General features: G+C 37.0%; 2 protein-coding genes and 2 pseudogenes across 6 annotated transcripts; 2 read left to right on the plus strand and 2 right to left on the minus strand.

The window, feature by feature from the left end:
- Nucleotides 1-439: 439 nt before the first annotated feature.
- LOC306866601 (protection of telomeres protein 1-like) lies at nucleotides 440-27981 on the plus strand (annotated as a pseudogene). Its single transcript has 17 exons — nucleotides 440-559; nucleotides 1821-1899; nucleotides 2293-2390; nucleotides 7020-7127; nucleotides 7264-7308; nucleotides 7820-7925; nucleotides 8890-9023; nucleotides 23006-23163; nucleotides 24061-24152; nucleotides 24245-24268; nucleotides 24577-24664; nucleotides 25710-25869; nucleotides 25947-26082; nucleotides 26176-26258; nucleotides 27357-27457; nucleotides 27705-27783; nucleotides 27875-27981. The product of its transcript is annotated as a protection of telomeres protein 1-like (transcript).
- Nucleotides 27982-28445: 464 nt separating this feature from the next.
- LOC306866390 (prosaposin receptor GPR37-like) lies at nucleotides 28446-35762 on the plus strand. Its single transcript, XM_079411577.1, has 2 exons — nucleotides 28446-29678; nucleotides 32557-35762. The coding sequence occupies exons 1-2, from the start codon at nucleotides 28698-28700 to the stop codon at nucleotides 33379-33381; spliced, it is 1806 nt and encodes a 601-aa protein (XP_079267703.1). The 5' UTR covers nucleotides 28446-28697; the 3' UTR covers nucleotides 33382-35762.
- A 9632-nt stretch (nucleotides 35763-45394) lies between these two features.
- On the minus strand, nucleotides 45395-50469 carry LOC306866602 (hyaluronidase-5-like; annotated as a pseudogene). Its single transcript has 4 exons — nucleotides 50419-50469; nucleotides 47748-48492; nucleotides 46146-46236; nucleotides 45395-45493 (listed from the first exon to the last, which is right to left on the minus strand). The product of its transcript is annotated as a hyaluronidase-5-like (transcript).
- Nucleotides 49883-58814, minus strand: LOC306866385 (hyaluronidase-4-like). 3 transcript variants are annotated; one of them, XM_079411569.1, is made up of 5 exons: nucleotides 58717-58814; nucleotides 55789-55918; nucleotides 53904-54895; nucleotides 53297-53386; nucleotides 49889-52452 (listed from the first exon to the last, which is right to left on the minus strand). In XM_079411569.1, exons 3-5 carry the CDS (start codon nucleotides 54855-54857, stop codon nucleotides 51979-51981), a joined length of 1518 nt encoding a protein of 505 aa, XP_079267695.1. In that variant the 5' UTR covers nucleotides 54858-54895; nucleotides 55789-55918; nucleotides 58717-58814; the 3' UTR covers nucleotides 49889-51978. The 3 variants fall into 3 exon arrangements, with proteins under 3 accessions (XP_079267694.1, XP_079267695.1, XP_079267696.1); XM_079411568.1 differs by lacking the exon at nucleotides 55789-55918 and having other exon boundaries at nucleotides 49883-52452; XM_079411570.1 differs by lacking the exons at nucleotides 53297-53386; nucleotides 55789-55918.
- Between the last annotated feature and the right edge of the window lie 913 nt (nucleotides 58815-59727).

Here is a 59727-nt window from a genome sequence, read left to right on the forward strand (position 1 = left end):
CTCCATTGAATGAAACTCCACTTCATCAGGATGGGCTGTTGTACACGTTCATGTTTCAATGGAGCTGCTTGAGTTGAGATGTTTTTCATGTCAGGTTTGCTTCCTTTGATTGAAGGCGAGCTACACCGGTACTCTTTTCAGAATTAATGTAATTTGTGATCCACACCATTTTCTCAAGATGAGTTTTGGTACATGTTTATCATGGGCGCATGCATGTACATGCAATCCTTCGTTCTCAATTAGTCAACCATATGAAGCGTCTATTTTTGTGGCTCGGTGCCATATAGGCTTAATTGTTTCTGAGATGTTGACTGTGGTACCGTATGTTGCTTTATTGTTGCTATCAATGCATCTAAGTTATGACGCATTTTTTCTTTTGCTTGGCAACATATATGCATCAATTTTTCTTCTTACTGTTACAGGCAATTATCAAAAGGACATGCCTGTACAAAAAGTCAATGATTCATGTGAACTAGACGCCAAGGTCCCTTCTCATCTCCAGCACACATCTATAACAAGCCTCACAACGACCTCTGAACCCTCACACAGATGTGTTAAGGTTTGAAGCCACTCTTTACTGGTTTCTGCTCCAACAAATGCATGCCTACATAACAGGCATCAGACTTCCTCTGAACTTTATACTGAATTGCAGTAAAACTGTTAGTATTACTTATTTCATCGCCCTACGTGTTTTCTTTAAAAAAAACTACATGCTTTTCTTTAAAGCAAGACAACATTTCTACTTTAATTGTTTGTTTAAAACTTGTAATGTTGCTTAATGACTGACGACAATGGTTTATTATTATATGCAGTTATATAACTTCTTTTTTGAATGATACTTTGACACAATAATGACTAAATGACCATTATATTTAAACTACAGAACATTGTCAAAAATCAAGGATTATTATTATTATTATTTATGTTATTTTTGAAACATCTTCTTCTTATTCTTCTTAATATTAATAATAAATGCCTAGCTGTTTTGTCGTGAGATCTGGTGGTCAGTATTTATAGTCACAGATTTATTTGGCATGATATTAAATTTAAAATTAATATAGACAGATATTATAATTGTTTTATTATTAAAATGTAAAACTTTCTTTTTCTTATATTATAATTATTTATTATTATTATTATTACTATTAATAAATAATAACCAGTACCAAGATCTAAATGGTCACAGATTTATTAGACACATATTACATGTAAAGTTAATATAGACAGTTATTTTATTATTAATATTATTATATTTGTAAATATATTAATAATACTAACATTTTGCAGAGTTATATTGAGATCTAAATGGTCATATGTAATTATATATAAAAATCTAGCAATACATTTTTAATTGGTTTGGACACCGTCTAATTGTTAGGCTGCACATATCTCATATGTTAATTTTAAAAAGTTAAATGGGCTACTTTTCAAAAAAGAAAACAAAAGAAACATCATTATTGGGTGAAATTCCTTAGAGACCCACCAAATGGTGCCATAAAGCTGACAGCTGTCAATCAGTAAAAAATATGGTTAAACCAATTATTGGACTGCCTGTAGTTATTGTCTGATGTTGATTATCTGCCATCATTTTCATGTGGAACTGCATCTGCATAAACTACAGAAACATACTTTTGACAAAGCTTATCAAGCATCACAGATCTTTTATTTATATGTAACAGCTTAAATTTTAGGGCATTAAATCGATTTACAAATGTATCATTTTCTTAAGCTTATACTGTATGCTGCAGAAGTGGCGTAATGAATTGTAACTATAGCTATTAATTTCTTTAAAGTGCTTATGAGTTCTTTCCTCTTAATAGGCTAGAGTTGTTCTCAAAGTTCCTGTGATATCCTGCGCACAGAAAGATGGCATCAAAATGCTTAGAGCAGAGATCAAAGGTGAGTTTCCCCATTTGAATTTAAATTCAAAGACAAAGATCATGAAACCTGCAACGTATCAAGCTGATCTGTTTTGTCAGCAGCGACACTCAATCTGGCTGTCATTCACACCTCGCTTTCCTGTTTAAAGCAGCTCTGCCGCTTTAGCTTTGAAAAGATTTGTATAGAAAAATCTGCCATCCAGACTGCATGGATTTTCCCCATTAAAATGTTAACTAATATACCGCCGCATCTAGAGAAAAGAGGCGCAATATGGGGCCAATTTGATTGCCTGGAGAGGCTTGTTCAAAGCATGCTTCAGACTCGCTTGTGTCTGTGATTTTTAGCTCTCAGCCGTGTGGATTTTGAGTCTTGAAATGAAAGCTGTAGCTGGTCTCACTCTGTCTTTCTCAGAGGAGGACCCCCTTCAGAGAAGTGCTGAACATACATCAATCAATGTCATTTTCTTTGGCACGTTGGCCAAAAACTTCTCCCAGTCTGCCAGACAAGGGGTAGGCTTCTATAAAACCTTCAAATATTCATTTGAGCATTGGGGAAAGATACATATTTTTCAAGGCTCCATGCTGTAAAACAGATGGAGGAGAAGGTCTGGGTGATAAAGCTTAAGCAGGTCTTGATTTTTATTTATTTTTTTATCTCAGTGTTTGTGTATGTTCTCTATAATGGCTTAATATATAAATGTTTTTTTTTTTTTTTTCATCATTGTGACCAAACAATCATTATAGCTAAAAGTTGTATTGCAAGAAACAAAATGCATTCAAAGTTTTTAAAAAATTAGGCATGTTTCCATGCTGTTTATCACAAAATTGCTATATGCACCAAAATGACTGTTTATATACAGTAAATGTCTGTATTTATCTACAAATATAATATATATATAATGCCAGAAACAAAGACACAGAAAATAGACTGAAAATAAGAGTTTTGATTATGTGCTTTCTCTGTCCTAATGTGTAATGATACTTAGTATTCAAATAAAAGTGCATTAAAATCATTATGATTAGCAAAATTATCATGAATATATAAAAATGTTTAAATCAAGACACAATTTAAATGTTTGTTTTAAATAATGTCTCCATGCTGTTTTCACAAAATTATCATTTATATGCACCAGTGTAATGATGATTATTTCCATATTTATCTACAAATACTTTGACTAAAACATTTTAATATATGACCAATGCCGCAGAAAGACTCTCACGTGAAAAACAGTGAATAAGAGTTTTGATTCGTTGATATTATAAAATCTTTGTCCTATAATTCTCTTGAGACAAAGATCACTAAATCTAGTGATGCTCACTAACCAAATAAAAAGTGCATTAAATCATTGTGATAAGCAAAATATATATAAAATATATATATATATATAGAATATATAAAAAAAAATTAATGCAGGAAGCAAAATGCTGTCATTTTTGTTAAATAACAAGTCATGTTTCCATGCTGTTTTTCACTAAAATTGTTACTTATATGCACCAAAATAACTAATTGTATATTAATGTCAGTACTTATTTACAAATATTTTGGCTAAAAAGAAATGAAATGCCGCATATGTGCTATTAAAACATTTCTGCCTTAATGCTCTCAAGGATAAAATATCTCTAAATTAATCTATGCTATTAATGATGCATCATGAATATACATCTATGACAAATTTCAGTTACGTTTTAAATTACTGCCACAAATGGGGTTTTTTAGGCATTTGCGACTTTTGTTTTTTCTCTCTCTTTCATAATCAGCAAAGTCCTACAATAATCGATTATGAAAATAATCAACAATGAATTTGATTATCGATTAATCACCTCTGTATACAATACACTAACATTTGTCAGTCCCTTAACTGAGCACAAGTGAACAAGGAAAAACTGTCCAAAACATAAGTCGACAAAAAAACATTTTGTTTAAATAAAATAAAAATCAATACAATTTTTTTTTTTTTTTTTTTTTTTTTTTTTTACTGATTGATTGGTAAATCAATTAAATAATCGAAAGATAAATCTGATATCAGAATAATTAATAGTTGCCCCACTTGTGGTTAAAATTCAAGTCTTTTTCAAGCATGATGTGGCAAGTCACATCTCATCCATTTTAATATGAGATTTGTCCTAACAAGTAGGAACTGACAAATGATGCATGACAATTTTTAAGGGGTCATCGGATGCCCGTTTTACACAAGTTGATGATTCTTAAGGGTTCTAAATGAAAAGTCTATAACATACTTTGGTTATAAATTCTCAATGGTAGTGTAAAAAACACCTTCTTTACCCTGTCAAAATCAGCTCTGTTTTCAGCACGCTGATCTAGTTCATGTTTCTTTAAATGCTCGTGAGCTCTGCTGACTCCGCCCCTCTCTTCCGTGGAGTGATGAACAGACCATAGATATGTGTAGATTCCCTATTCGACTGCTCCAGATAGGTTGACACGTCAGCCATCTCGCATTCACCATAATTATTAATGAATATTCATAGATATACAAGTGTATAACTTGCTGTTGTAGACCCACACAGTCAATGCGCTCAAAGATTCGCAGACTGTTCCAAAAATGGCGGATGGCTTACTTATCGCGGCCCATAGAAACAGTCCATAATGAGGCATCTGGGTATATACATCTATGGAGCATACTAAACTTCGGCCGCAAAACCGGCTAACTAGCACATTATTAGGAAAGGCAATTTGCAAAGATTCATAAAAAACCCTTATACTCACTTCTTCTGTAGATAAAGCTGGATCTCAAATGATTCGGGCGAACATAGACGTATGTAGATCGAGCATCGATCATCACAGCGAAAGTAACGTTAATCCTCTGGGTCTTCAGCGGCTGAGATGTCCGCATTAAATGGTGACTGTTATATTCATTATTACATCCAACAACTAAACACTTCAATCGCTTAATCGGAGATATCTTGTCTTCCCCTGCACCGGAGCTGATACAATTACAGACAGCTCTCAGCTCACTCAGGGCGGGTCTAAGATAAGACGGTCTTGTCAATCAACCATCGTGGGAGGGGCCTGTACAGAACTACGTCATTCTGACAGGAACCTCAGAACAGCCTGATTTGAGAAAGGGGATTTTAAAATAGGGATTAAAAAAAACACTGGGTGGATTTTTATTATTATAGGATGGATGTGTACACACACTTCCAACACACATTTATGTTCAAACAACTTGAAAAGTGAATTTTGGCGATGACCCCTTTAAAATCTTGTCATGCTGCATCTAGTTAATATACAAAGTAAGGCTATAGATTCATTTTCCAGAAGAGCCAATTCAAGAACCATACTTTTTTTTTTATCCCTAAAAGCGTCTTTTAAATGAATAATCAGTTTAAAAGGTAATTTACGGTTAAAATGTGAAATATTCTCTTAAATGCTGTTGAGAAAGCTTCTTTGTAGAAGTGGATTAGATTTTAACAGTATTAAAAAGGCAATGAAAAGAATCCAAGTACATGAAAGCCCTGTCATCTATGAGGCAAATATTTCTGCCTGAATTCACTGACTTTGAAAACAGGTCATCTGATGTAACCTCATTTATGTGAAGATGGTTTGAGAGGGTGCAAAGCACTGCGGTTGTATAGCCAGTATTTTTCCGCAACACAATGGTCACAGCTCAGATCATCTCCCCACTGACAGACAATGGCTTGGAGAGAGAAAAACAGCCTTGAGAGACATGCCTTCAGTCAAAACTCAGCCATTTACTCCCCAAGGATCCTCTTTTGTGTCACCCACAAAATGTTCTGTTGCTTACTGGAAAAAAAACGTGCCTTGTCATCACTCGTATTTCCAGGAATGGTCTAAAGTTCGGTTCTGAATCTTCCTGTTCTCAAAGATGGAAGTCGAACATGGTGATCTGCAATTATTGTAGTCGTCATGTGCAACAGCAGTCGTTTCATTGTACAACAGCAACATTTTTGAAGTGCAGCATATAAAACAACTTTTTTGACAAACAACCTCTACTTTTCTTTGCTGTTGCCAGGAGCTTTTTGGAAGACGGATTATAAAACTGTCATTTGGCATGGGTAACAGCGATTCTTAAAACAATGGCACAAGATAAAGCTTTGAATTGATGAGCTATCATGATACTTGGCAGCTTCTATATAATAGAGCTAAATATTATCGGTCTAATCTTTGGATATCTTTGAGCAAGGATTAAACTCTTAGATACGTTCTGTAAATCAGCTTAATTTATCCAGATGCTGAAGTCTAAAAATAATCACAAGTTTGAAGTTGTTCCTGAATATTAAGGAATGAGATGCCAGTTGATTGGTTAGTTCTTGCCATTCAAGGTCATTGTTAGTGGTGTTTGCCAAGGCAAGAACTGCTATTGCTATAACTCATATTAGGGTTGGGGAATTGAATAAACCCATTTGAATAAACCCACACAAGATACACATTGATATCTTAAATCACGTGGCTTGTTGTGGTGCTGTTATGTTTTTAAAGAAGTAAATTTATGGTCGCCTGGTGGGTGATAAAACAGGCTTAGAAAATTCCATATACTTGATCTAGGGACAATAATAAGGAAATAATACAGGAAAAAAAAAATTAATTCTATTGAACCGTTAGACCACGCATGTGCAAAAAAAGTCATAACTTATTTTTCTTTTCTTATGTCTTATTTTTTATTTTTATTTTACATATTTTTATATATCAGGCTTTTCTGGTAAATGTTTTTGCATTTACAATCTCAGAAGAATTTTTGTTTTAATTCTTTTTTGTTCATAATGGAATCTTTTAATATTATTCTGTGGTATTCTGTCTTAATGTGAAAGGAAGCAGGTTATTAATAATAACATGCTTTTAATGTACATGCACACAGTATATAAATATTTTTAATAATACAAATTAAAGTAAAATTATCAGTGCCTGCTCTTACAAAATGTGTTTTAGTAAAATATTAAAAAAATTTATTTACATTTTAATTAAATAATTTAGCAAGCTGCATATATTAAAAAATTCATATAAATATAATTTCTTTCTCTTATTAAATATATGAGATATTTCTTATTCTTTTTTAAATCATTTAATTTATGATTTAAGTTATTTACTGAACATTTTTATTATGTTTGGTATAACACATCATAAAATGAATTACAACAATTGTTTTTTTGTTTTGTTTTTAGGATGTTGTCCTTTTGGCAGACTTCACCATCAAAAAGTCTCCATCTTTTCTCAGAGACAAACTACATCCTTGTCAGCTAGAGATGGATGGCAAAGATGCTTGTGTCTATGTGAGTGTCATCTGTTTGCATTTTAAAATCCTTACCATTGTCGTCTTTTGCTGCAAACTATATTTCTTACTCTAATATCTTTTTTTTCTCTGTTTATTTTTGTCCATGTATTTTTCTATATGGATGTGTTTGATAGGTATGTCCCTCAGCCGCCCCCTCCCATGGTCCCTCCAGTTCAGAGGTGCTGTATACATTTCTTTAAATTACAAATCTTTCCCACTTTGTCCTAATACCATATATGCGGTTTATCCCTCAGAGATCAGGGAGATTCTTTATGTAAATTGGCTTCTGTCTATTGGCTTTTGTCAATTTGTCTCTGTCTGGTTGTGTGATTAGTTGTTCCTTCACTCGAGTACAACGTCCTTTTTAATTTGCAAACTTCTTTTCAATTTGCTTTAGCCAGATCAAGTGCTTCAACACTACATGCCTCTAGACACATGCAGTCTAGACTAAATGAAGATGAAGTCAGGGAAACTAGCTCAGTGTTCATTTTAATGCATGCATTGGATTTGTTGACATTAAAACAATGTTTTTGCTTCAACACAATGCATTGCCATCCATTTGTTAAGTAATGTCTACAGAAAATAATGTTGCAACAAGGCATTGTTTGCCACAATTGCTGTTGTTAACGCTTAATTTGTATTAAAGCCAGAATATTTGTTTAATGGCAATATTCCTCTATTTCTTTGAAGGCCAAATACACTTATGTTCCCCTAAACAATTTAAAGCCCAAGACAGTGGTGAACGTCTATGGCGTGGTGACCTTCTTCAAACAGCCTTTCCCCTCTAAAGGTTCAGGCCAGTGAATTTCCTTCATCTCAGAAAGGCTGTAATAGGCTCTTCCACTGTTATTTGAGCCCTCTGGAGAGTGAGGTCAGAGAAAAGATGACTTTCTAAATGACTTTCATGGTCACTTTCAAAATAGATGTCAAAACAAAGAAAAAAAAACTCTAATGGATATCAGGATAGTTGAACTTTTCTCTCAGAGTATGTCATGACAGAGACTTCTTCGAGGCAAGTTTGTAAAATATTCTTTGCACTTCAGTGATCAAATAACATTTCAGAGGCAACCAAAACAAAACTGAGACCTTGGCGTGTGCTACTGACCGTGAACAATGAGGTTTTCTCTGCATTGTTTGCATGAGATTATTTATACCGTAAAGTCTTAGAATGCATCTGAAGAAAAGGTGACACAAACCAATTATTGGCAAAACACTCTCTCATGGTGCATAACCATACTAAATTCATGCAAATACACTTTACTTCATTGATCATGGCTTGGATCATGACATGTAATGTGGGATAAAGTGCCAAAAATCTATCTCTGGCACCCTCAATTGGTTTACTGAAGTGTCAGTGTTTTGATAAGTGGACAGAATGTAAACACCCCCGTTCAGTGTAATCAGGAGAGGAAATTGTGTATCATGTCCAAAAGGTAACCAATTGATCTTTGATCAATGCTCAGTGGGGTTGCAGCTCCTATATATATTGACCTGTAGATATTCTCAGTCTTGAAATGCTAAACATGTCTTAGGCAAAAGCAGAAAGAACTCATACAAATGATGTTAGTGAAGGCAAAATTATCATCAAATTAAACAAAAATGCAAATTGTGGTAAATTGTTTCCATTAGTTTCATGGATTCAGAACACTCTGTAAGTGATTATAAAAGGTTGATGAAGGTTATATTTGGTCACTATAGTCACAAGCATATCACTCATGCTAGAGTTTTTTTTCAGTCAGTACCTCATTATTTGTCACTAGATTACTGCTCTACACTAAAGATCGCTGATCAAATGGATGTTAAGTGGGCTGCAACATCTTCTCTGAAAAACTGGAGGATCACCCAGTCATCTTCTGACTGAGTGGGGGATATTATCCGACTTCACAGATTTAAGGTAAGCAGATTTGGCCTGTTTATTTGTTCCTTTGAATATTAAAAGTCGGCCCAAATCACATATTTGCTATAAAGGATTAGTTCACTCCAGAATTAAAATGTCCTGATAATTTACTCAACCTCATGTAGCAAATTAGCTCAAAAGGGAAATGTATATAAATAATTACAATTATTATAATTAATTACAATTATTTATATCAGCCGCCAGTAGTAACTGTAGCAGAATTAAATTGCCATCATCTAATCTCATTCGTCCAGCGAACATTCAGTGCAAGTTCATATCAACTCTAAGAAAGGATATTTTCATGGCCACAGAAAATACTTTCCTAAGTATTAATGCATTAGAGCATGTAGTAAGGTTCAGAAATCGTAAAGAGACATTAATTTGCAAAGCAGAATCAGAAACTCATGTAATTTGTGCACAAGAGTTTTATTAACTAAACACTAACACAAACTAGTCTAACAAACAAACATACAATCACTCATACACGGGGAAAGTGTCAAAGAACCATCAGGAAACCAGAGAACGACGCTATGAAAAGAGTCAGTTAACCACCTGAGTAAAACCATCAGCGCTGTTTATAACGGGGTCTATAGCTTATACCAAACCTCTATTTCGTTTAGTTAAATGTACGATACTTGCATTGCCTTGGTCATTGACTGAGTGTCCGGATGCAGCCTCGGATGAAAATCTTGATGGTTTAAAGGTTTTGGACTTGCGATCATCATTCTTCCTGGTTTGAAGAGTGATGCATTCCACAAAGATGTTCTGACTCGATGGTGATTGGGAGTTTCTTTCCAGGTGAAAAGTGAAGAAGAGTTACGAGACATCAGCTGAGATCCGAGGATCTTTTGTTGAATGGAAAGACAAGGCTGCAAGGCCTGGCCCAAAAACTTAAGGGTCCAGAAGAGTTCTAGCTCACATCCTCGTCTTCTCAGAATCTGAAAGATTGCAGACTGGAGCCGGGTGATGATCTCACTGATTATTGTGATGATGTTACTGATCATTTCCTTGTATTGTGCATGCTGCGTATTACTGATATTAATTATATGGCTCCACGTTATCGTCCGGGCAGAACTATTTTTCCAGCCACCAAAGACAGATTCACAAATAACCTGCCTGATTTATCTCAACTGCTCTGTGTACCCATAAATACACATGAATTAGACAAAATGACTAGCAACATGGGCACTATCTAGAGTTCTTACCAGGTCAAGAAAATATGATCATATTACCCCAATTTTACAGTCTCTGCACTGGCTACCTATTAAGTTCCGTATCATTTACAAAATATTATTACTTGCCTATAAGGCCCTAAATGGTTTAGCTCCTGCGTACCTAACTTGTCTTCTACCACGCTACAATCCAACCCGCTCCCTAAGGTCGCAAAACTCTGGACTTTTGGTAGTACCTAGGATGGCAAAGTTCACTAAAGGTCTTCCTGATAACATTCAGGGTTCAGACACACTCTCTCTGTTTAAATCTAGATTAAAGACACATCTCTTTAGCCAAGCATTCACATAATGCATCTTATAATAGTGTACTGCAGTTATATCTGATCAAATGTACATTATTATTATTCTTTAGCTTGGGTTTCACAATCCTGCAAGAGTTTGGCTTCACCCTTAACTAAACACACCTGAACCTACTAATCAATACTAGGCATTTCTAGACTAGGTGTGTTGGCAGTAAACTTTGCAGATGGGCCTTCCATGAACAGGATTGGACACCCTTGTTATATAGAAAAGAAATGCAAGGTTATGTCTGCCAATTGTTGGAAAACATTCTGTTTATAAAAACAAATGTTAAGTTTCATTATGAAACAACTTGGGTGCTCTTCCTGCAAGAAAGCCTGTCCTACGGAAGCAGTAAACCCATTTGATCAGCCTACAACCACCACCACGAGTGTCCTCTGTGACGCTGTTACTATTAATGCCTGTTAGAACAATCCAGCACAGGAGACCCACGCACCCACTCCAGCACCTTTAATGATGAATTAGGTGTCAGGTAGGACTCTTGTGGGCTCTTCTCATGGCTTATTTGAGAGGCGTTCACTCCTCTTCAGTCTATTGATTGCGTTTGCTGCTCTCACTTGAATTCTGCCCTCCCTGTTTCCATTGCAAAAACCCATCAAAATGTCCTCTCCAATTGATTGTCTTATAACGACTTTTGAAACATATAATCTCAAGAACTAGTGGCAACATTTCTGTCTTCTGCCGTCATCCTTTCTATGAATATTTAAACAGGAGCAGGGCTTTTATGCTACTTTTTGAAGGCTCAGATTCTTTCTTTTCTTTTTTTGTTAATATATAGTTGTTCCCATGACAGTTGAGTGGCCAGAAAAAAACTTTTTTTGACACCTTCAATACACGATTAAAAGCACAATGAATCATTTTTATTATTGTACAACTACAGTACATATTCAATTCATTGTTTTAATAGTTTGAATAGGACGCTGATGTATGAGTGTTAGTTTTTGTTTTAAGCAGTAAGCCGTTTTTATTTGCCTCTCAGCATAATGGTTCTTTTGAATATGTACTGTGTGGATTATGAACAAAGGTGGGTGGAGTGGACCGAGTGTTCAAAAGAGGAAACGGCGAGATGCTGACTATTCAGGTTCTTGAGATTCTATGAAGCCATGTCCCCTACTGAATTCCTTCATTGTGTTTCTGTAATTAGGATACATATGAAATTTATCTAATTACTTCTTCTACTGTGAAGTTTCAGAGAATTGTGATCTTTAGTTAAAGATCTTGAGTTCTTCATATGGTTCTCCTGTATGTGTTGCCTCCCCTATGCTGTGTCAATGCCAAACAACAGGCCTATCCATCACTTGCTGGCCATGATGTTGTTAAAGCATCTCTTCAGCCACAAACTATCAGTTAGATTGACAGAAAGAAAGATATCCCAATACATCAGCTGCCCTTACTTACAGATAAAGAAACTGGTCTTTGCAGATAGTTGTAGGATTTGTGGTGAGATGTATTTACGCCTGTGCCATCTCTTATTTATAATTTCATCATGAACTAGAGCTTTGCATGGATGAATGCTATTTCATAGTGACATTATCTGAGAGAGTACCAAGCTTTTGACACTGTTTGCATATCACTGCTTTTGTGATGTAAATCTAGAGTTCATTTTACATTTTATTTGCTTAACACTAGAAGAGTGACAAACTAATATATATAGCTTGCTGATATTATCCTCATTCTGCTCAGCAATGCACAAGCCCAGTAGTATGAAGGTTTCTTTGGTTATGAACTTTGGATATTTGGTTTCTAAGAGTTCTTAAATAAAATTATGACCTTCACCTTTAACTCTTGGGATCCTCCTTTGAATCCACACTTTGGTGATGTAATGCTGCATTTATTGATGGGTAGTAGTCTGCTGTCCAAGCTTGTATCAGTGGAGACTTTGCACAAGGCCAAAAAGAGCAACTCTAACTCTATGGTCTCAGGGACATCATAGAAATGTGACAGCAAATCCACATCAATAGCCATTTTTCCGCTGTCAGACCATGTCTAACAACAAGCCGGACAGGCCAAATAGCCTCGTATTTCAAGCCACGAGGCCAAAATCATACTGCGTTTCCACTGTTGGACCAGTGCTACTCTAAACTCACCCTTAAAGGGGTACTGTACCCTAAAATAAAAATTACCCAATAATTAACTCACCCTCAAGCCTTCCTTAGTGCATATGACTTCTTCTTTCAGGTGAATGCAATCGGAGTTGTATTAAAAATGTCCTGACTCTTCCTAATGTTTCCTAATGGCAGTGAATGGCTGTTGAGATTTTGAAGTCCAATAAAGTGCATAAATCCATCATAAAAAAAGTACTCCACACAACTCCGGGGGGGTTAATAAAGGCCTTCCGAAGTGAATCGATGCATTTTTGTAGGAAAAATATCCATATTTAAAACTTTATTAGCTGTAATCTCTAGCTACTGTAATTTTCTTAAAGACTTAAAGACTTTAGCATTGATATTTTATATACCATTGATTAACAATTTAAAAAATTACAAATTTATTGCATCAGTATATATATCAAACTGAAATGTATCATTTCACATAAAAAGAAAACACACGTACTTGTTTAGTCGCAGCTGTCTTGTTTATTTGTGATGACAGGAATACACAAAACAGCTCCATTAGGGCTTTTACGTCCAGATGCGTGTACACATAACACAGTAGAAAATGTTTGATAAACCCTCATATGTTTGTCAAATTTCTTTTGAAAGAATGAGCATTTATATTACATTTCCACAATGTATGGGGGAGGGGGGGGGGGGGTATATATGCAAATTCATTCTCTGCCAGCAGGATGCGCTTTTAGAGTGGGAGAGATTTCACCAGTAACGGCTGTACACAAAACAGCGCTCCGCGCACAAACCGCTGCTTTATCAGGCATTACAGGAAATATGAAATGAAAATGACATCGAAAATTTCCTTCAGAAATACAGTGATATAAAAACACCCGCGCCAGGTTTTGATTTTGAAATGTGCAGTGCTCATGTTTATTCAACGAAGTCAAAGCCTTTTTGGAAATAAAAAATACCCTGGTCATTGGCCCCGAGGAAGTCCCGACGAGGCCTGGTCAAGCCCCAGAAGTGGCAGTGGTAACACGACTGGCACTGGCATGCATTAGTACGTTCACTTTTGGCCCGACAGTGGAAAAGTGGCTAATTTGTTTGTTTTGCATAGTGCCTATGCCCACAAGAATGGCGTCATCATGGAGCAGCACCATATTACGTTGCGGTCTGTCTTTGCTCTTTGGGTGCTTTGCTTGAGAGCACAATGGCTAGACAGTTCAGCCCTTGTGGGGTTTAAAAGCCCATTCACACCACACAGACCAACTCCGACGGTCACCAGATTACATTATATCACACCTAGCAATTCCAAGACCCAACAAACACCGATTCAACATGTTCAATAAATGCCAACCACTGGCAGCAAATGCCAACAGGGATAACACACAGATCTGACAAAACCAGACAAATTTGTCTGTTGCCGTTTGTCTGTGTCTGTCGGTGCGGCGTGAATTGGCCAGTGTAAATGTGCAACATTTGCCAGACTAGATCTTTACCCAGTAGAGCACCCCTTGTCTAGCAGAGCCAGAATTGTGGACACTTGGCCTCCACTTTGCAGTTTATTCTTGCTAGGAACTGCTGGTTTAGACATGTCTGAGCAAGATGCAAAGCATCCAACAGGTTGTTAGGAAATTGAGAGACAATGAATTAGTAGGGTGTTCATTAATGAAAGTATCAGTAAAATGCACTGATAACAAAAACGTTGGAGGAAATTGCTGTTTTTATATGGTAACGTAATACCCAGTGATCAGAAATGCAATTTATCCACTAAAGATTGCATTGAGTCAGAATATTTCCCCACCATTATCAATATCCTAGGCCGTATCGTCTCTAATATTGTGTGAAATTGCTTGAGCTCGGTGTTGAGGAGGGAGAAAAAGCGAATAAAGCCAGCCATTAGGATTAAGTGGTCTGAGAGAGATAGCTTTATGAGAGAGGAGAGAGAAGGCCAAATCAATACGGTTGTCACGGTGGACGAGGGCCTTCATTGTGGGGTCTGCACGCACACACTTTCTTGACTTCGACTTATATCATATATCACTCACCCTATAGGTGTAGTGTGGCACACATTGAAGGAGACATATATTATTTTGTTTTATTACAAATCAGCAGGGAAGTATCACTTTAATGATAATAAATTTGTGCTATTTTGACTTCATTTTGTTCATCATTCTTTGTGGCGTCAAGTTTAAAGGCCTATTTTAGTCAGTGTTAGTGTTGCTGTTGTGGTTTTTTTGGGGAGACTAGAATCTCTTGAGGAATCTCTGAAAACATAGAGGAAACACCAACTCTTTCACCTCTTGGTTTTCCTTGTCTGTCTTGTGAAATTGTCTCTGTTGCATGCTTTTTGTGCTATTTGCATCATCTGAGTCCCAGGCCAGTTGCCAAATGCGCTGGTGTCATCTCGCTTATAAACTGGGGAATGGATGCCTCATGCATTAATAATAGAGATTAAAGTAGTGCCAGACGCTGCATGTGTACAATATGGAGGACAAGAGTCACTTTTACTGCAGGATTTTTGAACTCCCTAATCCGGAGTATTTAAATTCAGGGCATCACTTGTCTCAAACCATTTGAGCTACAGCAAGTGTGATACTTCTAATCATGTGGCTTGTTGAGGAGAGGTGAGCTATTACATTTCTAAGAATGATAAAACCGTTGAATAAATTCAACTGAAGGAGGGACCTGAGCCACGGGACCAGAATATCATAAGCTTAAATAGGGGTGGGCAATATGACCAAAATCTTATATCATGATATGAGTAATTTTATTTCATGGTAACGATATACATCACGATATAGTTATTTCTATAACTATATCGGCTTTTAAACCGCAATGCTTAAAAATGCATGCAAACGATATGTTTTTTGTGGCCATGTAGCGTCATGTGATCATGTAACTGTGATAGAGACGATAGTCAAAAATCTGTACCGGTGGACAAATTTCTACCAGTTAATTGTGTCTGCCGGTATATCGCCCACCTCTTTGTCTGGTGTGAAGATGCATTTTGCTTGATCCCATAACGAGTTGCTGTTTATACTGGGGATGTCAACGATTAATCAACGATCGATTAATTGTCGATAAGAGATGCAATCGATTAAAGCTATCAATGGTCGATTAAGCAGTTCCATTTTAAAATAATTTACTAATGTACAAAGTACGCTTTATTTTTATGTGATACAAACTTTAAAAGTACATTAAAACAGATACAATACAAAATTCTTTTGTATTGAAATGCAGTAATAAGTCATGTTTAATTATAATTTCCCTAGATAATTGTTTCATATCAGGCAATTCGCTTTGACAGGGCTGCAGACGCGAGCAGGACAGATACAGTGGGGGGGGGGGGGGGGATTATTTGATCCCCTGCTGATTTTGTACGTTTGCCCACTGACAAAGAAATGATCAGTCTATAATTTTAATGGTAGGTTTATTTGAACAGTGAAAGACAGAATAACAACAATAAAATCCAGAAAAACGCATTTCAAAAAAGTTATAAAATGATTAGCATTTTAATGAGTCAAATAAGTATTTGATCCCCTATCAATCAGAACGATTTCTGGCTCCCAGGTATCTTTTATACAGGTAAGGAGCTGATATTAGGAGCACTCTCTTAAAGGGAGAGATCTCCTAATCTCAGTTTGTTACCTGTATAAAAGACAACGTGTCCACAGAAGCAATCAATCAGTCAGATTCCAAACTCTCCACCGTGGCCAAGACCAAAGAGCTGTCCAAGGATGTCAGGGACAAGATTGTAGACCTACACAAGGCTGGAATGGGCTACAAGACCATCGCCAAGCAGCTTGGTGGGAAGGTGACAACAGTTGGTGCGATTATTCGCTAATGGAAGAAACACAAAATAACTGTCAATCTCCCACGGACTGGGGCTCAATGCAAGATCTCACCCGTGGAGTTTCAATGATCATGAGAACGGTGAGGAATCAGCCCAGAACTACACGGGAGGATCTTGTCAATGATCTCAAGGCAGCTGGGACCGTAGTCACCAAGAAAACAATTAGTAACACACGTGAAGGACTGAGATCCTGCAGCGCCCACAAGGTCCCCCTGCTCAAGAAAGCACATGTTCAGGCCCGTCTGAAGTTTGCCAATGATTCAGATGAGAACTGGGTCAAAGTGTTGTGGTCAGATAAGACCAAAATCGAGCTCTTTGGCATCAACTCAACTCGCCGTGTTTGGAGGAGGAGGAATGCTGCTTATGACCCCAAGAACACCATCCCCAGAATCAAACATGGAGGTGGAAACATTATGCTTTGGGAGTGTTTTTCTGCTAAGGGTACAGGACAACTGCACCGCATCAAAGGGACAATGGATGGGGCCATGTACCGTCAGGGCCAGGGCATTGAAAATGGGTCGTAGATGGGTATTCCAGCATGACAGTGACCCAAAACACACGGCCAAGGCAACAAAGGAGTGGCTCAAGAAGAAGCACATTAAGGTCCTGGAGTGGCCAAGCCAGTCTTCAGACCTTAATCCCATAGAAAATCTGTGGAGGGAGTTGAAGGTTTGAGTTGCCAAACGTTGCTCAAAAACTTAATGACTTGCAAAGGATTTGGAAAGAGGAGTGGGACAAAATCCCTCCTGAGATGAGTGCAAACCTGGTGGCCAACTACAAGAAATGTCTCACCTCTGTGATTGCCAAAAAGGGTTTTGCCACCAAGTGCTAAATCATGTTTTGCGAAGGGGTCAAATACTTATTTGACTCATTAAAATGCAAATCAATTTATAACTTTTTTGAAATGCGTTTTTCTGGATTTGTTTTTCTTTTTGTTATTCTGTCTCTCGCTGTTAAAATAAACCTACCATTAAAATTATGGACTGATCATTTCCTTGTCAGTGGGCAAACAAAATCTGCAGGGGATCAAATCATTTTTTCCCCCACTGCATATTAATTCCTACAACTTGTTAATTCGTTCCTATGACATATTCATTTGTGGCCACTGTCCATGTTTCATTAATTTGTTCCCTAGAAAACCCATGATTTAACTGAAATGCGGGAACAATTTAAGTCATATTAATAAATTCTTAATTCATGGCCACAAAATCTTTCATTTGCCCCCACAGTAGGCTATGTGAAAACAGTGATTAAAAGTGAACAACAATAAAATGGCACGCTCTCTTCATTTTATCAAATGGTCATAATCACATCCATTCATTTTACAATCCTGCTACTATCCTTTTATTTAAACTAAAAACCCCTTTCATTCAGGTGAGGAAGCTGGTGTTTTGAGTGGCATTTGCACATCCTGTCACTATTGCAATAGATGAATTTTGCAGTAAGGTCAACGATTAATTGATCGAAACGACAATCAATTGACTTCCCTAGTTTATACCTTGTAGTAATATGAATCTCAAATGTGGCTTCTCTGACCACTTGTCATTGGATTTCAAGTAAATGGTGTGCGATCTACTAAACATCCTAAATGCATGAGCACCTGCAGCTGATGCAGTATACTGTGACATCCTGCCTCGATACACATGTGACTATCAATTATTCATAGTGAGAGAGAAATCAAGCACCTGGGTTAACTTAACACCCAGACAGCCCCTGCCTGTAATCGCTTCAGACAGTCAGCATATGACACTTATCCACTGAGAATGTGTGTAAGAGGATGTGAATGAAATATCATGGCTTTTTTATTTGTTTTGTTGGCTTCATAGGACACTTGTTCTGCAATAGGCTGAGACTAAGTGTATACAGTATGCAAATTTAATGAATCGGTGGGTTGCCTGGGCTCTATATAGAAATATAGCATTGGGCATTTATAGAAAGATCTTAAAATTTTACATCAACCATTTATCAGTTATCTGCCATGACATTAAAATAATGATTAGTATTGCCCAGAATTTTAATATTAGTGTATCCCTTGTTTTAACTGTCTAACAATTCTGTCAGCATGCATTTTAAAGCATTCTGCTAGAAAAAAAAAAATGTAATCTGACTATAATGATGACCCATCCCTATTTTTAATTAAATCAGTCATTCTCATACTGATCTGAAATAATAATAATAATAAAAAAGTCCTCAAATCTAAAATTATTCCACACACACTTAAAAAAAAACTGATATTCTTAGCACTCTTATTAAATATGACTTGTGCAAGCATGTGGTGGAGCACTTTAAGAATTTTCAGCTGTCAGACGATGGAGGGTCCGTCTTAAGCACAGTATTTGCTGACAAAACGCAGCACGTCTTTGAAAAGAAAACCGAGCGCAGAGAGAATAGCTGCAGAGTTACAGACTCTTTCAGAAATCTGCACAGCTAGTCTGTTTTTTAGAGGCTTGGGAGCCCATATTCCTCAGCCTGGATTGGAGAAATAAAAAAGAGCAATGTTTTTATGAGTACAATATTAGATAGTATTGCTTCTAAAGGAAAATTACAGTTAAAAGTCCACATGAAATTTTACCTTATGTACCTTTGTAATACACGCATTATGAAATTTTTTGTAATGCTATTTTGTAAAAATAACTTGCTCTGTACTAAACCAACCTTATTTTTAATCTGATGTCAGTAATATGGATTATTTGTGGATGTTGTTCATGTTAACTTAAACACAACTTAAAGCAGTAGTTTAAAAAAAATAACATTCTGTCATCATTTGCCTACCTTACCATAGAAAATAATTTAGAATATAGAAAAAAATTAAATAATAATAATAATAAAGCATTTAAAAAAAAAAAAAAACTTTAGTTAAATTATTTACATTGTAAATTTGAATTGTAATTAATTGTGAGTTACACTGTATCCAATATAGATGGCCAAAAGTGTATGTTCATCTGGTCGTGTAATACTTCATTATGTTGCTAAACAAAGCTTTTTCTCCCATCTGGCCAGCGCCATATGTTTTTCAGTGCAATACCTTTAATATATATTACATTTATACAGTACATAAACTTTAAATTGTAAACTCAAGGGTTTTTCATTATTAGTCAATGCCTTCGCAAAGTGCTTTCTCAAATGTTCTCTTTGCCTGTATTTCTTCATGTTCAGTGGCGCATGTTTTACAGGAATTGGTTCGTTTTAGTGAAAGGCAAGCTTTTCATGTTTACGAAGCATGCATTCATTTTTTCCATATAGATGAGGGTCTGGACAAGGTTTGTGTTATCCAGCTGCACACATCAACAAAGATTTGTGTAATGGAATTTTCCATGTAGGATGAGAGAGTTGAGGAACGTTACAGTTTTCCTGCTGCCCTTACCAGCACCATCAGAGGAGCTTCACGCCAGCTACAGCACACCTGTGCCGAGCAGCCCGGCTCCTTCCCCTGCTGTGCGTAACCAACCGTGCAGTGAGCGTGAGTAGGAGAATAGCAAGTATATGTAGATTCGTCTCCACCGATAGTTTTATGTTCCAAGCCGTTTCTCAAGGAAAATGTTGCAAGCCTGATCGGGATGTACGAGTAGTTCATCCGAAAATGAAAATTCTGTCATCATTTACTCATTGTCCCATAAACCGGTATGACTTTTTCTGTGGAGCTGCTGATTCTCCTACACTTTTAGAAATAAGTTTTTTTTTTATTATTGGCATCTGTGGTTCCATGAAAAACCTTTAACACTCATTCCACAAAAGGTTATTTTGTTTTTATGTTAATAAAAGGTTCTTCACACTAAGATAAATAGATAAAATAGACAAATAGGCTATTCTGTGGAACCTCTCTGTAAAAAAAACCCTTTTGGAGCCTTTATTTTCAAGAGTGTAGAAGCTCCTTTTGCGTATAATGAAAGTGAATTGGGACTGCAGCTTACAAATATCACAATCATACCACAGAGGTATCATACAAGTGATTCATGCAACTTGTGCGCAACTTGTTCCAAGTCTTCTGAATTTGTACCATATCTTTATCTGATAAATGTACTGTACAAATCATATAGACTAAGAATGGCACATCAGCATCATTTGGTTCTTATTGTGTGTGCAGATCAGTTGCCATTGACATCAGTGAAACTTTTTTTTTTCATCGAGTATTTACTTAAATTTGGTCTGTTTGTAGTCAAATGACTTCAAAGTTCTTTTAATATAGAGAATGATTTGTAAATGCATAGTAATAGTTGCATACAAAATGAATTCAGATCAAGAATCTGAATTTGTAAGAATGAAATAGGTTGAAAATGTATGACTGAGGAACAAAAAATGTATCATTTTTTGCTACTCCTGTCTAATTTTTAGGTATAACTGATTTGAACCATTTATCAGAGTGAATAATGACTGAATTTTAATTTTTGGACTATTCTTTTATATTGAGTTCAGATAGCGTTTGTGATGTCTGTAATAAAATGGTACTACACTCCCATTTATTTCCATTCCTGACCAGATAACAGAATACTGTGTCAGTCATATCTCAAGGTTGTGTGTTGAAACTAAAGTAGATGTTTCATGAATGATGGTGGCACAGACTACCACTGTGATATTCAGTTCTTGTCTGATTGTTTGTCCAGAGAAAGAATGCACAGGTCTGGGAGTTTAGTGTCTGTTTTTACTGCTGGATATGATGGAAAACATTTGGTTCTCTCTCAATGGATCCAGCCATGTTTCTTCAAGGCCATTTTTATCACTCCAAGTTCTCTTTTTAGCTCCAATCTCACACCCCGGTTTTCAGTTGTCAGCTTATTCTCAAGCAAGATGGTAATGAGAAGAATCAAATTTGCACTCGTGGAAAACAAGCCAGTTTTCTTGAAATGTGGTTACCCACCTTGTTCTGTTTATGAAAAAAGTCTGTTTCAATGAAATATTGATGCTGAATAACTGACGCCAACATTCAGTTTGTTCAAATTATTTGGTTTGCACCTTCATAATGCTTTTTTAGGCTGTATAGAAGCACTGTCTAGAGGCTGTGTCGCATCCAACCAGTTCTTGTGAATGCCAGCACTTAGGCTTACTTCAAATCTCTGAACAAACAGAGCCTGGGTGGTGAATTCAGGTAAACAAAGACATGGCTTTTGCCCGAAAACTCAAAGATGGCGTCAGAAGCGTACAGCGATAGGAGGACTCCCAGAACCTCATTGTAAATGCAGAACAGAAATCTGACCCAATCTGTTTGGAGGTGTTCTGATATCATATCCTCTTCTTGACTCGTTAAAGACTCGTTATGAAGACGATCATGCATCTATTGTTGCGCAAGAGTTCATTAAGTGACTCCAGCTCTCGCTGTTTTCATGTTCCTTCTAATGATCTCGAGGGACAAACATTTATTTCTTACCATCTTACTGTAATGTTGCTCAACTCTGATGCCGTAGCTCCCCCTACTGTACTGATAATTAAACGCTTGTATATATTTATTAATGTAACAGACAATAGAGTAAGTCTAGTAGTGATTTATTTATTTTTTTACAATTTTTCTTGTTTAATTTTTTCATCATTAGTTACATTTATTTTTTTACATTATTTCATATATTACTGTAAAAATATCTGCTCTGCCCTGATTCCATCTTTAATTGCATATTTCTGTCTGAATGGATTCATATCTTCAAATGAAATTTCAACCTAAAAAAGCACAAAGTATAGTCTTGATAGTCAAACATTATTTCATTATTTCACCCATGTGAAAGTAATTGCCCCCTTTAGGTTTGAAACACGGTAAATGGTTACATTTAGTTGGTAATTAGTTTTAGGAGACTGAACACAGACGGGCCTTATATCTTGTGTAAAGTGGCCATTTTAAAGCTTCTACATGTTTATAATGATGTGTTAAAGGAATGAGGGGAAAGCTGAGTGGTTGCAAAGCCATTTCTGAGGTTATTAAACTTTGTTGAACCACAATGTGAGTTGTTAACACAAAATGGAGAAAACTCAACAAGGAGGAGATTGCAAAATTTGACTTAATAGAAGAGTACCAAGCCAGAAACCACATCAATACTGGATGATCTCCATGAACTTTGGGATCATAGTCCATGGACAGACGAGTTTAAAACGTTTTAAGAGGAGATAAGTTGTCTTGTATCTGGATTCTGGAGATCTGTAACAATGTGACATGTATAGTGAAACATATTGGTGCTGCTTTAGGACATTAATGACTTGCTATTTTTGAAAGAGGCATGAATTCTGCTATATACTATAGACTATTTCGAAGGAGAATGTCTGAATATCTGTACTCAAGATGAAGTGTAATTTGTTGATGCCAGACAGTAATCCAAAACATGGACACATTTCTGTCTGAATGACTAAGAAGAAACCATTTTTGGAAAATGTTTTGGAATTTTATTGTTAAAGTCCTGCCTTGAATCCTGTTGTGACAGGACCTGAAAAGAACAGTTTGGACTTAAAGACCTACCAAAAACAGTTCAACAAGACAACTTGAACTGCAGTTTCTAGGTTCATCAGTTTTTAGAATTGAAAAAGCTAATGTAATGAAAACATCTTTCTGTTTGTGTTTGCATTCAGCCAGGCACATTCCTGCGGTTCTACAATCTCCACACGCTCCTTCAGAGAGCCCCAGATCAGCCTGAACACCTCAGTTTCCACCTCCATGGGGGGACGTCATATGGACGAGGTTTACGCAGCCTTCCTGCAGAGAGCCCTGCTTTACAGTCCCTCAAGTGGTGAGACTAGAGACCACAATGTCTCTATTTTGCATTTTCTTTCAGTTACCAAATATATTATTGGCATAACAAATTCAATTAGTGACAGAAAAGAGTGTGGAATCTTAAAATGTTTTTGTCATTAATGTTACTTAATTTTACCATTTTTCACACACACACACACACGCACACATACCATTCAAAAGTTTGGGGTTGGAAAGATTTTTTTTTTTTAAATAAGTCTCTTATGCTCACCAAGATGACATTCATTTGATTAAAAATACAGTGAAAACATTATTTTAAATATCATTACAATTTCAAATAACTATTTTCTATTGTAAATTGTCAAATGTAATTTATTCCTGTGATGCAGCGCTAAATTTTGAGGATCATTGCTCCAGTCTTCAGTGTCACATGATCCTTCAGAAATCATTCTAATATGTGATCTGCTGTATTTATTATTATTATTATTATTATCAATGTTCAAAACAGCTGTTCTGCTTCATATTTTTTGTGGAAACGATGATAATTTTTTTTCAGGATTCTTTGATGAATTGAAAGTTCTAAAGAACAGCATTTATTTGAAGTTATTTTTTTAAACATTATGAATGTACTTACTGTCTCTTGACCAAATGAATACATCCTTGCTTTATTTACATACTGATACCAAACTTTTGAACAGTAGTGTGTGTGTGTGTAATATTATATAATATGCAGTCTTCACATATAGGAATTTGCTGAACTCATGAGCATTTTGATGGCAATATAATTGAGACACTCTATAAGTCAAAATGATTTACATTAAAAAATTACTTCTGTGGCCACTTAGCTGTCTATCTGACATTCATGTGATCATGTCTCTCTCCTCTTGTTTCTCGCTTGCTCTCATTCTCTCTCTCTATACTGAGCCATATTCAGTGTGCTGGAGAAACATGTGGACCTGGATGAGTATGATGAAGTGAACGATGGCACGTTACTGGAGATTTGGTACACGCCGCCAGAGGCAGTAGGTTGGTGGCGCCTCTTTTGGTTTCCAATTTCTGTCCAATTTTGTGTCATGCTCAGCTCGCCCTCATCAGTATATGCTTATGTTTCCTTCTAGTCTTGCCAAATGATGAAGAAACAGGTATAGATATTATTAAGTTTAAGATCTCCTCGAAGCTTTTTCTGCAACAGATGAATAAATAAGGTAAGTACGCTTGAATGATTAAATAATTTTATTGTTATCATTTCAGATGCAGATCAGATACAGGACCTTCTTATACAGGTAAAAAACATTCACGTCTTACTCTACAGTAAAAGTGAAAAGTAAATCCACAATATTGGATTCATATTTGGAGAAACGGCACATGCAATCCACTAAGCCACAGCTCTGACAAACTCTAATGTAAATGCTGATATGTCTATAATGATTGTTCAGTGCAGACGTGTGAGCACAACACGTCCGAGCCCGGGTGAAGAAATACAAGCCTCAGCAGTTATACCAGTGCCTGAAACTCTTCTGCTCCAACTGTAAAACAATGTGAGTCTGACACTTTACACAACCCACTCTTGACTCTCATGCATGAAAAGAAATGTTGTAATATTGTTTTTTGTATACTTGGTAGTTGTTTAATGCTTAATTGCACCACTGTAATTTAATACACATTGCAAGATAAAAATCACAAAACAAAAATGAATACAACTAAATTGATTTTTAATCTTAGAATAGTAGTTCCTGAAACATTATATTTTGTGTTTCACTCTTGAGGAGCAGATTTGAGCCTCAGATTTGTTGTTCTAGATTTGCTGTATGTTCTGTTTGCCACCTGGTGGCTGTTTAGTGCAATAAAACTGCAAAAAAATACATTTTTAACTTTGTATATCACAATCCTAATAAATAAGCTTTTTCCTTGTTACATTTACACTAGCATTCAAAACTTTGTTATTAGTAAGATTTATGTTATTATTCAGCAAGGATGTATTAATAATGTTTCAAAAGATTTCTATTTCAAATAAATGCTGTTCTTTTAAACGTCATGTTCATGAAATAATCCTGAAAACAATCTGCATGATTTCTACAAAAATATTAAGCAGCTCGACTGTTTTCAACATTGATAATAATAATATTTTTTTCTTGAGCATCAAATAAGCATATTAGAATGATTTCTGAAGGATCATGTGACACTGAAGACTGGAGTAATGCTGCTGAAAATACAGCTTTGCATCACAGGAATAAATTACATTTTAAAATGTATTCAAATAGAAAACGGTTATTTTAAATTGAAAGAATATTCACAATATTACTGTATTTTTAATCAAATAAATTCAGCTTTGCCATCACAGGAATAAATTACATTTTATATTCAAATAGAAAAAAGTTACTTTAAATTGGCATATTATGTTTTTGAATAAATAAATACTGTCTATGTGAGTATAAGAGACAGAAAAAAAACTATTTTTTATTCCAATATGTTGCTGGCAATGTGAGTAATTACAGTAATTACCTTTTTTCATAAACATTAAAAATCTTAACAACCCCAAACTTTTGAACGGTAGTCAACAGTAGCTTTTTTTGTATGTGGCAGGAAAGATGTTCCCGATGACAGTACTGTTGCTAAAGTCCTTCGGGAGTCTGGGCCGCCACTTCATCAGCAAGTTCTAGAGAGCCTGGCAGAACCATCTCAGTGCACATATCCAGAGACATGGTGGGGGAAAGCACTCACATGCAGCTGATATTCGTCGAAGGTATCTCTGACTATAAAGAGAAGTATTTTTATATGTATATTTGAATATTTCTTTACAAATACGCTTTGTATCTACAGGAACGACGCTGGATGAGATTTGCGTGTTATCACGGGATTACAAAAACCTGGTTCCCGTGAGATCAGTGAACGGCAGGATGACTCTGATGGATCTCACAGCTCCTTTCCTGTTCTCTGGAGACAAAAGATATTACGGGTACGACGACAAGCTTACCTGCTTCATTGTAAACTCCCCTGGTGTTCAACGTGTACATCTATTATCATGAAAATATGTGTGTGTGTGTCTCAGGTGTAAGCAGTGCTCTCTGAACACTTTTCAAAACCCTGTGTTTACTGGAGTGGAGACCTGGGATGAACAGGCAGTTGCTGAAGGTACTTCTTTTTTTCTTTTTTTTTAAATAAACTATTGCATCATTTATTTTGACTATTAATGCCAACTTTTACCTGATATGTTGATTTTTATTTTTTATTTTTTACAATAAAGCAAATAAAACAGTAATCAAAATGATTTTATTTTGGCATACAGCACCACAAAGTGTTATCTTAGTATTATGAATATACTGTTAATGTTTTTATTAATATTTTGTATGGGTTTTTATTTTTAGATTTTCTGTTTTCATTCTGTTTTCAATTCAAATATAGGTTCATATAGTTTTTTTCCCCTTCAATTTTTGTTTGCGCATCAAGTTAAACTAAACTAAATTGAAAAATGTTGCTTTGGCAACTTGCTGAAATAAAAATATTTTTTTATATTTAATTAGAATTAACATATATTTTATTTCAAGTAACAGAAATGTTTTTAATGGGTTTTAATTTTACCTTTAGTTATAGTTAACTATAATAACCCTGCACTAAGTAAATCTATTGTATTGTAATGAAATGCATATAGACTAAGAAGAATTTTAGATGCCACTTCAGATATTAATATCTAATATTTCTGAATGCTGACATTCTTAATCATTTATTCATACAGAAATTACATAAATTACTAAATATTATAAAATACACTTCATTCTATTTAATATTACAGTAATTTTCCCTTATTATTCTACTTCTTATGTTAAAATTACATTTTTGTATCATACTTGCTACCTCAATTGAAATTTAAGAACTTGAAGGCCTTGGCTTAGATCAAAATAACATGTCATTTCAGTTTTAAAATGATCAGTAATTAAATTGAGGTATTTTGTTGGTGTTGCTATTTATTATTTCTTTGTTTTGTTCATTTTAATGAGCCTAGTTCTGGTCAGAATTATACATACTAATACAGCAGGTGTATTTTCAAAAAAGCTGACCCAGGCATCACTGCAATTTTAACTTCTTTTTTTTCTCTCATTTTTTATTTTTATTTATTTATTTTTAAATCTCATATGATGGTCCTAGTTGGCCTAAAAAAATAGGACACTTCAGCTACTCTTGAAAATGTACGACTGTATATTTAGACAGTTGATCTGTGTCTCTGTCACGCAGCTCTGGGAGTTCAGCTGATGCAGTACAGATTGTTAATCCAGTTTGAACTGGAGGACCAGACTGACACATTAGAGGCTCTGCTGTGGGAAAACGCTGTGAGTGTACATATATGATTACAGATATTTGTGTTGCATATAATTTGTATAAATATTGTGTATATAGATTTTTTGTTGTTGTGCAAAACAGGATGTGTTTTCAACATTTGATTAAAGAACTGCAATTATTATTATTTCTAAAAGCAAAAACATCTCAAGTTAAAATCGTGCAAAGTAGTCTCTCTTCAGTAGAAATGCTTCATACGTGCATCAGCAGAGGGTGCTGTTTTCTATTCAGAAATAGGTTTGAGAGATTGCCTCAGGCAGTCAGGATTTGCAGGACAAGATTCAGACCATCATGGACACAATTCAACCACCAGACAGCAGTTTGGGTAAAGATTTCATTTCCTATGAATATTTTCTCTAAATTCCCACATTATTTAGCGTACGATCATGTTTTTTCTCTCTGTACTGTCTTTGTAGAGGAGCGTCCATGGCTGGATCTTTGCCTCTCTGTCTACACTGTAAAGGACAACGACAGAAATAAAATTTGCTATCACATCACTAATACAGAAATGAAAGAAGAATAGAGAAGTTATGGACAATTTGATTCAAAGTAAAGAAATCATAGCTGACCACCTGTGATGAACAAGAAAAAAAGGAATGTTTTGTGTTAAGAAATGTCAATACATGATGGTCAAGCACAATCCATAAATTCATATTGTAAAATAAAACAATAAAACACCTTTATATTTATAATACATCTGTTCAGTCTTTTCTGCAGGATTCACATGGATTTCCGGTTAGAACCTTGAAAAGTAATTGGCTAGTTCTGTAAAGAGTATATTGAAAAACTCTTTTCTGTTTACTTGTTTTGCTTAGACCTGTTTGTGTCATTATTTAACTAGCCATGTGAATGTAACAGCATCAACAGCCGGTGGTTGTTGCTGGAAACACACTGCAGTTATGTTTCCGTCCGCTAGGTGGACATCTGTGAGAGTGACAGAAATTCATATCATTGAGCTGGATCAGGATTCAGGAGCCCATGAACGGCACTCAAGGACTCTCACTTTATCGAGATGCTGGATGCGCTTGGCGTGTATATTTTTCGTCATACGAAACGCTAGGAAATATTTCAGAGGTTAAGGCTTCAATTAGTTTTCAATTGTTTGGTTAATCACCTGTTTGATCAAGTATTTCCACATTTTTTCCTCAGTTCTGCTGTTATAATATTACTCCTGGGATTTAAAAATGGAAACTGGAGATGCTCATCTAAACGAGGGACCAGCGAACGGAACTAAGCTTGATGTTTGCTCTACAACTTTGCCTTAACAATACTGGAATTATCAGTTTTGGATATTTTCGAGGAATATACGCAATGGAAATGCAATTTTTAACTGTATTTTGTTTGCTAATTTGTTGTGAACTCTCAGTAGTTCTCGCGCGTAATAACACGGCAGATTTAACGTCAAAAATCGTTTCATCCTATAAAGTGCGTGAAATCAATACAGACAGCCGTGAACGACGTGTAACTTTAAATAAAATCAATTATGAAACAGGTAAGGAGCTTACAGGTGTGCTTTCATCCAGCAGGACTACCATAAACTTAATGCCGGTGAATGGGAGCGATAACACAACGGTGAGAGCATCTTTCAGGCAAAAGTTGGATCAAATGGACAAATATAACAAAACAAAATCATTTCTTAAGGAAACACACGGCGAAATTCGCGTTAAAAGGCGTTTTCGTCTACATGAAAGAGTAACGGTCGTTAAACGCGAGACGATGGCGCGAAATGAGTCTGGCGGGAATCAAACCGTCAATTCGCCAGATAATGAACTTGGACGCGTGGAAACATTACCTAAACCTGTAGCTCAGATCCAGCCTACAGACGTTCCCACTGAGTTCACGTCTATCCCTGAATGGGGCACCTCGCCTGTGGAGGACTTTGAGGAAGTCTTCACCCCGTTCATTCCCTTTAATACACGATCAAAACCTCCAGGGGTGAAGAACCCGTTTTACCCCGTGACAGGTGAATCGTACGGTGCATATGCTGTCATGTGCATCTCCATCCTCATTTTCACTGTGGGAATTGTTGGGAATATAGCAATCATGTGCATAGTGTGCCACAATTACTACATGAGAAGCATTTCAAACTCCTTGCTGGCCAACCTCGCCCTGTGGGATTTTGTCATCCTCTTTTTCTGCTTGCCACTCGTTATATTCCATGAACTCACTAAGGATTGGCTCCTTGGGGAATTCTCCTGTAAAATCATTCCATACATTGAGGTAAAACTGCGTTTGGTCACTTTTAATGGATGATTGAAATGCAGTTTGTGTTTCTGATCTGTAATATTCTTGGTATTATGCTTACTATTTCAAAATGAGTATGTTAATGGTAAGATGTATTGATACTAAAACTATATGCTGTATTAGTAATATAGGAAATAAGTTTGGATAAAGTTCATATGAGACCATGCTTGATCACATACTGTACATCACATACTAGAATGTTTTCATGCCATTTAATGCAGCCTACAGGAGGTCCAACGGCATATGGTTTAAGGTGAACCTTGGGACTTGCATTGGTCAGACTGATGATTGAGTGGGCCGGGCCTGGTTTCAGGATTGAGCTTCAGTTCATTCTAGCAGGTTCTCAAAGATAATCACACTTTCAAACATGAAGCTGGTTAAACTGTAGTAAAGTTGCTGGTTTCCCATTTCAGGTAAACGCAGCACATTTGATATTCACACGTCATTCGTCATTTTATACGTGTCAGCATGTATTGTGTATCAGAATTAAAAATTATACAACTTGATGTTGTTTGAATCTGAAATGCCACTAAAAGTTTTTATTTATGCCAGAAACGCTTCGTATTTGACTGTAGGTAACAAAGCGGAGTACTCAAGGGAAGTGTTAAATTTTCCTTCAAATGTCAGTTCTACTAAACCATACGTGTTATGCTAGTCAAGTAAGTTGCTATACATATTGACTTAAACAAACTTGCTTGGCAAAAACTGTTTGTCCTTCAGGACAGTTGTTGACCCAAAAGAGGAACTGACTGTAAAAGACGTTATTTACACCAATACACTTATAGCACCTTTTGTGGCAACATTGAGATTGCAGAACGTTTTTGCATTGCATTATTTCAGTCAACCTTCTGGGTTCACGTACTGGCGTAAAAAGCTACACCATTCAGTGTCTGTCCAATTTCACACAATGTAAGATTTGCAATGCAATTTCTGGATTGTTGCATACTTTATTTCGTGATCCGGCCTCTTGACAGACTTATGTCAAAGCACTCTATGTATTGTACAAGTTTAAACCACTAATTAAACATATAATTCAACAAATTTCCAGAGCTGATTTGTTGGTATTTTAAAAATGGAAGCTGTTCACACATTTTAAAATTAAAAATGCTGTTAAATAAACAAAAAGGCTGCATGTGTGAAAGTGTGTAGACAACAGGAATTCAGTGCAAATGTATACGTGTAGGTCAGGACAGACATCTTGGCTGTGTTTCTTCATCCTCAGTAAGGGGGAGTGTCTCCCATGCAGACACAAAGAGATAGTGGTATTGCCCAGGGGCAGTTTTCAGATATCATGTGTTCCTGAGGAACTGACCTGATTGGTGCCATAGATGTGGCTTTAATCTTTAATAATGACACACTACAGAGCGCTAGGGCCTACACCCTAGATTAAAAACATCCTGCTAACTTGATCACTATGTTTCAACCTAACAATGGGCTTAAATGGAAAGGCTGTGGTTTTTATGCACAATCTAGTGGGGTTAAATTTCCTTGTCGTTCCACAGGTTTAGGAGTTCAATACATGTTCTGCTCAATTGACAGCCCTTGTGGCATAATGTTGGTTACTAATTAATTCTGACTTATTCCTCATTCTTGAATATTTTTTTGAGGATTCAAATGTAGAAATGTTAATATTTGTATAAAAACACTTACATTAATTCTTCTGTTAAAATCTTTATTTAAAACTTTCATGGATTATTTGAGCTTTATGTTTGTTCTTGACACTTTAGGTATTAAATTGTCATTTATATTTATGCATTTGGCAAACAGTTTTATCCAAAGCAGCTTATGTTGCATTCAGCGCAGCCATTTTATGAGTTCTTGCTTTGCCTGGGAATCGAACCCATGACTTTGGTGTTGCTAGTGCCATGCTCTAGTAAACAATTTTTCGCTTTAAAATCATGTTTATGCACATATTGTGTATGTCTTGTGACTTACTATTGAGTGTTTAAAAGTTTACGAATTTGCCCGATTCACTCCCATTGTAAGTGCCTCACTATAAAGCCCAAAGTATGCTTCAGTGTTTAGACATATGCATGACACAAATTTTGTCCAATTTCAAAAATTGTTGTTCCAAAATTAGCAACACTGGCCCGGGCCGCTGTTTCACAATAGAAAACGAAAATAAAGAGACAAAATAACAACAACGTAGTGGAGACTGCAACAACAACAGATGCCTGCGTTGACAAGCACTTGTGTAAGCGGGATATTAGATAGAAACAACTTTGGTTTGTTTAAAAGAGTAAAAAGACATTTTTATTGGTCATAACTTCGGGAGAAAATAGAGCAGACGCTAGACAGAGATGAAGCTCTCTAGACTGCATGTGTCAATCGCCTGTGTTTGCATATACCTTTGAAAGGCTGGGCGTTCAGATGTACAAACATGCTAGCATATACATACACAAACGAAGTATACTTTTGGCTTAACCCATACTTTTGCTTTTTTTATGTCAGTTTAAAGGGATAGGCTAGTTCACTCAAAAAATTCAAATTTTGTCATTGCTCAAGTTGTTCTAAACCTCTATGAGTGAGAATGTTGGTAACCAAATGGTAGCCATTGAATTCCATAGTAGGCCTATATTTTTTTTTTCCATGCAATGGAAGTCAATGGTTACTGTCAGTTGTTTGGTTACCAACATTCTTCAAAACATTCTTTTGTGCTCAACAGAATAAAGAAACCCACACAGGGTTAATAATGTTAACCCACTCATTTTTTGGGTGAACTGTCCAGTAGAACCTGGAAAAAATGTTAATAGAACCTGGAATGTTCCTTGATCCAATTTTTGTCCAGGTTTTTCAGTGGAAGAATTTTCTAAAAGTTTATTTATAATGACCACACATCCCCTTTACCTTGCAGGTGGCATCTTTAGGAGTAACTACCTTCACTCTTTGTGCTTTGTGCATTGACCGTTTCCGTGCAGCAAGCAACGTCCAGATGTACTACGAGATGATCGAGAACTGCACCTCTACTACAGCCAAGTTAACCGTGATCTGGCTGGGTGCTCTGCTCCTCGCCCTGCCCGAGCTCCTCATCCGGCAGCTGGTGAAAGAGGAGCGTGAGCCTCCTGAGGTGATACCTTGCGAACATTGCGTAGTCCGAATCTCCACGGCTCTCCCAGACACACTTTACGTGCTCGGACTTACCTACAACAGCGCTCGCCTGTGGTGGTACTTCGGCTGCTACTTCTGCCTGCCCACCCTCTTCACCATCATCAGCTCGGTGGTGACTGCACGCAAAATCCGCAAGGCCGAGCGCACCAGCGTCCGAGGCAACCGCAATCAGATCCAACTGGAAAGCCAAATGAACTGCATTGTGGTTGCTTTGGCTATCCTGTACGGCTTTTGCGTCATTCCGGAGAACATCAGCAACATCGTATCGGTGTACATGGCTACAGGCATTCCACGTCGTACGCTGGATATCCTGCATCTGGTGAGTCAGATGATGCTGTTCTGCAAGTCCGCGGTAACGCCTGTCCTGCTTCTGGCGCTCTGTCGGCCCTTCAGCAAAGCCTTCCTGGACTGCTGCTGCTGCTGTTTTGAGGAGTGCGGCCCACCAAAGTCCTCCGAGCCCAACAGTGATGACAACGATCAGGACGGCACCACCGAACTGGAGCTTTCACCCTACAGCACTGTAGTCCGCAGGGATCCATCTACCTTCCCAATAGCAGGAACGCACTGTTAAGTACCTTACCTTACCTAATGGCTAAACATTACCAAGGGCTTAGATTTACAAAATAAACCAGTTGAGAGATGTTATTTTCACAGGTTGTGCAATTTTGTGCAGTTTCTGTTTATACTCGACTTTGTTTTGGGAGAGATGCCCAAAAACTGGATATTTTACTTTGTGAAAATAGGGACAACGAGCCACATTTATCCCAGGCCACGTTGTCTTAGAGATGCTACTGCCTATTGATGTTTACAAAGGAAGACTTGAGTACCTTGTGTAGTTTCTTGGAAGTTTATAGAAAGTTTAGAATGATTATGAATTAACTCACAGGCATTTGTTATATTTGCACAGTTTTCTTACCCCTGTATCGTTTTTTTCCATTTAATTTGGTGTATTTGTGTTTTTGTTTCGTTTTTTCGAAGTGTCTCTGAAGCTTATGGATGTTAATAGAAAATGGCTGTTCGTAGTATGTTTTGGTGTTGTGGAAACTGGCGATTCTTCTGAATCGGTTTAATGTTAAGCCTAGCTCCCTTGCTATGTAAGTATTAAATTCACTGTGTATTTGCTAGCAGAAGAACTTGTGATGCTCATCAGCCACCGGAAAGCACTGAAGAAGCTGTTTAGTCAAGACATGTCACTTTAATAAAAAACAACAACAAAGCTGATTGGTTCATGTTGCATATGCAGCCAATGAGCTTGCTTCTTTATATTTAAAAGGCTGGTTAGCATTCACTAGAGCAGTGCGCTTTCAGAGTTCCTCTGAAACCCTTCACCTCCCCAGCTCCACCTTTATAGATCTACTGTGGGTTATTTTATATGCTATTTGTGCAACAGCAGTATGTCTGAAATACTCACAGCACCATATTGGCGTATGAATTGGCAGTAGCAAGTTCCTGCACTTACTTTGCAGCACTTGCAGCAGCAATAATGTACAACAATAACCAACAGCAGCAGCAATAAACCAGCAGCAGCGTAGCACATCTATTGTGCCAAGACCAATACATTGACATTGTCTTATACTGTACATAACATGCTAAAATCTTTTATGAAGTGAAACTAGAGATTTGAGAATTTTTGTTATTCAGTTTATGGTAAATTGAAGACCAGGGGCCTCATGTATAAACACTGTTTTCCTCACACGTATCCGGATTTATAAAAAATAAACTTGGCGTAAATATGTGCGCACCGTACAGATGCACTCTTTTTCCTGTAGTGATAAAAGTAATGAAGTAAACAAGGATTTTAAACTCTTGTTTTCATTTCGATATACACATTTACATTAAATATTCCCCTCTCATTAATGGAGATAAGCACTGAAATTGGCCTGCATAAAGTCATTTCGTAGGAGTTAAAACAAAATTATATGAATTTAGACATATTTATAGTGGATGCGCTTGATCACTTTTCCTGTGGCATGCTATGTTTTAATGACGGCGAGTGCTATTATAATTCATATTTATACTAAACTACAGATCTCATGTTATGAGAATTTTATTTTAATTTTTTTAGCAAGAACAATGATCAATGATGCGCACTTACTTAGATACTGGTGGACACTGCTGAATTCGAACGGCCCATTATCCGATTTAAATTGGTCCAATGATGATAACTTACTGTACAACCGCAGCTGCACGGAGGTGTTGATGGTGTGTTGGGGGGGTGAATGTCAAGAGACACCCTCTATACCACGACTGAGGTGAGACCCTTGAGCAAGGCACCGAACCCCCAACTGCTCCCTGGGCGCCACAGCATTGGCTGCCCACTGCTGTGTGTGTGTGTGTGTTCACTTCTCACTTGGATGGATTAAATGCAGAGCACAAATTCCAAGTATGGGACACCATATACGTCACGTCTCTCCTCCTAAAGCTACAAATACAAGTGTATTTTATACTTTTATATTTTCACATACGGACAATAACCTTTTCTCAATATGTGTTCTTGTCTGTTCTTGTGAACTTGTGAAAATTCAAAATATTACTGTTATTCTGTCATGAAATGTAGTTTCAAGAATTTTTCAGGCGAGAATGTAAATTTGTTTAAAACTCAAATCTGTGGTTTGTTTATAAAGATATAGTGCCTATTTGAAAATTTGCTATGCCGATTTCGAAGCTCAAGGCGATCACCAGGCGCTCAGTGCTCATGTAGCCGCCTCGAGCAGCCTTACGCTCGGATAGTCCTTCTGACATTTGCCACTGGCTCTGATGTCTCTGTGGTAATTAAACGAGAATCAATTCATTTTGTGTATATTTTACAGGCATTCGTGGTCTCATGACAGAGCTGACTTTGTAGCAAAAGTTTGAATTTGAATTGTTTTGTCTTTATTTCCTCTTATATAAGCCTCTTATACTTTGTACTTATACTTTTATAATGGCTATTATTGTTCATTAAAACTGACATAAAAGAGGCAGAGTTGTGCTTATTGTCGCGGTTTATTGTCGATCGCTACTTTCCGGCATACACCTATCAAGTAAAGGGTACTGTGGGCAGTGGAAACGCAAGCCTGATCAGGGTTACCCATACCGAATCGTACTGTACTGAACTGTACTGTGCCACTCAGTGGAAACGAGGCATTAATGTCTTTGTACCTTTGACGGTGTTAAACATGGTGTCACATGGATGAGAATATGCATGGAAATGATATGCAGATGAGGTTATGCATAGTAAAACGAGGCGTTGTAAGCCCCATATATGGTTATTTCTGGGAGGAGACGAGGTGGAGATGCACGTACACACAATCTTCCCCTGACTGGGACTTATAAAGGGATTTTGGCGGTTTTATAAATCTGAAAACTTGTGTGCGTACACAAAATCTAGCGTTTGTGCGTACGTACACTTTTAGGATTAAATCTACGGAGAGTTTTATACATGAGGCCCCTGGAGATCCTAACAAATCATTTTTTTCTCCAGTGGCAAGTTCACAGGCCTTTGGGTCATTACAGTTCTTTCCTAGCACACAAGGGCTATTGTTTAATGCTGTGGCCAGTTCAACATTAGGCATTCATACTACAGCGGATTCCATGACCTCACGGACAGAAGTGCGGACTGGATTGGGAGTGTGGGGAAAGATGTAGGAAGCCTGTTTGGCTTAAATGGACAGCTGGAGTTTCGTTATTGTGGTCTGGTTGATTAATGGCCATTTAGTGTCAAAGAAATGTTGTACTTTTGCGCTGCTTGAAGAACAATTTCATCTCTTTTACTTTACATTTAAGCTCACTTAAAACCTAGTGAGTCACCTTGCTCTCTGTTTCCTACATAGACATCTTCCTTCCAAGGCAGCATCATAACAGAAATAGAAATCTCAAGTGACTGATTTTTTTGAAGAATGCTTTCTGGTGGATAATGTGACACTGAAGACTTGAGAAACTTTCTTCTGTGGAACACAAAAGATATTCTGAAAAATATCCAGTGATTTGGACCCCATTGACTTCAACTGTATGGACAAAAACATTTGACATTTTTCAAAACATCTTCTTTGGTGTTGAACAAAAGAGAGTCATACAAATTTGGAACAATGCAAAAGTGATCTCCATCTTCTCTGTATAATCAACTTTTTTCTAGCATGACTTTCAAAATAAGTTTCTATCATGATTAGCTTTTATTTTAAGGCACTCTGAGTGTTCGTTGATGACATTCTCATGCATATTTAAGTAGACTGCATCATTCAAACCCACACTTCGGCCTAATAAATGATTCATAGGGCACCAACAAACAGTCATTCTTTAGAACAATGTATATTAATATTTCATGAATGATGAGCACTTTGTGCCACTACAATGCATACTTAAGATGTTGTTTGGTCATGAAAGGACTAAATTCATTGTTTGTCTCACATTTTTGTTTTTTCTAACTCATATTACTTTTTATTAGGGCAATTTATTAATTTCTTATGCCAGATTTACTATAGCATTTCTTAATTTTTTTCATAATCTTAATTTCTTTAATTTTTGCAAGTTATGCACAATATCTTCCCAGATAATGTTTACACTGATGGGAACAGTTTTAGGTGTTTGGGCCAGTGTGGTACCCATACTTATAATGGCTGTCCGCTTTTTAGCGTCTCTTAATTGGATCTATCTGATTGAGAGGATGCCATTCGTGGAAAAGAAGGGCTTTATTGTTTTGTTATTGCTTTTGTGGAACTGTCCCTCATTTCTAGGTCACCGCTTTTGATGGATGCTTGAATGCGTTAATGAGTTCCCTGTGAATTCTTCCCTGTGTGTGAGCGCCTCTCGTCTTTGTCACACACTGTATGTACTATTTGCAGTGCCCCTCCTCAGCTGCCCTATGAAGGGGAATTATGGGATTGTTGGCACTGCCAAGTTACTGTTTGTTGAAGGAGAATGTGAAAAACCTTTGAGTTTGTTAAAAGGTTGCTTTTGAAAAGCTTAATTGAACTGTTCCGATGTTCACACAACGGAACAGCCCACATCCTCTCCTGTTGCCCCGTCATCAGCATTATCCTCAAACTTTGATTTCATCCTAAGGGAAATCTTTGTGCCAACTTGACAACTCCATTGTCCATTGCATTAATAGACCCAGCCTTTTTAAAGGGATACTTCACCTAAAAATTCAAATTACCCCATGATTTTATTCCCTGTTCAATATTGGGTGATTATCCAAGACAAAAATGGGTCCCCAAACCTGTGGGATGGTGAAATTGTGCACCACATGACAACGGATGGGAAATGACCTTTGCTCATTTCATCATAATGAGTTTCTCATTAATTATTGAACTCTTTTTATCTCAACTTGGCAAAGTAATTTACTCGGTAACAAATGCTTTAATTAAAGTACTATTAATATTTATAAGGATTCATGGGCTATTATTTTATAATTGCTATTTGCATATAGAATTACAAATATATAGAGTGGTACCAAAAGTCTGAGATCAATTGTGGAAATGATTCTGTTTTGCTTTATTTTTAATTTAATTTTAAAGAAAATCAATATATTATTAGCAAAACAGGTGCAAATAAAGTGAAACTAATTACAATTCTCTAAGTCTAAAGGCCCAATTGAAACGATAGAACTATACTATAAGAACGAAGAACGATAACTATAAGCATATTAGTGTCCACACAAATGCACAATAACATTTGGTTTATTACTGTATAAGCACATAAGTTTTGTATTCTGTCACTTTAAATGATTGGGCGCTTTAATGCAGGATGGTTTCTAATTGGTTGTCAGTGTTTTTATTGTTCCTCCACTTATTGTTCATCCTGAAAGTCATTCCAATGATATCGTTCCTCAGTACTGTTATCATTGTAGCTGTGATGTGGATTTCACTATTTGCATAGAATTAGAACGATTATTAAAACTTTATAGTTATCAACCTTGGTGTGAATGGTCCTTAAGTCTTCAATTTCAAAATTGGTAATTTATACAATTGGAAAGTATCCAAATTAACTCATGTTTAGTCTTTTCATCTTCACCTCAAAAGCATAAAATTAAAGATGTATCCTCTTCAGCCTCAGCCTCATGTCCACAAAACTGAAGACTTTCAGACTGTAAGAAAGCGTACTATAGTCTTATATGAAAAAACCAGAGCTCACTTTAAATGTCAGATTAAAAAACAAAAACAAAAAAAACATTGTGCTACCCGAAGCATAGTGGCCCACAGGACTGAACATGCACCCTGAGTAGATGTTAATCAGCATTCTGAGCCACCACAGTTAAAAACAACCACCAGAAAAAAATGCTGTTCTTTAGGCATTTAGCCGTGTAGCTCGAATGCTAATACTGTACATGTGCATAAACAAGCATGTAATGAACCAGAAAAAAACACTGTCACTGCTCCCAAAGGGAATGAATGGAAAAACCCAATGTTTACACTAGTCTCAGATAGTTAGAACGATATTTGTAACAGAACCTGCGTGGAGGAGGGTTAAATGTGCATCATCATCCACTGGCATAATAATGCTTAACTGGGTGTATATGAACAATCTCAGCATTGTTTCCCTCCCTCATTCTCTCTCTGAAAGGGAGAAAACCTCCTTTTTCAACCATCCCTGTTCTTTAGTACTCGCATGTGAAGTTAGTTTTGACTTCTCAGCTCTGTTTTCTTTTACATTTACAAAAACAATAAGTCATTTTGATTTTTCGTTTTGAGTCATTTTCCATTTCCTCTTTCCTTTTCCATTCAGTATGTGCGTCTCTGTGAGCTTCTCAAGGAGCTTTGTCTCAGCGTATCAAAACATATCATTTTAGCAAAAAAAAAAAAGAATGAAATTTGCAGAGTTTCCATTTGGACAAAGGAAACGTTTGCGTCACTGTGGCATTCGGGCCGAAAAGGAAACAATCACTGCCCTGTGTGGACTTTTTATGGCATGTGGGAGAAAGCCAAATGAGCATTACTGGCCTGCGACTCAGTGGTCACAAACAAAAGGACCGCAAGAGACATTGAGGTGTTATAATTCGTTTTAAGCATTCAGGGGCCATGAGTCCAATAAACCACATGTGAAATATGTTTGCTTCAACACGCATTGATATCCAAAATTATGGCCACTTTCCCTTCTGAGGTGAATCCATTTAAAAGTTGCCAATATTGTAGATTTTGCTTTTCTTTATTGCTCCTTTTCAACTTTTAGAATGCAAAACTCTCTTCTTTAAAAACAGTTATTTTTTGTCAAAATCCTTTAAAGTGATACAATCAGAAAGTGTCTCTGCTCAGTTCAGTGGGTGAAAAGCTTCCGAATGCCACACGTTGCAAAGGTCACTTTTTTCCATTGCATTTCTCACAGGCTTTCGCAAGTATTGCCAGTTGCATGATAAAAAGGGCAGTTTACATTGAGGGGTTTCCAGAGAGAACTGTTATGGAAAGACATCAAAGGCGATATTGCATTTAATAATAATGGTCTTGTCACTTTAATGGATTCAGGAGGCCTGAGATAAAGCACTTCTTCACTAAAATGCAAGGTTGGAAAGGTCGCCATGAAATGTATTATTTCCCCTGAGCATTTTATGTTGCTTAAAATTATAGGCCTACAGAAATAAAGCAATTCAGAAACCTTTTGTATGATGTAAAGAAAAAAACTGATTTGATTTTTATTTTGATAAATTATATAGTTTTGTTTTATTTAAATGTACTGTAATTTATTTTATTAAATGTAACTATATTTATTTGGACATATTTTGACAACATTTATTGTTAAATTTAATCAAATAAATTTAAATAAAACAAATAACATTTTTAAAATGTAACACAATTATAGACAAAAATAGATATGGATTTTTTTTATTTTAATTGATTATATAAAATTATCTTTTCATTTATTATTAAATATATAAATGTTTTTAAACTCATATATTTGCAAAATAGGTGTTGTAAGAAGAGGAGGACAGCTGCTTATTACTCCGACGACAAAAATGACATTAAGCTGAAGAAGAGGAAAAGGAGTGAAGAAAGTGGAGAGAGGATGATGCTGGATATCACCCATCTGTGCACAGGAATGACAAGGCATTACTTCTGGGCCGTAGCTGACAAGTGAATTGAGTAAATGCCAATCGTGGCAGGCTTGTGCTAATGAGATTTCATTCCTGAGCCCCGAGCCAATCTTTCCTCATGCATGATGGAGTTTAATTATGTGTGTGTACAGAGATGAGCAAGATGTTTACCAGGACCATATCTTGGGCATGATGTTGTCCTAAATGAACTTCTCATTCACTCCCACCGTTCATGCCATCACAAATTTCCTCCATGAAAATTTTGAAGGGAAAAATGCATATTCATTTCATGCATAATTTACAAAGCTAGACTGCCTGACACACTCTGAAAAAGGAAAGTTCTTTATTGGCATCAATGAAGAACCCAATATCCCTGGAAACTTTCCATTCTATTAAAAAGGTTATTTATAGTGGAAAAGGTTCTTTAGATTGTTCACTTGAAAGTTATTGTACAAGAAAAAAAAAAAAAAATATATATATATATATATATATACTGTATACTTTTGGGAGCTTTGTTTAAGTGTACATTTTAAGATTTCTCATTCATTTTTATGACATTTCCAGACCTAGAAATCCCCTTTGCACCTTTCCTTGTATTTCCAGGTTTTCCATGATCATGGAAGAGCTGCAAGTCCACCTGATGGTTGCAGGTTGGGGTGGTTTTTGTGGTGGTTCAATCCAGTAGTCTCTGAGTAGTGCTGTCAAGCCTTTGGGTCACCGCATGATCTGAGCCCTTTATAGACAGTCACAAAGAGCTGAATGAGTTGATCTATGTGAACACTGACAGGCTATAGTCCTCAGACGCTGTATGCGGCTGACCTGTGTTTTAAATCAAAAGAATAATGATATCAGTGTTATCCTTAACAAATAATATTCATCTTCAATATCATTCGAATACAGTGGTGTGGTAAAAGAAACTCAACAGTAAAGATGAATCCATTTGAAAAATCACTGCTGAGCAGTCATTAGTTGATAGTTTGGAAAATTAAGAGAAGAAGTGACCAGCAATAACATATAAAAGGAGATTTGAGAATATGGACTTCTCAAATGGAACCAAGAACGTCAAACTGGAACGTCGCAAAAGTAGGTCAGCGGTAACCTTGTGTGCGATTAGTCAGAGGTGTTTTAGTCCACTGAAATCCTCAGACATTTGTGTTACAGGCATTATGAATCACATAACTCAAGGGCAAAACACTGACCATGTGTCATCATTCATTTGTATGTGAGAGAACAGAGGAACATTTCTATTACAGAAATTATATCAGGCCAGCTCATAATGCTGACCCCATCCTTAAGCTGGAGAGAGATCATTTTTTCTGAACTGAATTTTCATGTCTCTTCATTTGCTGCCATGTTTTGCTCCACGTAGGTCAATGACACCCTTGAGGGCACTTGGGGAGAAGTCACTTTTGATGTGTGTCTAAAGCATTTGGTTAAGATGAGTGTAAAAGCACTATGTACTGTAACTACTGTGTTTCTCTTTGTACTCATTTTTATACAGTACTGTAAACACCTGAGTTTTCAAGCTTCAAAATGAACACAAAATTATCATCTACTGCACATCCATAAAACAAGCGTTAAGTCATACAATAGATTTTTGTGAGGAACGGACCAAAAATTAAGATGTTAATTGAAGATCTTACCTTTCAGAGAAACGTTAACAAACCGATTGAGAACCAAAAAATCTGATTCACTATCGAATTATTCTCTGTATGATTGAGATGCACACATTGTGAACCGGATCAACCAACCGATTTAAAATATCTGATTCAAAAGAATGATTCATTAATGAATCGGACATCGTTTTCTCATGAATGTGATTTTGGTCTATTCTTCACACAGAGATACCATATAACAAAAGAAGATTAAGTAAGCCTAATATGGACCAGGGGCCTTTAGGCTTTTATGATACTGTATTCTAAATGTGTTCAGGAAAGTACATTCTGTAAAATTACTCCTTTTGTGTTTCAGAGAAGGTTTCGAAAGACATGAGTGTGAGTAAACGATGACGGTTTTCATTTTTGGGTGAAATATTCCTTTAATGTTGCTATATATAGTCATGTGGGTGTTTTGGGGAGGTTTAGTCTGACAGATGGTCTGAACGTCAGTAGGTCAACTTAAAGGGGAGCCATAAACACTACAAATCCTTGTTAGAGCAATGACAGCCCGCACTTTGTCCCGAGGCATCAACATATTCACAGGCATTAGAGAAAATTCACATCTTACTTATCTACAGCAACTGACTATATCTTTTGGTGAAATCCTCAAACAAGCAACTGTAAGAATGCATTAAAATTGCATCCATTCAAACCACACACACATAGGCTACACAGGCTACATATTAGGAATCACAGGTAGTTTGACTTAAATATGTTATTGCACACATTTAATGCATAAAAAAATATATTTTGTACGTTATCGCATATTAATGTATGCCCACACAAATTCCCAACAGCTTGCATTTTCTCACCCGTTCCTTTTAGCTGTATGTTTTCCTTTATTTTATAGAGTCACTGTTGCAGTCTCTGTTTGGTTACTCAATGGTAAAAGCTGTCTTTTGTCTGTCTAGGGACATTTGCGTCATGTCACCCTGTGGAAGCTCGGACCAGCCCCCTCTTCAGAATCAGAACACTATGCCTGTCACAGGCGGTCACTGCAGGATCTTTTGTTGATCATGTTGATGTTGCGGTTTCAGCTGAAAACATACGTCTGGTCTTACAGTATGGCACACACACTAAAGAAGCATTTTTGTTGGGGATTTCTACTTGCCCAGAAATTTGAGTAGTGAATCAGAAACGTAACTGGTAGTGGTTTGGTCTTTAGAGACTTGTTTGTTCTGTAAAATACAATTTAGTAATCTTTGGGTTAGCTCAGATTCAAAATAAAAATTCATAATCAAAAAATATATAATATGAGTGGACTAGCTGTAATCCTGTGACGTAACCACACTGCCATCTACAGTCAAGTATATGTAACTAACTACAAACTAAATAAATAGTTTATTTCTGTTATGCATATTTATAATGTTATATAAATATCGTTTATTTGAATATTTTGAAAACTGTGAACATTCATAACTTAAACATGATCATAAAAATTCTTAAATACAAAAGTAAAAACTGACAAAAAAAAATTACCTAAAAAAAAAACTCTTTCCGCATCAGCAATCATTGTCAAAGGTGAACTTTTAAGCCAATCAGCTTTCGTTTTTACTCAAGTGCGTCATCAAACCTGCGTGTGGTAAACGCCACAGTTGAAAATTACCTCAAAATTAGTTAAAATATTGGTAAAATTCTAAATTATTGGAGGATTTCAGGATAAGTGTTAAGTGTATCGACACGGTAGGTAGATTTTAGATGGAATGGGGCTCTCCATTCGATTATAAATGTTTGTATGATATATATTGATTGGAAAGATTAGGCCTGCTTGATTACTATATTGAGGAGCGATCGTCTCTGTACCACAAACAAAACGTTTTGAAAAATACAACATTCTGTGAGATATTTGAGTACATTGTAATGTTCATAATGATATGTATATAAGCTAGTATAGGGCATCTTAGCTTGCAGATTCAGTATTTGCACTGTTGGGCTCATATAGAACAGGGGTCTCCAACCATGCTCCTGGAGAGCTACCATCCTACAGATTTCAGCTCCAACCCCAATAAAACACACCTGAACCAGCTAATCAAGGTCTTCAAGGCTACTTGTTAATTTCAGACAGGTGTGTTGGAGCAGGGTTGGAAGTGAAATCTGCAGGATGGTAGCTCTCCAGGAGCAGGGTTGGAGATCCCTGATATAGAAGGTCTAGTTCAGATCAAGTTTGAATGTAATGTAGAGACAGCGACTCCTAGTGGTTGAAATCTGCAACCTTGGTTAAAACTCTTCCTGAAGGGCTGTGTGTCTCCATGTTGTACTTACATGTATGGGAATATGTGTGTGTAGTCAGCAGGATAACATTCAGAAAAAACTTGTCGTGTCAAACCCCAGGCAGACTAAAATATGCCAAGGAAAGAAAGTCTGAAATCTGAAATGTGCTTCATCTTATTTTAAGTAAATTGAAGATGCCCCTGATTCTTAAATATTACTTCTTTTTTTTTTTTTTTTTACCTTTGCATCGTTATGACTCCAACATGCATGTGTCTGTTTAGTATCTAAATGCCAAATTTTTGATACAACTAAAGTTAATTAATATAATGATGTGTTTGACATAATTATATTAATTAATTATACATTTTATTAGACTGTAGACAATTTAATGTGCTCTGTATATATCATTAGTGTAAAAAACGAACTCACTTTAGTTTTTAGTGAAGTAATGTAAATGAATTGCCCTCTCTAAATACAGTAAATTTGTCTACTTATTCTACAACATTTTCTGTTAGAAAGAGGGTATTGTAGATGTGCACTTCCTGTCTTCATAGCACTGACAAGTGAATTTGTTTTTCCAGTAAGTGAGATCACTTGGAGAGGGGGGGTCCCCATGACCACATATTTCCCATCTTTCCGAATGATTTGGTGGCTTTCTGAACTAATGTGGAGGTAATCGTCTGAGTTGTAGTTTTTGCGGACACATTGCCTTGTCAGAGACTTTTGCTGCAGAGCTGGGCCGCAGAGGTGACATTGGCAATGTAGGGGTTTAAAGTATCAGACAGGTATGCAGACAAGGCTTCACATGAGGTCTGAAAGGAAAGAGAAGCATTAAAATTATTGTAATTTTTTCATGAAAACATGATTTTCTTTCTATTATGGATCAAGTACTGGGTTTATTAAGCTTTAGAAATACAACATAGCATGGTAATAGTTGTCCATACAACCTATATTCAAAGTCTTCTGAAGCTATATTATATATTTATGTATAGTCCAAAACTAAAATCGTTATTTGCTGACGAACCCATGAGCTTTCACGTTTCACCTGTTTTTGTGTACTATAAACATGTTGTTTGATATCAAAAACATTGCATGTTATGGATTTTGTGGCCAGTTGTTAATTTACAGTATATATATCCACTTTGCTGGGGAAACAAGTGGCGGTGCGGTTGTCACGCTCACCAGCACAGCCATAGACAGAACTGTGACTTCAAAACAGAGGTATGTACCGAACCACCATTTTTGTGTGCTGTTACACCCCTATCAGTTGTCATTGGTGTAAAACCTGGCACAAAGCATTATGACCTATCATACTTGAATTTGTGCATAATTGATTGAGATGTGAGAGCATTATGGAGCTCAATCACCAGTCTCAGGAAAATAGCAGCAATGATATTCTACAGATCAGTGTTTTATATTAAATATATAAATAAAAAACTATTGCTTTAAGAAAAAATAAATGACCTTGTCTTTGTAATCAGCACTAGCCCCCCCATAGCACAGCCCCGGAAGCTCCCAGGGCTGCAGTCTCACCGATACTGCTTACCAAATCAATCTATAGAAAAACAGACAGCATAATACTGCAAGAAACCTATATGGCCTAGTCCTGTGGTTTCCTAGAGTACCCTCAACACTGCGCATTCTGCATGTCTCCTTTGTCTGACACCCGTTTCAGGCCTTGGAGCAGGGGTTTCAAACTCGGCTCCTGGAGGGCTGCAGTCCTACAAGGTTTAGTTCAAACCCTGCTCCAACTCACATTCCTGTAGTTTTCAAATAACGCTAAAGGACTTTGTTATCCGGATCAGGTGTGTTTAATTAAGATTGAAGCTAATGCTGCATTCAATTTACGTGGAATGTCGGAGCTGGGAATGACGTCACACCCAAGTGGACCGTGTTCCAGTAGAGAAGTCAATAGAGAAGTCAGAAAACCAAGATGGACGTGTATCCATTGTTAGCAACACCAGTCGATTAAAAACACATAAAAAGTGGTACTTTGCACAGATAACGCCATAGTATCATGTCCACAAATACCCCCTTTCCACCAGCTGGAACCAGGTGCTAGTTCAGAGCCAGGGCTATAGCCGGTCCTTAGTTGGTTCGACTGGCGAACCCTTTAAGAACCGGTTGCTTTTCCACAGGCTAGAGAGCCAATACAGAGCCAGGTCTTACGTCACAATATGTTTCATGCTTCGGCTCACTAGCGCAGCACAACAGGCTTGTTCGAGGTTCATCAGCGCCACGCAGACCGATCGATCAATCGGCACACAACACACTAAAGCACGGTGAGAGCGATCCAAAAGCATAAACAGCAGTCTGCTGGCTCCTGCAGCACCCCGATGCCTCGCACCGAACGGTCCACGCAGCGCCGATCCATCCCGAACAAGCCTAAACAAACTTTCAACAATGGCGGACGCTGCGTTGCTATTGATGTTCATGTCTTTGCAAACCTACATCGGCATCCAAACACGGCGAATCAAATGTGTTTGCGTTTAGCTGCTATTTCAAATATGGTGGTCCAAAGTTTCTGTTCGTCTTGTTGGTCACGGTAACCCACCCCCAGCTCCTGACGCAAGCGGTTCTTCCTTCTAGCCCAGCAATGTTTTGGTGCTACTTACGAACCGCTTTTCCTGGTTCGGAGCTGGTGCTTTGTGTGTCGAGAAACAAAGAACCGGTTTGAAACTAGGCTCTGGCTCTGAACCAGCACTGGAACTGCCTTGGTGGAAAAGGGATAAAATAGAACTGTGTGCACCCCCGAGTTTGAGACACAGACAAACATAAGTGCTAATAAACAATATATTACCTAACCCCAATTAAACACACCTAACCCAGTTAATCAAGAGGCTTGTTCGGAGCAGAACTGATCGGTTCTGTGCAGATTTTGCTCATCTCAAAAGATCCTAAGGTCTTCAGACTTACTATTAAATTTGGAGCTGAACGTCAAGATGTTGAACCTCCAAAAGCAAGTTTGCACACTCCTGGCCTAGACTATACTTTCCATGTTTTGGTTGTACCACAGTTCATATGCTTTGCCATGGTCAATAACAGCCAGTAGTCTCCATACTGTACCTCATTCATGTAAAGCTCCTTTTGGTCCCTTAAGAGGTAGGTAGACGTAGACTGGTGCAGTGAGGCGACGTTTTGGTAGGGCTGCCACTCTTGTTGCCTCTTGCACCTGGTGACGAACAAACAGTGTAGGGCTCCTGCTTCCACTCACAGAAACTGGCAGATATACTGATGGGTATAGGGCAGTGCTAACCTCCCACAGCCAGAGCAGATTGTTGTTCAACTGTTTTGTGTGCTCTGAGCAAGTACCTGTATAGTATGACTCTTCAAAGTCATAGTTATAGCAGTCTGGGAACAAGTAGTAGCCCCACAGATGCAGAGGTCGAAGATTGATTCCCATTTTCAGAGTTTCTTCCATGAAACATCTGGCTTCATGCTGGAATTGTAGTCTGGATGCTTGTTGCAGGTCAAGGGAAGAATTCTGCTGGAGGGTATAGTTGACGGACAGTTCCTTGTAGATCTCCTTGCCGTTCAAATTCAGGTCAAACATTGGAAGCCACTCTTCCCAATCCATGACAGCGAGACCGGTGGTTGAGTCCAGAATGTACTGGGAAAACTCTTCCTTAGCTTTATCCAAACTAACAGACAGGTTGCCCCTCTGCGGGATGCCGCCATTATACTCTTTCAAGGAGTGGAGGTCTACATAGGGGTAAAGGCCAATTCGATTTTTGTAGAACAGGGTCAGGGATTGATTGCGTTCCCTGGCCGGTGTGGTAACCGCCTGGAAGAGAGATAAATCTAGAGGGACCTTCAGTTACTGGCATTTAGAAATAGGAGCATTCCATAACAGTACAAAAGGCCTATGGAAGAGAGGAGCTGCTGCTGGTGGAGTAGAAAGTGATTTGATAAGATGCCTGAATGTAATGAAGAGAAAGGTGTAAAATGGTAACCATTGTTTCCTTTGGTCTCCCATCTGCATACACTGATTGAGATTAAAAATTATAATAATGTTTTAAAATATTAAAACATTTGTGCAACAGTATCTTATAAGATTGTTTTGGCACAATAAAATACAACATTGCAGAAATAAACCCTGGAGTATTCAAATCATCTTTGCTAAAACGATGTGACAAATGTATGCATTTTTAAAACATTTTTGTATGGTGGTTTGTCTAGAGCTCTCTTATAATACATCAGAAATATATGGAGCTAGGAGATGTCTTTAAAATTAAAATGCATATTCTTAGTTAAGTTTGAGATTTACTGAAGAAATAATTAGTATCTTACCGAGTCAAATGGGTTTCTCCTATAGCAAGAATCAAATGTAGCTTGCTCAGGTTCCTGTTAAATATTAGCAGAGGTCAATGTTTAAAAACGCAAGACTGTGCTTGTTGTATGTAACTGGAAAAACATTAGTGTAGTTAGAAATGATCAATATATTCTCAGGTAACTTTTAAAAACCATTTCCTAAACATCAGGTTACCTAGGCCTAAATCAACTTTATATTTAATGATATACCAAAAGTTTGTTGTTGTTTCATTTTGTACAATCTTTTGGAATGCAAGAAATATCAAAATCTCAATTTTATGTTTGGACTGTTATCTTATTCAAACTGGTAAAAGCAAGTGATGTTTGAGTTCAGACCTCTTCGAGACTCTTAAGGTAATTGTAGAGACAGTAGAATTGTTTGGTTTAGATTTTTTTTTCAACTATTTGAACTTTTTGTATTTACCTGTACCTGTATTTTTGAATTGTGTCAAAACCTCAGCCCCAACTGTAATGTAAAATATGGTGGAGGGGGAATTGGGGCTGCTTTGCTGCCTTAGGGCCTGGACAGGTTGCTATCATCAATGGCAAAATGAATCCCCAAGGTTATCAAGACATTTTGCGGGAAAATGTAATGCCATCTGCCAGTTGAGGCTCAACAGAAGTTGGGTAATGTGACCAGATGATGACCCAAAGAGGGAGGCTCTACAATTTAATAAATCACATAGATTTTACTCCGTGCACTGTGAATGTTTAAATGTCATGTTTGATAAAGGAATTAAAACGTAAGCAGACTTTGTTTGGAAACTGATGTACAGGTGGCTTAGTTGAAGATCAGATCAAATTGTAGGACAAATTGTTGAAGAAATCTGGGTAGATACAAAGGATTTGCGTAGTTTTTTCTGTAATGCATTCCAAGATGAGAATCAAGACCAGGTTACAATCCTTTATTTGCAGTGCATCAAGACTCAAGCAACATTTGTCTTCATCGAGTATTTGATTAATGGTATTGCTTAATGTAAAAAAAAAAAAAAATCAAGTAATGAATTACACATTGTATAAATGACTGATTTTGATATGAATAAAAAATAACTGTGGAAATATATTTAGGAGAACTTTAGCATTGAGGTAAAAAAAAAAAAAAAGAGAGACACTGACCAATAATGAAGGCTCTGATAATAGTGTCTCATACAAAATATGGTCTACATGCAACAAAATGCAGCAAACTGAGTCAAAACAGGTCAGAAAATAGTGATAAAACATGGTCAGATTATCCTTCAACCTGAAACTGGACATGTAATACAATCTGTAGACCTCTATTACAGTTTGTAGATTCTGCTAATTAAAAGTACTGAAAGATGTTGAGGTATAATACCTTTCTTTGTTTTATGTATCAATCATTCTGGCTTCATTCAAACAAGAGCAAAAAAAGACACAGTTTAACGTACAATCATGAGTTTTCACGCACCACAGCATTCTGTAGTTTAGCAAATGCAGACTTACATGTGTAAACATTCATCTTCATAATCTTTGGTTTAACACACATTTCAGGAATTTGGGAGACAAAAACAATAAAATGAGACTTTGTAATTTAATGAAATTCAACTAGCTTCAACTCTGGTTGTGTCCACTGAGTTTTCTCATCATTAATATGATGAGTACAATGATTTATTCTAGTGTGCAATATTGATTAAAACTTAAAATATGATGAAAGATGTAAAGATTAATCGTTTCATATAATGGTATAATGACAAACTTATGTTGGCATTTGTACTGTATTTTATACAACTTTCAATAAAATGAGTAAAATTGGAACGTGGTTTTGTGTATAATATCAGTTTTCCTTTTTTTGAGAATATTATAAATTGAGGCACATTTTATTTTATTATGATTTTAACCATTAGGCTAAGGATTATTTTGACCCACTTGCACAATTCACTTCAAATAATGATGAACTGATATAGGCTATAATTATTTTAAGTTTAGCTATTTGGTATGTAGCAATTTTGAAAAATATAACATTTGGCCATTTTAGATTATAAAGCATGACATGTTTATATAATATGTATATCTTACCTCATTTAGGTAAGTTTTGAATACCCAGCGTTCCCTGACTTTGAAGTGCTCTGATAGCAAGCATTGTTGTAAGTGATAAGCTTGCTAATATCACAGGAAGCATCTTGGTGTCAGTGCTTTGTAAAAACAGACTGCATAGATGTAACATTTCCTGTCAGAAAACAGTTACGAGTTAACAATCATTGAGCATTCATCCAGAACAATTATTAAAAAATATTCAGACTGAAGTTTGTGCAAACAAGGCTTGCATCTCATCTACATTAGCATACAGCACCATTGTAACATCTTTAATTTTTCAGTATTGCAAAATAACAAATATTAAAACCCGACTGAGTCCTGATGTGCCTTCAAAGTGGCTCTTTAGCCGTTTTTCGTTAAAGTTGAAGTGTGTCATTTTTCAAATGTGAGATAGGAGAAAATACAACTGTAATTTAGCTATTTGTAGGTTGATTCCCTGAAAGGTCTAGACTAGTTGTCAACCGTGAAAAAATTAATTGCAGCATGAGTTATTTGATATCTTTAAATCAAATTCTCATATATATGTATCAGCTATTGACCACCTTGCTCTCTAAGCCATCAAAAAAAATTATTTGTTGCCCACTAAGTGTAAACTTTGGCTCTGTAGCATTTTAAAAACATTTCTCTGTTTGTGAATCTGACCAGCTGAACATGTCAACAGTGTCTTAACGAATTATGTGAGTTTGGGGTGGGGCTATCTGTTTGTTCAACCAATGGCATACGGGGGGGGGGGGGGGGGGGGGGGTGTTTGGGAAACAACTGTTGTTTTTGCAGTTCCTCCTGGGGCCTGTTTCATAAAACACGTTTACCAAATAAGCCAGGTTTATTTCAGTTAGTCTGACTTATTGTCAGTTGATTTGGTTCTAAATAAGTCAGACTAGTTTTATGGAACAGGCCCCTGATGTTAGTGGTGCAGAAAATACACACTTCACCTCTAAATAGAACTGAAGTTCAAAAAGAGGAGTAGAACAGTCAGGATGAAGGCGTTTTGTAAAGGCACAGCACTATCCTGTATGTCTTTGTCGACCTCTGGTTTCTTCTTTCCCTCCTCCTCCTCCTCCACATCCTCTTTTATCATGTTGTCCTCCTCTGTCTCCTCCGGCTCTATGCTATCACAGCGCTCTCCTTCATACCCCTGATAACAGTGACAGCGGAACTTGTCGGCCAGCATCTGACGCTCGTTCTTAGATTGCTGTCTGGTCACGGTGAAGGTGCCGTTTCGATTGGACAGGATCCGATAGCTGCCGCGGCTCAGATGCAGGTAGTGTGGTGCCTGTGGGTCTCTACGGACACATCGCCCATTGGACTGACACAGTAAGTCGCTACAGATTTCTGCTGCCCAGGTAACGTTAGTGATGTACTGACCCAGTCTATGGTTCAGAAATGCTTTTACTTTGGAACAGTTGTGCTGAGGGGACACAGGAAGTTACAGTAAGTTAAAACTGTGGCATTAAACTACAGGAAACTTTTTTTTTAAAGTTTGCTGGCAAGTTTAGTAATGCATTCTGTATTGAACCAGAAATCAATGTAATTGTCACATTGCATTGCAATCATTGAGTCTGGTAAATTTTTGTATGTGTTAAAGTGTCGCTGCTACGGAAAATATCTATAACAGGGTTTTTTATACTTTTTGATGCCACAGACCCCAAAATATGGTGGTCCCATTAAGACCAATATGGTGGTCCCACTCAACCAGTGGATTTTTATTGGAAAACATATGGTGTTTGTAACTTCTAGAATCACAAAATGAATTTTGTTTAATGTATTATATCAAAGATGCCAGTTTCGGTTAATAAAAAAGTTTTGAAACAAGCAGCTGTCACAATAACAGCATAAATGTCTAAATTATCTTAAACTGAATAGGCGGCTTTTAAGTCAAAAGGTTTGAACCACTGTTTTACAATGGATCACCTTTAAAAAATAGCTTTATATTTTACTGTTATTCCAACAAACCTGCCTGCAATTTTCAAGTCATCACGAACACCTTGATTAGCTGTTTTAGGTGTGCTTGATTAGATTTGGAGCTAAACTCTGCAGGACAATGGGTCTCCAGAAGCAAGGTTTCCTTAGGAGGAAAAGCTTGAAAATCCCTTGTCTAGGAATTTTTATCTTTGAAGCAGATTTGTAACTAATGCACACAGCAGTCTTAACTAATGAGACTAATGAGATGAAGTGTCACTGTGGAAGAAAGTACCTGTGAACAGATGTTTTTAGAATGTTTCAGGTATATCAAACGGTGTTAAAAATCTCACCCTTGAAGAAGTGAGGTTAAGATCCCCCCAAATGACAAATCCTGCAGCACCCAAAGCAGCGCTTTCTCCTATTGTATGTATCAAGTCTTTCTGTGAAATGAAAATGAATAAAGACATTAATGTATATAACATCATTGCAATGAAAGTTTCCTAAAACATTACTAGTTTAACTGAAATTATTAAGTGTTTGTTCTGTTGGACCACAAGGGGGAGCTCTTGATTTCAGACTCACAATTTGTGTGTTTAGAGCAAGGGTGTCCAAACCTTTTCCTGGAGGACCACTGTTTAGCTCCAACCCCAATTAAACACACCTGAACCAGTTCATCAAGAGCTACAGGTTCAGTAGAAACTTTCATGATTTCAAGTGTGATGGAGCTATTTGAAGCTAAACTCTGCAGGACGTTTGCCCTTTTGAAATGTCTAAATTTGTCCAGAAATGTTAGACTATGATATAAATGTTATTATCACCATTTGTTTTTGAACATATAACAATCAGAAGATTCAAATAGAGATTCTTCTTGGCTGTATGATGACATTTGAGGGCTTGTATGATTCCCCAAAGTACATCTTGTTATATTTAGATTTCTGATTGAATATATGCTCCTACCTGGGTCAGAAACGCCATGGCCTCATCTCTATACCCCAAGCGTGTGTATACATATGTAGGCAACTCATAGGGCAATGAGGTAAGGGAGGCCAGTCGCAGAGACTCCAGTACCCTGTTCTGTGAGAAGTGCAGGTTGTGAATGCTGTCCATGTGGCCTTTGCGTATAGCGAGGGCTGGGAAAAGGGCAGTGCTGCTGTTCCACAACCAAAATAGCTGGTCATTGCGTTTGCTCTCCTGTTGGGGGCATGTGCCATTGTAGTCGTGTGCATGTACATTGTAATTGTGACAGTCAGGGTAGAGATAAAAACCCCAGAGTCCGTGTGGACGAGTTTGTGTACCGAGCTTCAGCGTGCCCTGCATGAACTCCTTGGCACTCTTCTCGAAGCGCAAGCGTGCCAGTTCTTCCACCTGTTTGTCGGTCACATTAAGGTAAGCCTGTGCAATCAGCTCGCTTGAACGCTGTCGGTAAATGTATTTTTTGTTCCAGTTACGATCCCACTGTGGCCGCCAGAACTCCCAGTCGATCACAGCCAGGCCACGGAAGTCTTCCGAAGGGATGAAATGTGCTATGTCTTTTCGGGCTTTGTGAAGATGTGCTTCAAGGCTGCTGTTCTGAGGTAGGCCTCCATTGATGGGAACCCCTTGCTCGTTGTAGAAAGGGTAGTAACCCAGGCGGTTGGCATAGAAGATGGTGACATTTTGGCCCGTGTGGACGGCTCGTGGACTACCACTGATATGGAAAAGATCAAGGCTGACGTTGATATTGTACTTCAACATACACATATCCAGTGGAGCATTCCAGGCTGCCAGGAAAGGCTTGCGGCCCACCAGAGGCAGCTTTGCAGGTTTCTGGCAAAAGGCAGAATGGACCAGGATCAACAGCCAGGAACAGATGATGGCACAGGCTACGGGCACAGTGTGGTGTTGCAAGGCCCCACAGGGCACACCGGGCATTCTGCTACGTGACTCAGCACAAGCAACCGTCAATCATCCTGTGAGGGACAAAAAAAGAAGTGAGGTAAGTAGCGCACAGTGTTTGCACAATAACTGGTACATTTACAGTTAGCATGATTTATCCAATGTGACTTACGTTCAAGGTAGAAATCAGTTCATGCTTGATTTGAAACCATGAACTTGTTAACCATTACTGTTTTTGCAACTGGAAACTCTTAAGTTAAACAATAGCTTAACATGAAATGACATTCGTGTGGTGTAATCAGACTCAAACTGGATATTCAATTAATCAAAAAATAGGATGGGAGTGGACTTGATTTTATCCATTGGGAATTGATTGGATTGTAAATAGTTTAATACCAGAAACTTTAGATATCAGAACTGAGCCAAAATAGCTATTTGGTTTACAGTAGACTGTGCAACCAAGATGATTTTAGTGAAAAAATTAAGTTATTTAATTAAGGAAATCTTATGCTTACAAATGTTGTTTCTTAAGAATATCGTTTGCAGTAGTGAGTATTAAAAAAGTACATCAGTTTTTAATTTCATGTTGACTTTAAATGCACTCTTAAATGCATGTTCATGCTAATTTTAAATTTATACTAAGTTCAGTATTACAAACATTGAATATATATTCTTAGCAAAGAAAAAAGCAATTACAACTGATTATAAAGTAAAATTTAGCTAAAATGATGTAGATTGCAAAACGGAAAATTCTGAAAACTTTGCAACTAATTGAACATGTATAGACAGTCAAAAAATACAAGCATTCATGCTACTGACACAGTAGATAATGTCTAAAATGGCTCAGGTGTTTAAGATGGCTTAAGAAACAAAGGGCCTCACGTCCAAGTTAATTGTGCAAAGTAGGGAGAGGTCAAACATAAACATTTTGTGCTTCAGCTTGGTTTGATTATGAGTCAAACGTTACTTTGGGGGTTGCAGTCATCAGTCAAACCAGCAGTTAACCACAAGGGTAATGGCCAAATCCAGCCACATACCAGTGTGGCACCCACATAGCCATAATCATAGCTGCCCTCGCCAGATGCCCTATCTGCATGCTAGAGCATTAAAAGACAAGACAAAGGTAAAGGGTATGAATTTTATTGCATTAGATAAAATCAACTGGCATCTGCAAACAAATACTCTTGGCTTTTCTTACAACTAACACTGGTCAAGGTGAATTTTAGTAGATATATAAAGTCTGATGCTCTCAAGTGTGCAAAAACCTTTAGGACTACTGTATGCAAAGCACAGTATACTAAACCTCTCATCTGACTTTCATTGGGAATTGGGAAAAATTAAAAAATTGTGGTTTTATTAACAGCCTTCGAGTTCGTTAAAGAAGTTACAGGATGTTCTTTAGCACCAGATAATCAAGAGTCTCAGCTTCTCTCAGAATAAGGCATGGAACCAATCACTAGTAAGCATGGCAGTAACACATGTATTGGGAGGTTAGGTTATTAATGCCAGTCGTGTGCTAAATCAGAGGTTGAAAAATGAGGTATGGCGTGGAATGTTGTGGATGAAGGCAAATTGTGGAGCCTTGTGGTGGTTGTGTTATTGAGTGGAAAGAGCCTAGCTGAGAGCGCCGTAGCTCCTTTTTCCCCTAGGACTGGCACCGTGCCCGTGCCATGAGGGGGAAGAATTAAACCACTTCCTGCATAATAAGACCTCTGCTTTGCATTGAGCTTCATAGATGATCTTCATGGCATTTGTGCATGGAATTCCATCACACACTGATAATGTATAAAAGGCTTCATTTATAATACCGTGACTTGTGACAAAGGTTGTTAAATATGTTGAAGAGGAAGGATCCCACATGTGATTATGCCTAAGTATGCGAGGGAATTCAAGTGGGGGGAATGAATAAAACTTTCCATGAAGCTTTAGGGTTAGCCGTCAATGAAAACTCTTGGAGAATTGAAGTGATTGTAACTGTATTTCAGATAGATTTATTTATCTTTGAGCTTCCTCAAACCCTCAGCCCTCTCTGGCAATAATTAAGATTCATGTGGCTAAGTGAGAGTGGTTTTACGGAAACCTTTTCGGCGACGGCTTCAGAGAAACCACAAAAGGCATGGAGTCGACCTGATGCTTGGATTTCGATGCGACTTCATTCTGCCCCATCCAAATGTAAATTTGATCCAAATTGGAAACATAAATATGACTGAGCCAGATTTACAACAGGAGACAGAGAGGTTTCTTGAATCGCCACAAAGGAACCTCAGGGCTCCTCAGTAGATATGTGGTTTAATATCTGTGGCTCTAAGGACGACGTGAGGCAAATGTTCCCATTTAATCGTTTGTTTGCCTCAAATGAAACAAGATGACATTCTTTGACATCCGTAGCTTTCATTGTCATTACTGATATTTTCCATTTGATCTTTCCTCAAAGTCACTGGAATCTAAAGATCACACACCAAGATCACAGATAAGAGGTCTAATTTGGTTATTTATTGCAGCGTTTGATGCTCGAATGGTAAACAAATCCTTTAAAAGATTATCTTAATCACAGTGGAACCCAAACAGAGATCTACGTCAGGTTCATCTGAAAGTGTGTTTTGGTTTGAGGTGGATTGTTTTCTCTTAGGTAGTAAAGATAATAAGTGATCTCTTCAGAATCAAAGAATCGTATTTTGGACACTGCCGACACAATAAGCAACTTCTAAAGCTGCCTTTGAGTACTGCTGACAATGAAATGGTATAATGACACTACGTTTTTCCATATACCACAAGAGGTCTTCACAGTGATCATGGGCTCCTGGGAAACGTTGACGTTAGTGGCTGTTAGTTTCTCCAGCATCACTGGCCGTCACCCAAAAGAAGCTCTTTATCCGGAAGTGTGTAATCTCATCTGTAAACCCTTCCCTCTGATTAACTCACTTCAAAATATTTACAGAGCCACTGTTCAAAGACCTCAGTGGTGCCACGGCACATTTCCTGACAGGAAACTTTCAATTAAACCCTTTGAGGAACACATATATTTGGAATGAGCTAATTAGGTTTTCTTTCATTTGAGTTCCTTTGCAGAGAGGTCACATTTTGACAGATTTTTATTATTTTTTTATTTTAACCGATAACAGCTCTATACGATTCTATACTAATTTTATTTTAAAATTTTATTAAATTTATATCTAACTTTACAAATTCCTTCATTTATGTTGTATTAAATGTATTTGTACTATATTAAAATGTAAAGTTTATACTTTTTTCAATTGAGGAATAATATACTTATATATTATATATAATATACTTAATATACATATAAAAAAATGACATTTTGAGATTTGCTAAAGATTGCATTTTACAGTGATTTTAAATTTAGTGTTTTGAGATATTTACATTAAGTATGCATTAAATGATGACAAATGTAAAAGCAGAGAAAATGAGCATGATTAAACATTCAATATCAATACAGATGAATTTAAAAACCTCTTATATCGGCTAATAATGCATTTGGTACTTAAATATTGTGCATAACTAAAGTTAACAACTACCTTACTAATAATAAGCAGCAAATTTGGATTTTATTGAGGCAAAAGTCATAGTTAATGGTTTGTTAATAGCCAAAAAAAAAATCATATTGCTTGACAAGTTAACTCAAAGTATGTGGCTACAGTCATTCAAAACATTCACTGACGTCTGGATACAAAGTATGTGCAAGAAAGAAAACGTTGAATTACAGAGTGTACTTAACTGAGAACAACACAGACAACAATTTTAGAAATGCTATAAGAAGATGGAATGTGCCTACTTTTGTCATTCACTTTATTTCAGAGTGTGCTGATGTCAACAGGGTCATGTGAAGAGTGTGTATATATAAAATATTGAGTCATAGTAATTAGAGGTCACTCACCTGTAGATCCCACGCTGCTGCTTCAGTCACATACGGCTGACGATACACTACACGCACCTCTCTGTATCTACAGTACTCTAGCATAGTTTTCTCTGTCTGCTGAAAAGCCTACCCACTGCTTACTTATATACACCGTGAAGAGAGAGAGAGACAGAGAGTTTCCTGAGAGGGAGGAGAAAACAACCACAGAGCCACAGCGAGAAAACCACAACACTGCGATTAGAGTAGAAAAGGAGGGAGGGAGGACTCCAGTCTAAATCCCATTGACTGAGTGTGTACGTGAAAGTACATTTGCATGAGTGTGTGTGCACATTCGATCCTCTAGACACCGTGCACAGCGTCTTACCTTCATCCACATCACTCAGGATTAGCCAGGTTCATCATCCTCCAATCACCTGGCTGTGTTCACAGGGGATTTTAATACACTACATACACAACCAGGCCTTGTTGAAGCTCCGGGAGCGTTTTTGCAGCTTGAGTTACTGTCCCTTGTGGCCTGTGATTGTCTTGTTTTTATCTCTTAGTCACTGTCTTTTGTGGCTGTAAAGTAGACATTTGCCAAGAAATATAACTAGTGGCTGTAAATAAACACAAAACATTATACTGTACATCCAGGGATTAAATGGGCTTTTTTGGGGGTGCGGAACCCTAAAATAGACACAATACAAAAAACAAACAAACAAATAAATAAGTTAAATTAAATGATATAATTTTTCTGTTTTGATACTTTCTCTGACGTAGAGCCATCATCTGCCTTTCAATGTTAATTTTAAAATCCCTAATAATTTAGTAACAAAAGCCCCTTTCACACATACAGACTTTACTGGAAAATTACCTGTAAATTGCCGTATAGAGATCATGTGTGAAAAAGCCATTTTTAAAAATACCGGTAAATTTGATCCGGCAATTTACCGGTATGAGAAGTTGTAACATTACCAGTAAATTGCCAGAATTTAGCTGTGTGAACCACTGATCTATATATAATGTAAACGTTTGACACAAAAATGAAAG

This window comes from Barbus barbus, assembly GCF_936440315.1.
Source record: "Barbus barbus genome assembly, chromosome: 48".
Lineage (NCBI taxonomy): Eukaryota > Metazoa > Chordata > Actinopteri > Cypriniformes > Cyprinidae > Barbus > Barbus barbus.

What these genes read in the sequence shown, in the direction of transcription:
- LOC306866390 (XM_079411577.1), top strand. Translation starts at nt 28,698, where the DNA reads ATGTTTGCTCTACAACTTTGCCTTAACAATACTGGAATTATCAGTTTT. An exon ending in AAATCATTCCATACATTGAG is followed by an intron (nt 29,679 to 32,556) that starts GTAAAACTGCGT and finishes TTTACCTTGCAG; the next exon opens with GTGGCATCTTTAGGAGTAAC.
- LOC306866385 (XM_079411568.1), bottom strand. Translation starts at nt 54,857, where the DNA reads ATGCCCGGTGTGCCCTGTGGGGCCTTGCAACACCACACTGTGCCCGTA. An exon ending in CCATGGCGTTTCTGACCCAG is followed by an intron (nt 53,387 to 53,903) that starts GTAGGAGCATAT and finishes TTCATTTCACAG; the next exon opens with AAAGACTTGATACATACAAT. An exon ending in TTAACCTCACTTCTTCAAGG is followed by an intron (nt 52,453 to 53,296) that starts GTGAGATTTTTA and finishes GTGTCCCCTCAG; the next exon opens with CACAACTGTTCCAAAGTAAA.